At 45.7% G+C, this 72,089-nt stretch overlaps 1 long non-coding RNA gene across 1 annotated transcript; it reads right to left on the bottom strand.

The window, feature by feature from the left end:
• Positions 1–28,158: 28,158 nt before the first annotated feature.
• LOC104680151 lies at positions 28,159–52,149 on the bottom strand. The gene is made up of 3 exons (XR_750410.2): positions 51,976–52,149; positions 43,971–44,077; positions 28,159–30,566 (listed from the first exon to the last, which is right to left on the bottom strand). It is a non-coding gene; the product is annotated as an uncharacterized LOC104680151 (long non-coding RNA).
• Between the last annotated feature and the right edge of the window lie 19,940 nt (positions 52,150–72,089).

The following is a 72,089-nucleotide window of genomic DNA, read 5'->3' as shown; positions in this document are numbered from 1 at the left end:
AGGGAACTTTTGGGGGTAATGGAAGTGTTGCATGTCTTAATTGTGGTCATGGTTATACAGGGGTATAAATTAACCAAACTAATTGAAATGTACAGTTAGAATGGGTATATTTTATAGTTTATAAACTATATATAAACTACATATAAACACCTCAATAAATTTGATATCATAAAAAATCAATGTATATATTCAACATGATAGATTTTTTTCCACCACAAAATTCTACTACTAAATTTGCAGCATGCATTCCCATGATTGGTGCATTAGAACAGAGAAAATGAAGCTATGCAAATAAAGCCACTACAGCCCATAGAATCAGTGTTGTGGTCAATGAGAAGAAGACTTGTCTGGGCTGAAGAGGGGGGAATCTTTGGGAGTTCTTTGGGGGGTCTCTTAGCTGGCACTTCTACTCCAATTAAAAAACCCCATTGAAAGCTGGTCTCTGGCCCACAGCAACTGTAACATAGTAAATCTGTGTTGTTTTTAAGCTGCTAAATTTGGGGATTTATGCTTTAGGGTCCATGGGCTTGAAGTGGAGCTGTGTAAGTAGCTGGGCATGGATGGAAGGTGGGTGGGTGCAAATCCACCTTCGCTGAAGGTGTAGGGTCCTGAGAGATTGAGTGAGGATGGCGCTGACACAACTGACCATGTTCATGTGATTTTGTGGACCAACTGTCCCCACTGCTGAATTTTAGAAATTACTGGGAATCCAGTGAACAGTAACAAAATCGGTTTTGTTTATGTCACAGGATGGATTTGGAGTCATTACCTGAGTATTAAAAGAACACTAACCAGGCACTGTGGTTCATGCCTATAATCCCAGAGGTCAAGTGGGAAGATTGCTTGAGGCCAGGAGTCCTAGACCAGCCTGAGCAACATAGCAAGACCCCCTCTCTACGAAAGATTTTTTAAAAGTTAGTAAGGCATGGTGGTGCAGACTTGTAGTCCTAGCTATGTAGGATGCTGAGGAAGAAGGATTGCTTGAGCCCAGGAGTTCAAAGGTGGAGTGAACTATGATAACACCACTGTACTCCAGCCTTGTCTCACAGAGTGAGACTCCAGCTCTAAAATAAAAATAAAAATGTTTTGGCCAGGTGTGGTGGTTCATGTCTGTAATTCCAGCACTTTGGAAGGCAGGAGAATCACTTGAGGCCAGGAGTTTGAAACCAGCCTGGGCAACATAGTGAGATTTCGTCTCTAAAAAAACAAACAAACGAAAGAAATTGGTTTAAAAAAGAAAACTAATCAATTTTGGCCTCTGTCTTGATGAAGCAAGGTATATGGGTTACAATAAAATTCTGGATTGAGTCACTGAGCATGGTATGGCCCATGGCAGGAAATTCACTAAACCTTAGAGACCTAAGTCATATGCCACCACAGACAAGGTTGTGCTACAGTTACTAGCATTAAGGGGAACCAGGGAGAGATTGTAGTATGGGGTTATGGTGTTAAGAATTATGAAATGACCCCCAGACTATGGCCACAGGGGAGGTCACAGCAGAGAGCTCTGTTGCACTTTCTCTCTCTCCCACCTTTTCTCCCCTTTCTCCTTTCTTCTGGTAAGCAAGATATTGGTTATCTAATCCTGTACACCAAGCTATCCCCAAATTTAGCAGCTTAAAAACAACACAGATTTACTATGTTACAGTTGCTGTGGGCCAGGAATCTGGTCACGGTTTGGTTGAGTCCTCCAACCCAGGGTGTCTTATGCATTGTAATCAAGATGCTGGCTTAGAGTCTGTGGTCTCATCTGATGGCACAGCTGGGGTAGGATCCACCTCCAAGTCACTCAGTGATTTTTGGTAGAATCCCTCCTGGGTTATTGGACTAAGCACCTTAGTTCCTCACTGGCTGTTAGTCAGAGGCTTCTCTTGGTTCATTGCCAGGGAGTCCTCTCCATCAGGGCAAAAAAGCAAGAAAAGTCAGAAAGAGAATGTTAGAGAGAAGTCCCAGCTTTTGCAATCTGATTTTGGAAATGACATCTCATCATGTTTGCTTCATTCTATTTGCTAGAAGCAAGTCCCTTGGTCCACACCCAAGGGTCAAAGATTACCCTTGACATGAATAACATTGCCAAGGACATGAATTACAGGAGGTAGGGTCATTAGGGTGTGAAAGGAAAATAAATCTTGGGGCCCCAAAGTCACAAAGCTAAAGGGAAAAGTCAAGCTGGGATCTGCTTAGGGTAAACCTGCCTCCCATTTTATTCAGTCATCCATCTATCAGTAGATAAATGCATATCTGATTGTCTCCTTTGGAAAGGCTAAGCAGAAACTCAAAAGAATGCAACCATTTGTCTCTTATCTACCCATGACCTGGAAGCCCCTCCCCACTTTGAGTTGTCCCACCTTTGCTTTGAGTTGTCCCGCCATTCTGGACCAAACCAATGTTCATCTAACATATATTGATTGATGTCTCATGTCTCCCTAAAATTTATAAACCCAAACTGTGCTTGGACCACCTTGGACACATGTCATCAGGACCTCCTGAGGCTGTGTCACAGGAGCCTGTTCTTAACTTTGGCTTGACTAAGACCCATCTCAGACATTCAGGGCTCACAAGGGACCATTGCAGAAGGTTGGCTACCACAGGCAACAAACGTTGTATCAGTCCCTACTCTGTGCCAGGCTCTTGCTGAAATACTAATTTAGAGATGAACGAGAGGCAGTTTCTGGCCTCAGAAGTAATCCAATCTAGACGAGAAGCTGATCAAGTGAGCAAGCAATTAAGACACAGGGAGGTAGTGTTGTGAATTAATGTGTGCATCTGAGTAAAGCAGAGCAGACTCTGATTTTGGAGCCAGGTTATTCCCCTTGTTGCTGTGGGGCGTTGGCCAAGTCATCTATTGCTGAAGAAGTCACAGGCACTGCTAACAGTACTGTGGTTTATTGCCTAGATTCAAAATGGAAGGCAGTGCTAAATGTCAGGTAAATGTTAAGGAAAAGGAAGATATAATTTGTATTTCCACCAAAGTTCACAGACCTCCTGAATTCTGTGCATGGACCATGTGCAACAGGTGAAGACCTTGTTTTCAGCACCAACCACAGTAGTAAGAACTGCACCCCACTTACCACCAGACACAGGGGCAGCTTCTCCCACTTGACCACTATTTGGGCTATCCTCAAAGACCTTTACAGAAGAGAGAAGAGCAGGCCAAAGAGTCAGACAGGTGAGGATTGACTCTTGGTCCAACTATTTTGTGATCGTCTGATCTTGTTCAAGTTACTTCACCTCTCTGAGCTTCAATTTCTTCATAGCTGTTAAATACAGTCTATAAACATACAGAGTTATAAGCAATAGAGTGCCATCTGTCAAGTGTCTAGTAGGTAGGAAATGATAGCTATACGTTTTTAAAATTATTACTCATTATCTAAATTCGTGGTGCCCAACTTTCAAGAACCGTATCAACCCATGTTTCCTCTGTGAAAGCATCCCAGAGCATTCCAATTCACATCTCGACTCCCTCCTTTGGAATTTGCCTTTTATAAATCTAGATTGGCACTTGGATGCCAACTCGTGAGTGTAATTATATGTCCCATAGTGTTTGCTGCTTTCTATTTGTTAGAAGCAAGTTCCTAGGTTCACACTCAAGGGACATGAACAAATAGCTGCCCTCATTTTTTGAGAGCTTAAAAATATCCAGGGAAGGTACCAGGTGTTTTACATACCTTAACCAATTTATACAAGCCCTGGTATCTTTCTTTTTATCCTCAGAGTAACCTTTTAAAGCAGGTAACACCAGGCACAGCAGCTCACACCGATAATCACAGCACTTTGGGAGGCTGAGATGGGAGTATCTCTTGAGCTTAGGAGTTCGAGACCAGCTTGGGCATCATGGCAAGACCTCATCTCTACTAAAACTCAACAATAAAAATCAGCTGGGCATGGTGGCATGCAGCTATAGTCCCAGCTACTTGGGAGACTGAGGCCAGAGGATAACTTGAGCCTTGGAGGTTGAGTGATCATGCCACTGCACTCTAGCCTATGTGGCAGAGCGAGACCTTGTCTCAAAAAAAAAAAAAAAAAAAAGCCATGTAGTAATATTATCACATTTTGCAGTTGAGGAAACTGAGGCTCAGATAGATGAAATAAGTTGCCCAAGTTTACAAAGCTAATGGCATGGATGGCAGGAATCTAACACAGGAAAGTCTGACATTAGATTCCCTCAGAACAGGAACCATGACTCATTTCCAATTTTTGTTTTATTGTTGGTTCCCATCAGCATATCGCACAGTTCCTGGTATATAGTGGCCAACCATCCATGCCTGTTTGCTAGGGAACAACTGGAGAGGAAGAATGGAAGCAGTATGGTGTGGTGTAGAAAGTTCTAGGTGAAGAGAGAGCCCTGGTTTTTGTTGCAGCTCTGGGACCACCTGTGAGTTTGTCCTGGGTGTGTTCCTTTGCCCCTTTGGTGAAGGGTCTCTTAGCCTCTCACAATGAGAAGCTAAGTGCCTAGGCCCTGGAGTTAGCACCCTGCATTCTAGTCCCCAGCTTATATACATTGTGTGACTTTGGACAGATCCAAGTTAAACTGCAGTGTCCCAGCATTTACCCATTTACCCAGTAGTGTATTTCTCCCACCTTCCAGGGATGTTGGAAGAGTAAAATGAGAGCAGGCACATCTATGATGTGGCACTCAGGGCCTGGCTGGCAGACAGTAGGTGCACCATAAAGCAAGCTGTTGCTGTGGCTGCTGGAGTGGTTTGTGATGCTTATGATAATTACTGTGATGGTGGGAGTGATGCTCTCCTGACGGTTTGGTAGAGAGCCAGACAGAAGATGTCATGACAGGAGATTAGAGCACTTGGCAAAAAGGAGGGAAGAGGTGAGGCTCTGTACCCCGGCTCCTCTAAGTGTACAACACAGCCCCTGGGGCCCTTCAAACCAATGGGTCACCAGCTCCAGGGCTCAGATTACTTATCCCTAAAACCACAAGAGTAGCCTGGAAAATAAGAGTTTCAGTTAATTAGCTCTTTGTTATGTCTACATTAAATTTGGCAGCCAACTGGATTTTTTTTCATGAATTTGACCATATAATGTAATTTGCGAGGAGGATCTCGAAAGCCTAAGTCACAAGGACAGCAGAATAGAGTTGGAGACAGACTCACCTTGGCATTAGACAAATTTGAGCGTGAGTCCTGCCTCTATGATGTACCTGCTGGGGGAATCGAGGCATACTACTTACCAATATTAAGCCTCAGTTTCCTCACCCAGAAAGCAGGGAACACTGGTTCTCACTTCCCTGGGTTGCAATGAGATTATGCATTCAATCTGGGCATAATAATAAACTTTCAATAAATGGGAGCTATGCATATCGTAGTTAACAACAACAATAAATAGTATAGCTTTGTCTTGGGTATGTACTGCCTATTCTGGAAACAATTAAACAAATTTACCTCTTGGCTTGCCAACAAGCACATAAGCACAGTCCAACAGTAAGAACGGAAGATATTTTCATGACGTAACATATTTTGCTGTAAAAGACATATTTTGGCCCTTCATCTGACCAGCCTTGTTATTAAAATTCTAAGGTTAGTGATGCAAACCACATAATTAATCTCTTCCTATGAAAAGGTTCAAATAATATAATCCGAGCATGAAGATGTTTGAAATGGTATCATTTTATCATCCAAATTAGCTTTGCATGAGTTCCTTGCAGAAATCCAAGGAAAAAAAGCTCCCTTTATTCATGCCAGAGAAACCAGTAAAAAACATTTAAAATGTCTCTGAATGTCGAACAAAGCTCCATTGTGAATGGAAAACAGTATGGGCAATAAATAAACGTTATCCAAATCTCATAAAAACCGTAAAGGTAACTGGCAGAAATACTGAACTGGTCATTCACTCATAAATAAATATATGGCCATCTTAAACATCCTGGCATATCCTGTTTAGTTGATTCATGACCATTCGCTGAAGACAAGGATTCCGCCTTAGAAGATTTAACACCCTGCACTATATGTCATTGTCTTGCTAACAGTTCTGGGGGTGGGATGAGCTCTGGTTAACGGGTCTTGCTGACACCAGTGTTTAGTTAGAGGATTGGCTAACGATGCCCAGAACTGTGTGAAAATGACCTCCCTCTCTGTGTGTTTTGCTCATGCTCCTGAGGAAACCTCATTGCCATAGGGAAGAAAATGCCCAGCAAAGCAATACCTAGAAAGTGCAGAAATCATGATTTGAGGACTAGCCCTCCAAACTTGGATTCCATGGCTAACTGCATCACCACATCCAGATTTTGTTAGCACTCATACAATGAGTTCTTGTAAGCACTTGAAAGCTCAGCGATCTGTCTTGGTTTACCCCTTACTGGATCCCTCTGGCTGCCTGTTCGTTCTCTGGGGTTAGGCCACTCCAGAGGGCAAATGTCTATGGCTTCATAAAGGGTTTTGCGATTACACGGCATCTCTGATCGATTAGTGGTCTCTGCCTGGAGTGCTAAGTGGGAAAGACTTCTGCTGCCTTGTGTGGACTCAGTGGGGAAGAAGGCTGTGACTGATTAATGCTGTCTGCCACAGATATAGGACTGGAGAGTAGTGAGATGCATGCCATGTATTTGTAATCCCTGGCTTCTGGATGATCTGATGATGTGTTTCAAGTATGATGGGAGAGTGTGGTGCGGTCTGCCAACCAGCCTCCAATTTCTTCCTGTTCAGTACTGCAGGGTAGAGATTGACATAGGTGGTTGGGAGACTTGGGGTCATACAGGAGCCCACTTAAGTGTTAGATAGAGGTGCTATTCCCTTTTCTCCTCTAAGGTTCTGTGGAGATTCAGCTACCAGGTCCACTATGGCTATTGCTCTGAAATCTCAAGCTTGTTTTTCTAGCTCGTTTCCCCTGCAAATTTCACATTAATGGCCACTGAGGAGCGGTAAGATGGTGTGATGGTTAATACTGAGTGTCAACTTGATCCGATTGAAAGATGCAAAGTCTTAATCCTGGTTATGTCTGTGAGGGTGTTGCCAAAGGAGATTAACATTTGAGTCAATGGGCTGAGGAAGGCAGACACACCCTTAATCTGGATGGGCACCATCTAATCAGCTGCCAGGGAATATAAAGCAGGCAGAAAAATGTGAAAAGGTTAGACTGGCCTAGCCTCTCAGTCCACATCTTTCTCCGTGCTGGATGCTTCCTGTCCCTGAACATCAGACTCCAAGTTCTTCAGTTTGGGGACTCAGACTGGCTCTCCTTGCTCCTCAGCCTGCAGATGACTATTGTGGACCTTGTGATTATGTGAGTTAACACCTAATAAACCTATATATATATATATATATATATATTTTTTTTTTTTTTTCTCCATTAGTTCTGCCCCTCTAGATAACGCTGACTAATACAGATGGCAAGGTCAATGGCAAGAATTTGGACTTGAATTTAGTGACTATGAAAATTCCAGAAGGTGAGTGAGGGAGAGTTACAATGAAGTCAGGCATTTCACTAATTATTTCATTGACTGACTGATTGAGACAAGGTCTCACTCTGTCACCCAGAGTGCAGTGGTGCCATCACAGCTCACTGCAGCTTCAACCTCTCAACCTTCTGGGCTTAAGCGATTCTCCCACTTCAGCCTCCTGAGTAGCTGGGGACTACAGGTGCATGCCACCATGCCTGGCTAATTTTTGTATTTTTTGTAGAGATGGGGTTTTATCATGTTGGCAAGGCTGGTCTTGAACTCCTGACCTCAAGTGATCTATCCATCTTGGCCACCCAAAGTGCTGGGATTATAAGCATGAGCCACCATGCTCAGCCCTCATTCACCCCTTTTTAAGAACTCTATGAGTTAGATTTTATGCACCTCCATATTCTAGGTATAGAAACAGGAGCTCAGAAAGGTTGACTTACATCCCTAGGTCACACAACTGGTAGCAGGTGCTAACTGTGGGAGTCAAACCTAAGTCTGCCTAGGTTTGTGTGACCTCCAGATCTGGGCTGTCTCCTTTCTCAGTCACCCACCACTACATTAATCTGGTCTTGGGGAATAGCGGCCAAGGACATCCAAGTCCTGAGGCTGAAGAAGTTTGTAATAGATGCTGATTTCTTTGCCTCCCAGTCTGGCCTGGCCCCAGAAACTGGTTTATCCCTCCTCGCTCAAGGCAGATGCATCTTCCCCTTCCTACATTCTCGACAGAGTGATTTCCAGGGAATGGCGCAAAGGCCATGTTACGCAAAAGGTACCATTTTAGAACTCTAATAAATAGCTATTCAATTCAGTCAGCCAAATTAGGGAAGAATCACTCTAAGAATATCTGCTCCCTGCTGAGCTGATTTGAGTGTGACTGACTATCTTGCTTCGTGGAAACCAGGCAGAGTAAAGGGAGAAGTTGCCCAGAAAGTTGAGGATTCTCCTTCTAAAGAGGCCTCAGGGATTAAATTAGTCACTTCTAAGGTCTCCTGTCGGAGGAGTGATAGAATTTCATCGACTTGTCACTGGAGCCAGCAGAACATGATGTGCTAGATATCTTCCCGCTGTTCCCCTGCAGAGAGAAAGAGCGAAGAAAAGATTCAAGCTTTATACCCTTAGGAGACTGGGGAGGGCAGGTGCAGCCCTCTCAGCCACTGTTTCCTTTCTTCTGGGAGTTGTGACAGGCAGCGTAACTATTGTCAGTAAACTCTCCAACAAAGGCACCGCAGGTCCTCGGCTTGCACATATTGGAGAGGGGGAAAGCCACAACGTGTTCCCCGCCCCATATCTTTGTATTCCTTAAGACAGCCTCACTGCTAGAACAAAACAACCCCTCATTTCAGGGGCTTACTGTAATCAGGGCTTATTTCTCACTAAGGTCACAGCCCAGTGCTAGTCAGCCTAATGGGGATGGAAATGGAGATCTACTCCACTCAGCTACTCAGGGACCCAGGCTCCTTTGCGTTAGGGTTCTACTATCTTTTAGGGCCACAGAATCCTTCCCTGGATTGTCTTCCAGATGAGGGAAGAAAAAGTGAAGTGTCACACAGGAGTTTTTCCAGGGACCAGGCCCTGAAGTGGTGTCCATCATTGCTGCCCACATTCCACTGGCCACACCTCAGTCACATGGTCCCATCTAACTGCAGGGGATCCTGGGAAATATGGTCTAGCTGTGTCCCCAGGTGGAAAAAGAGTGAAATTTGGGGAACATATAGCATCTCTCTGTTTCCACCTCTATCTAAAATGGCCAAGTCCCTATGCTGAGAAAACAAACAAGTCAATGACAATAATAGCATCAACAAAAGAGATGGCACCAGCCCAGACATGCATGCTCATCTATTCTTGAATATGGCAATTTTCCAACTCTAGAATCTAGGTCCTTACTTCTTAAAATGAGTACAAAGCTGAAGGATACATAGAACCGCCAGGTGAACATAAGACACCTTGTTGTTGCGTCACTTTTACCTGAAATTTTAAGCAATTTTAAAATATTGAATTTTAGCTTTCTTGAAAGATTTAGGCACATGTGTATCCGATGAACCCAAGGGAAGTCAGGGGATTCCTGAAAGTCCTAGGCTCATTGTCTTACACGTTTATGGCTTCCCTTTTGGACATTTAGGAAAATGTCAAGGAGACTGAAACATTTGACTGAAGTTTTGTCTTTACTATCCTTTCTTCAGTTTTAAGTCACGGGCATTCCAAACTATAAGGGGGAAAGTAAGTTGTGAGTCTATCCAAGACCCAATGATATTAGCAATTAATTTCCAGAGCAATTATGAGTCAGATATTTTGCTAAGGGCTTGTATGTGTTTTGGTTATCTATTGCTAAACAGCAAAATATCCAAAAAGTTAGTGGCTAAAACAACCATTTTATTCTATCTCATGATTTTGTGAGCCAGGAATTCAGGCAGAGCTCAGCAGGATGATGCTTGTGCTCTACAAGGGATCAACCAAAGTTGTTTGGTGGTGTTAAACTGACAGGCTAGTTTGATGGCTTCACGATGGCTCTACTCAAATATCTGGCACTTTGGCACAGAAGACCAGAAGACTGGAGTCAGCTGGATCCCTCTCTCACTTATGTGGCAGCTCACGCTCCAAGAACAAGTGTTCTAAGAGGTCCTAAGAAGGCTAGAATAAAGCTGCAAGGCTTCTATGACCTAGCCTCAGAAGCCCTGACACATTACTTCTGCCACATTCTGTTGGTCAAGTGGATCACTAAAGTCAGCTCAGATTCCAGGGGAGGAGAATTAGACTCACTTTCAATGGGAAAAGTGACAAAGAATTTGCAGGCATCTCATTTAATCTTCACAGCATCTTCATGTGGCAGACATTACTTTTCTGCCCATTTTACAGTCGAATAAACTTTATTTATTTGGTTACTGATTCACAGAACCTTATAATCCACATATTCTTGAGTTAGCACTTTCAAAAGCTTAATCTAAATGACTACTGAATAGAAGAAACCATTTATAAAAACTTTCTTATCCCAATTAGTAACTTAGAACTTAAAACGATGGTACTAATATTCATAATAGCTAACTTTTTGAAAACTTACTGTCTTCCCTTTACCTTCAATTCTCAGAACAATCCTGCATGCTTTTGTGGTAGATTGTATTACTGTCTAAAACACTGGCATCTTCTCTATGTGTGAGAATTATACTTTCCATTCCATGGTTTTAGTCTTGCTGTGTGACAAGTTTTGGGCTATAAAGCTTGGGTAGAGTTGATGTGTGCCATTTCCAAGCAGAAGCTTTAACAGTCGTTGTGTGGTTCTGCCAGGATCTCTTTTTCCCTGCCATGAGATTGACGGTATCCCAAATACAGGCTTCTATATGTCAATCTGCATTATGGGATGAAGATCACATGGAATTGAGCCACACCCAACAGTGGACATGCGTCTCTAATAAGCAATGGACTTCTGTTGTTGCCAGCCATTGAGATTTTAAGGCTGTTTGTTACTGCGGCATAACTTAGTCCAAGCTGACTGGTACTATTAATATTTCCATTATATAGATGGTGTTGAAACAAGCACAGAATAGTTAAATAATTTGTCCACAGTCTAGCACTTAACTCTATACTGTTTGATTCCAGAGCCCTCGATCTTACTTCCAAACTTCTATATAACTGATTAAAATAAAGACTCAGGCAAAAATGGCCACATGCTTGAGTTGTGTATTTAGGCACCTAATGCACAGATTGTCTGATCTTTAGCTCACTGACAACAGCTTGTGTGCCAAAGGCACCCCTGACTTTTGAGACAGGGCTACTGAGATGTCGAAAGGCCTGGGGATGCAGCTTAATGACTTACTTCATCACAAGAGGGGGCAAAACTGTATAAATATGTTTTGAGCATCCTACAGTATTTCATAATATTTATGAGGTTGACATCGCTTGGGATGATTTAGCCTTTCTTGGCCTGACATGTTTCTCTGCTATTTTCTTTCTAAGTAACAAGAAAAGAAGGAGAAAGTGAAATAGAGGCATGGCTGTTCCATGAATTACAAGGTGTCAAAATATTATCTAGGGATTTCTTCTTTCTCACGGTTGTGCAAAGAATTGCATACTTCTTAGCCTCTAGCGTTACTGGACAACAGTGGTATAAAAAGGAGAGGGAATTGTCACAGTGATTAGGATGAGAGGACTGCATCTGGACAAGTGTCACAGTAGTTAAGATGAGGGGACTGCGTCTGGACTTGGAGTACTCTGGCAAGTCACGTAAGTGCCGGATTTTGGAATCCATGCTGTTCTGGGCACTTCCTTGACTTGAAGTATTTCCCTTTGCCTCCTACTGATATGTAGTATGTAATTTAAAATGTGGGCTGCAAGCAACATAAGATTCAACTTAAAGAGGTTTTATGACAAAGAACATCTATTAGCTGGCATAACCAGAATCCTGGAAATAGGGCAGTTCTAGAGCAGGTTAATTTAGCAGCTCAATGACATCATTGAAGACCCAGGTTCTTTCTATCTTTTTGTTCTGTTGTCCTCAGAGCATGGACTTATCTTCTTAGGCTGGTTCCCCTCATGGCCCCAAGATGGCTGCTGTAGTCCCATGTGTGGAAAGCAATATCTGCTTGTGAAAAAGGGAACTTGCTCCTCATATGTTGTCTTAACACCAGTTCCTTGAAATGGAAATTTGTGTGCAGGGAGGTTGTTGGAGAATGTTCTCAGGAACAACAGCTGTTAGGGAGTGAGAGAGGCAAGGTTGGCCAAAAGCAGGAGTTGAGCTATGATGCGGCTGCAACAGAGGCCTCAGCTGAACTCACAGGGCCCTCTGGAGCTGGGATGGAGCTTCAGAGTTTCCAAAACTGTGGCAAGAGGCTGGACCTTTGTACCTCTCCATTGACTAGTCATTGGATGTGTGCTGACGCTGAGTGGGTGGGGTGACCTCGGATAAAGCACTCCTGGAGGGTATAGGAAAGTACCTGTCTTGAAAGAGGATCTGAGTGTTACAGCTAGCATCCATTACTCGTGCCTCTTAGGAGGTCAAGGGTCACAATAAAGGAGCCTCTTTTTAGGTGTTTCCCATATGGCCTCTCATGTCCCCCCTGGCCAGGAGTGCATCTCATATCCATTTCTAAACCACATATTGGCAGAGAAAATGGTGTTATCATAGTTGATTTGCACTGAAAAAGAGTCACTCTCTGTGGATAGCTCAGGCTTCTCCTGAAGAATGCAGCTGCTCTGAAGAAGGCGAGCAAAATCAAGGTATGCTAAGAAAGAAGATCGTGGGTGGGATGGGTATTCAGTGGCAGCAGGATCTGGTCCAAGGAGGGACTGTGTCATCCCGAGTATTTGTCTGATCTATTGATGCTCAACTCAGTGGAGGAAATCCCAGATAAGAAGTGCCTAGAAATGTCTACGTCTTTCAATGCTTATCGGAAGAGCATATAATGAGAAGATAAAGAGTTACCGCCCACAGTAAGCCTCCAGCTATAGTAATAGTGGCAATATGGGAAGAAAGCCTTCTCTCTTTCATATACACTGAATTCAAAATGGTTCTTGTAGAGGTTGGCTGGTGGCCCCACTGTCCTGGCTCCAATGGGGTCCAGATGGCCCTTAAGCATCAGTAAATTCTCTTTGTGTGCAGACATGTTTGGCTCCTTATGTCACCCTACATCTTATCTGAGCTCCTCCTAGCACAGACTTTGAGACAAGGATTCAAATATAAGCAGTGTAGTTGGAGATGGAGATAGGGAAGTGAGGCCATGATCTAGGAAAGGACTGGCTGTAGGGTTGCCAGGTAAAGTTCAGGAAGCCTGTTAAATTAGAAAGTCATACAATGAGTACTTTTTAAATATAAGCATGTCCTATGCAATATTTTTCAGACAAATAAAGAATATTTTTTTTTAGTATGTGTCCCAAATATTGCCTGGAGCATACTTACACTATAAAAACTATCAGTTTTATCTGAAATTCAAAGTTAACTGGGGATCCTGTAATTTTTATTTGTGAAATCTGACGATCCAAGATAATAGCCAATAATGAGTATGTGACTGAGTCAGCTGCTACTGAAGATAACCATAATTTTATCTTACTGTGGCCTCTGGGAACCAGTGTAGAGTACACGCCTAGTTATTGGATCCAGGAGGCAAGGGAGCTGGGATGTTTCACACCTACTCTGCCAATCTTTGGTTGAAAGTTTGGGTGGGGGCAGGGTGCTGATTCTCCAGTGGCCATCTCTCAGCTCTTCTGAATTTCCCTGAGCCCAGACAGGGAATGTCTTCCTTGTGTGACTTCTGAGAAAGCCCTCAAGCAAGGAGACAGAAGTCCTAACAGTTGACAGTCAGCTGATGCCCTCTGAAGTGGTAAGACTCAAGGATATGGGCAAGGTACCTACAGTGCCTTAGGGCCTCAGTTACGGAACAGATGTCCCAGTACTAGAAACTGTTAGAAGCACAGTCGTCAGTGTCAGTAGATCTGGGTTGGAATCTTGATTCTACCATTGAATATGTGAGCTTGGACACATTTCTTAACTTCTTGGCCCCTTTTCCTCATCAGTAAAATGGGTCTAATGATACATACCCCATCAGATTATTGTGAAGATTAAAAGTAAAAAAAGTATAGGCTGGGTGCAGTGGCTCATGTCTGTAATCCTAGCACTTTGGAGGCCGAGGCAGGCGGATCGTTTGAGGTCACGAGTTTGAGACCAACCTGGCCAACATGATAAAACTTCATCTCTACTAATAATACAAAAAATTAGCAGGGCATGGTGGTTCGTGCCTGTAATCTCAGCTACTTGGGAGGCTGAGGCACAAAAATTGCTTGAACCTGGGAGGCAGATGTTGCAGTCAGCCGAGATGGCATCACTGCATTCCAGCCTGGGTGACAGAGTGAAACTGTGTCTCAAAAAAAAAAAAAAAAAAAAAACCAAAAACAAACAAACAAACAAACAACAACAACAAAAACAAAAGGTGATATTAAAATGTACAAGCTTTGAGGTTAGACAGACCTGAACTTGAATCCTAACTCTACCATTTACCAGCTGGTGGCCTTGGACAGGCTACATCACCTCTTGGTCTCAGGTTTTCTTATTTGTAAAAGGCAGATAACATTCACCTTCTAGAACTGTTGTGAGATTGGAAATAAATGAAATATATTAAGTGCTCAGTGCCTGGCACAGTACAGACAATCACATAAATGTATGCTTGTGCTGTTATTCCTTATAGAGGCATGAGGAAGAGATGAACTCATCACTAAGTGGTCCATGCCTAATCTGAGATGCAACTCTGCTCAAGTCTATCCAGATAGTTAATGGATTTCATAGATGGGATGAATTAAGCCTATGGTAGGGCTGGGATTTCTGAGGAGAAGAGATCCAGGTGGTCATTAGGCATTGCCATCCTTCTGGGAATATGTCCCTACCCTCTTGAATTTAGGCACACCCAGATGACTTGCTTTGGCCAGTAAAACGTGAGAGAGGTGGGTGGTACTTCCAGGTGGAAGCTCCAGGAGCAAACGCATGCTTGGTCTGTGCACCACATGTGCCGTGCCTGCTACGTATTTTCCCTCCCTGATGATCAGTGAAGGTTGTGATGGTAGAATCTGGGACCCTGGGTTCCTGACCAGGGCTGGCATGGCACAGGGACCTCAGACAACTCATGATGGACATGCAGTGTGCATGAGAAATAATCCTCACTATTTGGGGGATCATTTGTTTCCACAAATGGACTTTGTCCAGGGGTCAGCAAAGTGATGCTGGCCAAATGATTGGAGCACAGCCATGTGCATTTGTTTACTTACCATGTAGGGCTGCTGTCACACTACAAAGGCATAGTTGAGCAGTTGCAACAGAGATCATCTGGCCCTCAAAGCCTAAAGTACCTACTCTCTGGCCCTCTACACAAAGGTTTACTAACTAGCCTATCCTGATTGACATAGGGGTTATTCATCTTCTGCTCTATCTCAACTTGGGGTTTGTGTGGGGCCTGGGATTCTGCATTTCCAACAAGCTCCCAGGACATGCCAATGCTGCTGGTCCATGGGCCCTTTTCTGAGTAGTGAGGCTCTAGCGCAAGGTTTCTCAGTCTCAGCACTGTTGACATTTTGGGCCAGATAACTCTGTGTTGTGGGGGCTTCCCCGTGCATTGGAGGTTGTTTATAGCAGCATCCCTGCTTTCCACCCACAAGATGCCAAGAGTTCCTCCTAAGATGTGACAACCAAAAGTGTCTCCAGACATTGCCAAGTGTCCCCTGGAGTGCAAGTTCCCATTAGATGGGAACCACTGCTCTAGGGACTCTCCAGTGAGCTCACAATTCTCTGGGGTGTTGACAAGAAACGCTTGGGCCACAGGCTTGGTATATCTCCTGTCTGATTCCAAGAATGATGGAAACAGTGCCAATGATGGAGAACTCCCGAGTCAGGCAGGAAGAGGCAGGGTCAAGGGACGTGCAGAGGATGCCAGGAAGGAAAACAATGAAGTCGTTATATTCTTCTGCTCTGCTTGGAGTAATGTGTACATTTTAAACGTTTCACTGAAAAACTTGGATAAGATAGGCGGATAAATATCACTGCTTAGAACGTTTAGAGTCTGGAAAAACAACTCTAATGTGTAGGCTTCTTCATGGATGGCTAAGAGCCTTCCCAGGTGTGTCTGCCAGCCAGACATTTGCAGTGGGGCAGTCCCAGCCTCTTCTGCCTCACTCTTTCCCATCACGGTGCTACCCCATGGGAAGGGGCAGCTGACTGTTGCCTTCACTCTCACTCTGGAGGAGAGAAAGGGGAACGTTATCACCCTCCACCCTTGCCGTGTTGTCCCAAGGGCATGCTGACTTCCATCTGCTGCATGAACAGACCTCAAACCAGATGAATCAGAGGTGGCGGCTGCCGTGCAGACTGAGGGTGCTTTGAAATCAGGGGAAAAAGAATCGTCAACGTGTCTCAGTTTTCACAATTTGCATCCGACCACAGAAGAAAATCCTCACAGTCTGTGTATATATTTTTTGTAGACCCTTTGACATGTAATACGGTTTATTATTCTATTTATTTTTCTGTCTTGTCTAAAATTATAAGAGCCATATATAATTGTTATTTTGTAATTTAAAACAGTACAGAAGTGGGTACAGTTAAGAGGGAAGCCCCTCTTTCTTCCCTCCAATGCCACATCTCAGAATGAAACACTAAGAATAGGTTGGGTGTGATCCCTCCAGAGATTTCTATATATTTAATACACATGCGTAGTGTTTACATACGAGATCATACTACACATGCGTAAGATGGTTCTGCTTTACTGTTTTCTTTTCATATCAGGGCCAGGCCAAGGGTGCAGAATTTAAGGAGGCACCCACTCTCAGGCTCATGTTAGCCCAGGGACATGGTTTGCACAACCCTGACAGTGAGCACACCCTTAAATTTTGTGTCCCAGGTGTCTTACTCTTAAGGAAGTAATACTTTTCTGTATGTCCTGGTACTCCCTGCATAATATATCTTAGGTATCTATGTCAGTTCAAACAGCCCTACTTCATTTTTTTCATAATACAGTTTAAATTTAAAGGTAACTACTGCCAGGGGTGGTGGCTCATGCCTGTAATCCCAGCACTTTGGGAGGCCAAGACAGGAGGGTCGCTTGAGCCCAGGAGTTTGAGACCAGCCTGGGCAACATGGTGAAACCCCGCTTCTACTAAAAAATAACAAAAAAAATTAGCCAGGCATGGTGGCGGACACCTGTAGCCCCAGCTACTTGGGAGGCTGAGGCAGGACAATGGCGTGAACCTGGGAGGCAGAGCTTGCAGTGAGCGGAGATCGCACCACTGCACTCCAGCCTTTGTGACAGAGCGAAACTCTGTCAAAAAAAAAAAAAATTTAGCTGGGCATTGTGGTGTATGCCTGTGGTCCCAGCTACTTGGGAGGCTGAGGTGGGAGGATTGCTTGAGCCTGGGAGGTTGAGGCTGCCTGAGGCTGCCATAAGCTGTGATCACACCACTGCACTCCAGCCTGGGTGATAGAGCGAGACCCTATCTCAAAAAAGAAAATAATAATAATAATAATAAAACATAAAAATAAAATACAGGGTAACTTTTGCTTTGGTTTCATTTTTGTCTACCCAGTATGATACCAACAAAGTGATTTGGACATAGCTTTTGGAGCTGTTGCGCCTCTGCTACCTTCTGGACTTCTATGCCTGTGTTGCTTGGCTCCATAGCTCCTTCCTTGAGCTGCCCAGGTTAATGGGGTGGAGGGGACAGTGGTAAGAAGCTGAGAGAGACAAAGTAGGCTTGAGTTAGGAAAGGTTCAAGCTACCTGGAAAAAAAGAGGTACACGAGGTGAGAGAAAGGGGCAAGAGCGGGCCTTTAGGAAGAGGCAGAGAAAGGAGATTTTGGGGAGAGTAGCTGCTTCCACGAGTCAGAATTTGAGAAAAGAAATGTGTGAAGAGGAAATGTAGCCTATTTTCCAGGGTGTGATTCAAGTGTTCTTGGAGGAGGAGATTTACATCACTCCTCAAGGTCTTCTGGAGTTAGGTTTATTTAATGGAGTGCATCATGGCCTAGAGCCCAGTCCCAAGGCTAATCGGCCATAATTGGGTTACCTGTGTCTATTTGGTAAAGTTGAAGCGGGATCATAAGAACCTAGGAGGGTTACTCAGTTTTCAATAATCAGCTCTCTTACCAATAGGGAGTTCTTTTTTTTTTTAACTTTTATTTTAGGTTCAGGGGTACATGTGCAGGTTTGTTTTACAGGTAAACTGTGTGTTGTAGAGGTTCTGTGTACAGATTATTTCATCACCCAGGTACTAAGCATAGTACCTGATAGATATTTTTTCTGATCCTCTCCTTCTCCCATCCTCCACCTTCTGATAGGCCCCAGTGTGTGTTATTCCCCCCATGTGTCCATGTGTTCTCATCATTTAGCTCCCACTTATAAGTGAGAACATGTGGTATTTGGTTTTTTGTTCCTCCATTAGTTTACTGAGGATAATGGCTTCCAGCTCCATCCATGTGGCTGCAAAAGACATGATCCTGTTCTTTTTTATAGCTGCATAGTATTCCATGGTGTGCCACATTTTCTTTATCCAGTCTACCAGATCTACACTGATGGGCATTTCGGTTGATTCCATGTCTTTGCTATTGTGCTGCAATGAATATATGTATGCACGTGTCTTTATGGTAAAACTATTTATATTTCTTTAAGAATATACCCAATAATGGGATTGCTGAGTCACATGGTTATTCTGTTTTACTGCTTTCCACAATGTCTGAATTAATTTACATTCCCATCAGCAGTGTATAAGGTTCTCCACAACCTCACCAGCATCTATTATTTTTTGACTTTTTAATAATTACCATTCTGACTGGTGTGAGATGGTATCTCATTGTGGTTTTGATGTGTATTTCTCTAATGATTAGTGATAGTGAACATTTTTCCATATGCTTGTTGGTGGCATGTATGCCCTCTTTTGAAAAGTGTCTGTTCATGTCCTTTGCCCACTTTTTAATTTTTTTTTTTTTGCCTGTGAATTTGTGTGAGTTCCCTACAGATTCTAGATATTAGACATTTGTCAGATGCATAGTTTGCAAATAATATGGGATCCTAGGCCACTTTGAGGAGTTTTGGAAATCTACAAAACTATTCCTCAGAACAACACAGGTGAGCAAATACACATAACATTTTGCCAACAGTTTTTAGGGGTTTTTGAACCCAGAGGCCCAACCTTGGCCCCCTGTGTCAAGGAAGCTGGGGAGGGCTCTGCCTGATGCTGCAGTCCCAGACACCTGCAAATCTACTCATATTGAAAATGTGCCCAATCAGTGAGCACATTACCGTCTCCAAGAGTGCCTTGTGGAGGCAGATATGAACTTGAAAACTGCATATTCTAGAGTCTTGGCCTTTCCTGCTTGACAGCAAGAGGAATATGCAGGAGTTTGGTGGAAGTTTCTGACACAGAAATCTTACAACGGGAGTTTACCTCTGAAATCCCAGTGGAGTCCATTAGTGGAGCGATTTGCAGCTCCTTGCTTTGCTAGGTGTGCCAAGAGCGGTTCTGGTTTTAGAAGGCAGTCATCCAGGACTGGGAAGGGGCAGGCTAGGAGAATCTAAGCCCCACTGAAGGGTCCCAAGCGGAAGATGAAGAATGATGAGGATGTAAATTCTTGGTGTCTGGGAGAAGCCTGAAAGACTGGAGGCCAAGACCAGCTTTGAAAATGTATAACAGGAGACTAAGTGCCATTTTCTCTCATAATCTCAGACTGGCTGACAGTGGCACAGAGCTAGGGAGATTTCTGCACCACCGCTGGGGTAGGGGAGAACAAGGAGGCAGCACACTGTCCTCAGGCCTGACGAGGTTGGCAGAATGGTCCTTGTTACTACTAATCATCATTACTGCCTTTCCACAAGCATCAGTTTAAAAGAACAAAATGAGAGGGCAGAGTCCTGTAGCCTCGGAAGGAGTGTAATTCTCCTTCTCCTTCATCTCTTTCATCTTCCTTCAGCTTTCTTTTCCTTCTCCTTCTTCCTTTCCTTCTCCTTTTATTCTTCTTTCTCTTCCTCCTCACCCTCCTCCTCCCTCATTTTTTTTGTTTTTCTAAAGCTATTCTAACCTCACTAGGGAAAGGAAGGGGACTGTGCTTTCTGAGGCCAAGCAAAAGGAATTGGAAGACAGTCAGGGGTTGTCTTAGTTACAGTTCCCTTAGATGCAGGTTCTGAGGCAATTAGTTTGTTTAGGAGGGGATTCCAGGAAACACTAATAGGAGAAATGTGGAAGCGAATCAGGGAAGGGAAGAAGTCACACTCTTCAGAGTGTGTCACAGAGCAAAGTATCACTGCAGGCAATAGGAGCTTAGTCCCACTGGGGACCTCTGACAGTCAATAGAGACCATGCCTTCTTAGATATTCCTCACAGGGGCTGGGATACTGATTCAACAACTCTAGAGAGCCATTGATTGCCTCCTGGTCTTGAAAGGTGTTAATTCCCTGGTTAATTTCAGCCTGTTGCTTGCTCTGGCAGAGTGAGCTCCAATCCTCAGAGGAAGCCCTCAGGCGAAGAGGCAAGGAGACACAGGTGCTGGCCAACAAAGCTAGGCTGACACATTATTTGATTTCATTCATAGCAAGTTCAGAGAGAAGCAAAACAGATCTATGGTGTTAGAAGTCCAGACAGCAGGTACCTTGTGAGGGGATGATTAGAGGAAGATTTGTAAGATTATGATCTTGTCTAATTTATTGATCTGAGTTTGCACAGATGCGTTCATTTCATACAAAGTCATTGACCTGTACACTTGTAATCTGTGTACTTTTCTACATGTCTTTTCTATTTAAATATATTTACAAAAACACTAAGTCTCATTTCTTGGAATGGGCTTTTTCTAGTAACTTAAAGTGTCTGAAAAGTTCTAGAATCGAATCAAGATGTCACCAAGGGAGACATTACCCAAAGGAAAATGGGAATTCAGCTGAGCAGAGATGAGGGCAGCAACATCAGACATGACAAATGACCTGCCGCTCCAACAGAAACCACTAGAATCAAACACAAAGAAAGGAAATGGATGGGAAGAAGTCAATTTTGAGATTATTTCCCAGCCCCAATAAACTGCGATTTCTTGAAAAACCAGTTGCAAATGTTTGGCAGCAGCTTTGCAAAGAAGGTCCTCTGAGAAAGGATTCCAGATGGATAGGATGTTTCCCCAATACGTCTCTTGTCTTCAGGCTCCAGGGAGACCTGGCAGGGGCCGGCGTTGCAGCCCAACACACATGAGGGACCCATTGGCTTCTTCAAACTTCCCACTAAATGTTGTGATTAACCACGCTGTGGCTCCAATTAGATCAAATAAAAGCAACATGTTAAAAGAATAGCAGCAGGAGGTAATGTGCATATCATTAAAGAACGAGTTACAAATATGAGTCCTTTGGTGAGCCTAATAGAGACATGTCGCATGGAGCTGAGACAAATGCAGAGTCTGCTGGTTTGAGGTTGCACCCTGAGTTTGCCATGGGTTGGGAGCTGGGTAGATATTAGTAAGAATGTTATCAAGGAATAATAGCCATTTTTAGGGCTTCCTATCTGCCAGACACTGTGTGAAGTGCTTTGCATGCAATACTAATGAAGTAAGTTGTACTTATTCCATTTTGTGTTGAAGAAACTGAGGACCTAAGCAGATGGGAGAATTGATAAAGGTTAAACAGTTAACTAGTGGCTGGGTCTGCCTGAATTCAAAGTCCACCTGATTTTAATTTTTTATTGAAATTGAGGTATAACTTACATATAGGAAGATATGGACATCTTAAGTGTAAGGAACTATTGCCTATGTATACACCTGTGCAATCACCACCTAGGTCAAGCTATGGAGCATCCCTGGCATTCCAGAAGGTTCTCTTATGCCCCTTTTCCAGTCACTATCACTCCCAAAGAAAGTGCTGCTCAGAGTAGTTTTGCCTGTCCTTGAACCTCATAGGTGGCAGCCTACCCTGTGTGCTGTTTTGTATCTAGCCTCTTTCACTCAACTTATTTTCGAGATTTACCCATATGTATAGTGCTTGAATTAGTAGCTCATTCATTTTTCATTGCCGAGTAGTATTCCACTTAGAAATATACTGCACTTGATTGATTTGTTCTGCTGATAGTATTCAGGTTGTTTCCAGTTTTCAAGGCCAAGTGCTTTTAACCACACATATTTCACTGTAGATTGATGAAGGCAGCTGGGTTACTTGTTTTTGTTGTTGTTGTTTGTTTGTTTGTTTATTTGAGACAGAGTCTCAGTCTGTCACCCAGGCTGGAGTGCATTGGCATGATCTTGGCTCACTGCAACCTCCGCCTCCTGGGTTCAAGCGATTCTCCTGCCTCAGCCTCCCGAGTAGCTGGCATTACAGGTGCATGCCACCATGCCTGGCTAATTTTTGTATTTTTATTAGAGACAGGGTTTCACCCTGTTGGCCAGGCTAGTCTCGAACTCCTGCCTGCCTCAGTCTCCCAAAGTGCTGGGATTACAGGCGTAAGCCAGCTGGGTTACTTGTAATAGTCGGGCAGGGGAACTTACATGAAAAAAGAAGGAGGTTTCAGAGGTCACAACTATGAACAGTAAAGCTAAGAAAAAATGAAAGCTGAACGGAAACCTCTTGCTCTCAGATTTCTGCATAGCTCCTGCCCTTGTGTCTTTCAGTCCAGTCTTCTTTCAGTCTGGTCTCTGCTCAGATGTCACATTCTGCATACAATGGCACGTCCTAACAGATGAAATGATGGCATAGGCATGCAATCTGCAAAATCCATACCGCAGGATATTCTAGGGGACAAATGACCTGGCCATTTCAACAAAAACCTGCAAGAAACAAAAACAAAGAAAGGAAATGGGTAAGAACCTAAAGACGGAAAGAGATTTGTTTGAACCTGAATTTAAGTAAGGTTCATAGCATGCAAAAATATTTGCGACAATGGGGAGGTGTGAACACTGATGGAACATGATCGTATATTAGGGAGTCCTGGTTATTTTTTAAGTGCGATAATGGCATTGAGGTTATGTTTTGTAAAAGTCTCTGTCTTTTAGAGTTAAAATAAATGACACCTCTCCACCTTCACACTCTAGCTTGCTTACCTTGTGCAGGGGAGGAAAGATTTCTTTCCTCACCCACTGCTAGGTTTATGATTGAGATACCTATAATAAAAGACAGATTGACAAGAGAAAAGCATAGAAATTTATTTAATATAGTTTTATATGACATGGGAGCCTTTAGAAGTGAAAGACTACAAACAACAACAACGGGGAAACCTGTGTATTTTTACGCTAAGTTTGATGAAGAGGTGGACAGTCCTGGAGAAGTGTGATTGGACAAAGCGGGTGTGATCTACTGATAATAACCTGGGGGCCTGTTTGTTCAGATTCTTCGCTGAGTCCCTGCGTCATGGACTCTCCTTTCCTCCGCTTATGAGGTGGGCACAGCCCACATGAGTAGTATTCCACTGTATTCCACATGAGGCTCTTATGACCGACTTCAGCAGAAGGTCAGAGGATTCTATGATATTTGATGGTGTGCTTCAGGAGAGAAGGGTGGGGGTCAGAGAGACCTTCCCGCTTCTGCGGTTTTCTCAGAAGCCAAGATGCTCTAGTTTGGGGTAGCATGTCCTAAATCCTATCACCTGCCTAATGTTACTTACTAGCTCTCATTTCCCTCTCACACTTGCCCTTTTTGCTTTCTTGAGTAGAAGCTTCATAAAGGCAAGACCTTCATCTTATTCACAGCAACTGATTCTATCACCTCATATGGCACCTGACACATAGAAGGTACTCAATAAATATTTGTTGAATGGACGCATGAAGTGTTTGAGAAAGTTCCCCTGCAAGCAAAATGTCAAAGAATTGAAAAACAGAAGGAAACGATGAAGCCTGGGGACATGGTTTCTGAAATCAGTTTTTTTTTTTTTTTACAGTGCAAAGAGCTGGCTGTGAAAGGCAGCTGTGTTAGAACTATTTATGAAACTCTCACTTGTGCCTGATTGGGGGGAGATAAAAATCAACCTCCCCAAAGGCCCCCCAGCTTGAGTTGTGGATGCTGCACTATGGGCTTGTTTATGTTTAGCAGCTGGGGTCCACAGGGAGCCTGTGACAAGGGCCGGGACTGCAGCAGTTGAAGATGTGCCTGTCATTATTTAATTAAATCATCGTGGGCATGTCCCTTAACTTCTCGGAGCCTCAGTTTCATCTATGGTAAAAGAGCTTGATTATTCATCTACTCACAGGGTTTCTGAGAGAAGCAAAGGACAGGCTGGTCCCAAGGAACTGCATTTGATAAGCCCCCTCCTCCCCCAACCCTACCCCTTCCCCAGGTGATTCTCAAACTGGTGTCCCTGGGAGAAACCACACCAATGGAAGTTACTTGAAACACAGGAGAAAAGATTGTAAAGTTGTGTCTAAAAAAACAATTGCTAACAGTCAAACTGCCTTTGAAAATTCTCTGGGAAGGGACCTCCCTAGAGAGGACAGCCATCTCTCCAGGTCAACACAGACAGTGTTTCCTCCAGTGCTGGAACAGACCACCATGCTTTCCCTGGGCCCCAGATGAACGAGGTGATGTGAGGCTCACCCCCCTTATGGGAAGACACTCTCACTGAGCGGGGCTCGGAGAAACTGGGATCCAGTGGTTGGCACAGCCAGGTTCTGAACGTGGACCATCTGGCCCCAGAGGCAAGGACCTACAACCCCTGTGCAGTATGGGTGTCCAAGGGGACCTCCATGGACCGGCTGTGCTTGGGTTAAAGTAGCTTTAGGGCTGTTGGCCTGGACGCGGCGCACAGGCAGAAGTGAAGAGGGGAGGAGGGGAGGAAGGGAGGTGTGCAGTGCAGCGGAGATAACCACAGAAACCACCACAAGGGGAGACGTGGGCCTTCACCCGGCTTCGGTGGTCACTGGTCCCACGGGCGGGACTAGGCAGGTGAGCTGTGATTAAAAATTGGCTCAACCACCGGTCCTTGACCCAAGCTGCTCACAAATCAGAGAGGCTGGCTGCTTTGAGTTTCCTCTGTTTCCTTTCTTTTTCTTCTTGGTTATAGGCACTGCACAGTGTTGGGACAGGCTAGAAGGAGACCCCAGGACAACAAAAAGGCCTGCACGATCCCCAGCCTGACCATCAACGGGGACCTGCCATGGGTCAGAAACGACCTGCCCACACACCTCCGCACATCCTCCGAGGCTGGGGAGGAGGAGGCAGGATTCCTGGCTTCCCTCCAGGCTCTGCAACCACTTCCCCTCCTCCCTCTCTCCTGCTATTAAATTTAGGTCTCTTTCCGGAATGTTCTAAACCTTTTTAAAGGCAGCAACACACTGTTCCTGAGTTGGCTGTTACCTCTGAGAAACCGGGAATGAATTGCCAAGTAATTGCCGATGGCTTTGAGCCTGGACTCTGGGCTCGGGATCCTCCTAGGCCCACCCCTGAGATGAGTCATCGTTCATCAGAAGGACCCCTCCCTCCTAAGACCCCTGAGCTGCTCCAGGCGCCGCTGTAAAAGCTGGCCTTGGCATGGCTCCTGTCTCTCCCCATGCCTGACCGCCCTGCTCCTCACCCTGCGGTCCTCTCCCTGATGGTAGCTCATTCATTCCACCGGTCTCTGTCACAGACCCCAACAGGCTCTGCCTGTGGCCGCTGACCCTCATTCCTGGGCAGGCTGATCCCACCCTAATGGTTTCCAACAACTGCTGGCTTTGCCCGAGGGTCCTCTCTGGCTGCCCCAGCCAGCCCAGCCCCTGGTACAAGCCAGACCAGAAGTTCCAGGGTGTTACCCCTCCAGTCCCCAGCTGCCCTCAGCCATGCCTGGTGGACACACACGCCAGCTCCTGTGCCCCTCCATGGGGATAGCTAAGGTGTGTTCCATTCCCCATACTGCGGAACCCAGTTCCGCACAGACACACCCTGTAGGGCTTTTTCTCCCTTCCTTCTCTCACTTCCCCTCTCTTACTGGGTCACCTAACCACTTGCACTGACATCTGTGCCAGTGGGAACTCAACCTTGAGAACGCCTTTCAGAGGCTTAACACATACTCATGCTGAGCCAGGTAACTAACCGCTTGGGCTGTCTTAGGCAAAAGAGGTGTGACCGCAAACAGACAGATCTGACCCCAGACGTTGCAGAGGTCAGCCTCACAGACACAAGGACTGCTGAAGCACTACTGCCAAATTTGCAATTCGCTTTTAAAAGATTTGAGTTCCTACCATGGGCCAAGCAGTGTGCCAGGCTCTGGTGATATGGGGTTCAGTAAATTAGATGAGAATTTTCTTTACTGAGGTATACATGCTGGTGGAGCTATCCAATGACTAAGAAAAAAAAACGTGAATTGTAAGTGTTATGCAGAGTGTAATGTGTTACTTTAGGTGCTCAGGGAAAGTCATATTTAGGCTGAGCTATGAATTATACAAAGGAGCCAAATGGATACAGGTAAGACAGATGGGCCGGGTGCGGCGGCTCATGCCTGTAATCCCAGCACTTTGGGAGGCTGAGGTGGGTGAATTGCTTTAGCCCAGATGTTAGAGACTAGCCTAGACAACGTGGTGAGATACCATCTCTACAAAAAATGTAAAAATGAGCCATCAATGATGATATGTACCTGTAGTCCCAGACACTCAGGAGGCTGAGGTGGGGGGATCATAAGCCCAGGAGGTTGAGGCTACAGTGAGCCATGATCGCGCCACTGCACTCCAGCCTGGGCAACAGAACAAGATACTGTCTCAAAAACAACAACAACAAAAAGACAGGAGACCACAGATAGAGGGAGCAAAAGCATGAAAATGGGAAGCTTTCTCAGAGTGCTATGAATGGAGTGACTTCCTGGAAGCTGGGCAGTGACTAAGGGCAGTGCCTGGTACAGAGTGTAGGCTCAACCTGGTCTTGGAATTAGGGCAGAATTCTCTGCGGAAGTAAGGAGACATAAATCTGAAGAATCAGAAGGAGTAATTGAGGACTAGGAAGAGAAAGAGACTTCCAGGCAGAGAGAACAGCATATGCAAAGTTCCTGAGGCCAGAGACCACCCAGTACATTTTGACTGGCTAAATAGGAATTAAGGGGTAGAGGGCTCAAGATGAGGCTAGAGGGGTAGTGTGGTTGATAATCTTATTGTTCAGCAAACGTTCACTCTTCTCCCTGCCCATTTAGGGAACAGGATACTTCCCCTGCCCCACTGACTTGAGTCTTGTCCTTGTGACTTGCTTGAGTCAATGGAATATGAGCAACTACAACATAAGCAGAGGCTTGAAGTGTGCAATTCAACGTGGTCTCTGGCATTCCCACTGTTCACCGTGAAAAGAGGATACTCTGGTTAGCAAGTAAAGCAGATTGAGGTCGATCCTCAGCCTGGAGCTAACTGAACTGTACAGTCAGTGGAAAGAATCAATAGTCATTTTAAGCCACCAAATGTTGAGGTGGATTGTTACACAGCATTGTTTTGGTAATAGCTGACTAATACAAGTGGGTAGGGAACCAATCCTGCAGGGAGGCCACTAGGAAGTTATGTACGAAGCTCTTGCTACCTACTCATGTTGGTCAGCTGGGTTGGGAGGTTACTTCTATGCAGTTGTCCTACAAAGATGATGTAATGCAGGTAAATGAATGATTTATGGGAAGCTGAAAAGTTGCCTTTTGGGCAAGATCAAGGAGCCAGGCTGCTGAGAATAAGCCTTCATATGACACAAATCTTAAGTTTGGCTCTCCTCATCTGTCCCAGGTGAAAGGACCGTCTGTGTGTATGATCTAGGATGTTTAGTGTGAAGTCGGGTCATGCTGTCATTTCCAAGGTGAACTCCTTGTGGGCAAAGATTTAACCGTGGACAGAAGTACAGGTAAACATGCTGACAGAAATGAAGAGAAGATGAGTCAAAATGGAGGCATACAAACTCAGGGAATAAAATGTTATACCTTTCAAAGTGACAGTGGAAGGCTGACCACCATTTCCGCTCCTCCCAAAGGGGCTGCTGTCTCTTGAAATGCAAACTCCCAGCAGTATTCGTGGTGCTGGAATGGGAGCATCTGTTCTCCAAGGAAATTACAGGACAGAGCAGGAATCTTCAGTGTGGGGAGGAGACAGGGGAAAAGAGGTGGGGTAGCTCAGACATGATCAGATGGGTCACTGTCTGGGACAAGCCATTTACAAAAGCCACATGAACAAAGTCAACCTTGATCTGGGTTGGCAGCTGGGTGGTGGTGGGGGAAAGAGCGCTATGTACTCAAAAGCCAGGGCTCCTATGGGACATTTCAGGAAAAGTTCCAGCCTTCCTTTGTCAGCTCTTGGAGTAACTAGATTTCCTTCCTCGTCTTAGAAAAATGCTTCTAGAGTAAATTGATAGCAACTGAAACAGTAGAAGCATCCAGTTTTTGTTAAAATCCTGCTTTCATTACAGCTGCAAGGGATGGATCTAGAACTGATTTATGGAGCTTAGGGATTCTGTGAAGTCATACTTGGCCTTCACAGCAGGAGGGAGAGAAAGACAGAGAGAGGGGGAAGCAGTCAGAGGATGTAACCTCTCTACTCGCTTGGGATGAAAAAACTCCTTCTCTCTCCAACATACACAGGCACAGACATCCTCCCAGGGGAGGTATTGTGGCCTGACTCTCACTTTGGGAAGATTCTTCTCCTGCTGCCTTTTAGGACCAGAGCATGCTTTATCTCCAAAGGCTGGGCCCCTGTTTTATGCCTCCAGGGCAATCCTCTTGGACTCACCTTGTTAACCTGAGTATCACACCATTCTCTGTCTTGATGGTAGAACTAGAGAGTCCTGAGGCACAGATGCTCAATTGCTCAGGTAAATCAAATGGTCTCACATACTCAGCTTGGCAGAGGCTCAGAGCATGAACCAATTACTCCTCCCTTTATTCATGCAACATGTATTTATCCATTATCTACTATGTGTCACTCACTGGAGCTACAGAGGTGAAGGCACAGTCTGACCAGTGAGAACAATGCTTCTCAACACTTTTGATGCCAGAGCACATAGTGAAAAGGCTCATTTTATAGGACATAACTCTGAGATGCATGGTAGCATTTCAGAGTTTCTGTCTCTTTTCTCTACTTTACCTTCTTCTATTACCCTTCGTTTGTATGGACCACATCCCCAAAGGAGGGGGTGGGGGCTATGAATATGCTAAAATACATACGGGTGGTGAACATGTTAATGTTGAAAAATTCAAAATAATCGGAATGACCATCTTAACAGAAGCAGATCCTGAGACAAAGATTCAAGTGCAGTTGTTATTGTGTTGGGGGGTGTAGACAGCCCCAGGAGGGAAAGGAAACATGATATGGAGAAGGACAGGCAGCCAATCAAGGCAGGTTATTAAGCCAAGTACTGCTGTGGGCAACTGGAGCTTGCAGCCATGGAGAAAGCTCTGGGATACTGTGTACAGCACACACCTGAGTTGTCCCACCCAATGGGCAAGGGAGCTGTGGTATTTACACACCAATTCCCTCTTAGTCATTGGTCAAGAGCTATTCCTGGCAGCTGTTAATTCTATGGCAGTTTTTCCTGCTGAAGTGATAGGCAGCATGGCATTCTGCAGATCTGAAATGCAGAGCTGGCAGTGGAGTTTGGCTGGAACACACAGAAATGTTAGAGATATGGGCAGGGCATGGACAGATCCTGCTAGATGCATCAATGGGGGGTTAGTAAAATATTTGATAACACATCCTTCAAGCCCAGGACAATGTGGAACTATATTCATTGACATAGAAGTGCTCAACTACACATTATTGAGTGAATGAAAGCAGCATACAGAATATCCAGTAGAGTTAGACCATTGGATTGCTTATTTTTCTCTGTGTGTAAATGTGTCCCACACACTGGAAGGCAAGGCCAGGACCAGGGTGAACCAAGCAAGGCTGTTGCTTTGGGGTAAAGTCTAAGGAACTGTCAAAAAGCTCAGTAATCAAGATAAATATTTCAATGCAACATTTAAAAAATATCAACATTAATACAAAAATTCCATGATGAACAAGGTCAGGAGCTGACCTCATATTTGCACAACTCAGCCTCATTCACTTCATCCTAATCCCGGCCCTGTTGTATTCTGTCTCCCTAAAATTTTGACCATTTGAGGCAGAGAAAGAGAGAGAGGAGTTGGAGAGAAAGTCTGATTTCTTTCCTCTTCCGGCCCGCCAACCTCTTGCTAGTGCCTCCCTTGGTCAATTCCAACCACAGCTAACATTAGAGCCTTAAAATATCCACCTACAAAGGACGGCGTCCCCTCTCCTCCTTCTCCCCATTCTGTCTCCTCTCTCAGCCTCTACCCCCGGCACAGAGCAGAGCAGCTAAAGGGCAAGGACTGGCATGGTTCCCTCAGGAACCTGTAATAATTTGCAGGCAAAAATAATCGGTTCCCGAGCAGGCCAACAAAAGCCCTAACAACTGAGACGTTGTCTTCCAGGTGCAGGTCAGCAGTGGCCAGTTAACTGCACATGTTAGTTCATAGCCCTCTGGGGTGACAACCTTGGGTCAGGCTGACCCGGCCAGAGAACACAGAGTCAAACGCCAAGTAATCAAAGCCAGTTTGTTGAAACCAAGCCATCTTGACTCCCGTCTCCCAGACAATCAGGCCACAGCCAAGAGTTTCCTACCTCTGCCTCCTCTGGGAGTCTGCGTTCTGTGGGCTTGTGCAGCCGTCCCCTTCCCAAGTTGGCTGATTCTCAATTAATCAGGGATTGGGACCCAGTTTATGCTTCCTCCTTCTAGTAGCTTCCACTTGCCTCCCTCTGGTAGCTCTTACACCTGTGGAAAGATGGAGAAAAGTAAGTTCTGTCTGGTTTTTGCAGGGCAGCAATCAGAGAGACCAAAGTAGCTTGGTTAGAAGCAGCAGAAAATGAAAGGCCTGGCCTCCAAAGATTCCATTGACTCTAAGCAGCATTTTTTTTTTTTTTTGAGATGTTGGCTCACATCAGTGTGAACAAAATCATGTTTCTGTCTCGACTGAGTCATTTGGCTGAAGCATTAATTTCACAGCCAGCATTCACACTGACACACACGACCTTTAGTTTTCTTCCATGAAGAATTAACACACAATGACTTGTTTTCAGGTCCCAGGCCACTGGCAACAGTGGCTTTTGTCTTGTTTGTCACAGTGGCTTTCATTCCCTTCCACCTGATGTGCCTGTGATGAACACATGAGGCTGCTGCAGAGGCAGAAAGGTCGAGAAAGGAGGGGGAATTTTGCAGTATTCCACAATGAGCATCAGCACCTTGTTAAAAACAGAACCAATCAGAGAAATGCATCATTCCCTGGATCTGGTAGTCCAGTGGGGTAGAGGAAGAGGGAGGCTTTGATCTATACATCTTCATCACACTTTGGGCCTGGCACACTGGTGACCATGGGATTCCTGTCTGCACCACCTACCTGTCTGGACATCTTTGGACAAATGACTTAATCTCTCTGAGACTCAGTTTCTTCAACCACAAAATGAAACATAGTAGGACCTGCCACATAGCATTGTTGTGGCGACTAAATAAGATCGTGCCCTTGGTCACACTATCTGACAAAAAGTAAGAGCCTCATAAATGCTGTCTTTTATTATTATTCATGGAAAAGGCCAGTCCAGAAACTTCGTTTTAAATGTCTGCTCCATTTTCTCCAGGGTTTCTTCAGCAAACCCATAATTCTGGGTATTGGCAAAACACTTTCAATAAATGTTTATAAGGTTGACATATGCATAGCATGTCAAAACCCAAGAAGGATGAAAGGCCAGCTGAAGAAGAACAATCCTTCATCTGAAATTCCAGCCCACACCTGTAATCCCAGCACTTTGAGAGGCCGAGGCAGGCGGATCACTTGAGGTCAGGAGTTTGAGACCAGCCTAGCCAACATGGTGAAAACCTGTCTCTACTAAAAATACAAAAATTAGCTGGGCATGGTGATGCACGCCTGTAGTCCCAGCTACTCAGGATGCTGAGGCACGAGAATAGCTTGAACCCGGGAGGTGGAGGTTGCAGTGAGCCGGAAGATCATGCCACTGCACTCCAGCCTGGACAACAGAGTGAGATTCTGTCTCAAAAAGAAAAAATAAATAAATAAAGAAATCCCAGCCCGGTTTGTCATTCTTAGCTTGGCTCATTCTTCTTTCTCTGCACTGACCCTGACCCACCCCCTTTATGACCTTTCCACAGAGGAAAGCCCAGAGTAGGTGTTGAATAATTGGCATCTATTGTCTTTGGATGCAGACTCTGAAACCAAGCTGTGAGGGCCTGTACTTTATTTGGGAAGTGAACTAGGAGGTACTAGTAGGGGAGTGGGGAGGTGAGGAAGGGAAAGGAAGGCAGTCCATCAGGGTATGTCATAAGCAGGTCACTCCTGTGGACAACTGGACTCATCCCACTACTAGTTACCTCTGGAGAAGTTGTAGAGCACACCCCTGAGTTGTCTCACCCAAGTTGTGAGGAAGCTGGGGATTTAGCCACCAACTCCGATCAATCATGGGCTGCCAGCTACTCCTAGGGGCATGTATCCTGTGCAGAGTTGACGGTGGCCAGAGTGGAAGGCAGCAGTGGCAGAAGGGAAGCCAGCAGGTGTGAGCTGGTCCCCCGGAGACATGGGCAGGACACTGGAGGCTTTGGCTACACCGTCCTCAGGTTGCTCAAGTTTAGCTAATCAATTGCATTTGACTCAGGAAATGTATTGCTTCGTTGGTGCCAAGTCTGATGGGATTGTGTCACTGTAGTGCCCCAGGACCGTGGGTCTTGGTCTCAGAGGCAATGTGATTTCCAGCCATCTGGGCACAGCTCCTGCTAACAAATCTGCCTCCAGTGGATTGTCTTTTCTAGAAGGCAGCCACAGAGACAGAGTTCCAGTGCTCATTCTTTCTTCGAGAGATCTGTAGAATGAGCTAACATCTGGTGCCTTGGGTTTCTACGTGATAAGCATTCAGCTGAGACCAGCAATTCATCCTCTTAAGAGGTCACCAGACCACAGCTTTTGGTCAAGGTGACCTGACAGGGCTGCACTGACAACTAAAGAATAAAGCAGTGAGGTGAAGTCTGCTGACCTGGGGGCACCATGACAGTAGTCTCCAAGACCATATTCCAGGCCTTTCTATGTGTCTCTTGGTTCTAAATCAATAGCCAGCATTCATGGAGCTGCTTCTACACATGAGGCATTAAGACCATATGTATTATGTCAAGAGATGAATGGTGTTAGCCCTGCGTTATAGATGAAGAAAATATAGGCACAGAGAAATCAAGTATCTTGCCAAAGTCAGAGAATCAATAAATGACAATACAGTTGAACCCAGGTCTCTCTGGCTACAGAACCCACAGTTTTAGCCAATATGCTATATTTTATTTATTGTACAGGTTTTCCTTGTTAACCCTGAAGGGTTATGTCCAGTAGTGTGGAGTAAACTGGTCTCCCTGAAGGTAGAGGAGAGGATGGGAATAGCTGTGATTTGGAGCATCTGCCAATTTCTGTAGTATAAATACTCCTACCATGGCCAATTTCAAGCTCCTTAGCATTTAACAAGTGGCTTACAAAATTTCAGAATGTGGAACAATTGGCTCCCACAAGCCAGAAGGAACCAGCTCCAGCCTTCCACTGGTGATACCACCCTCCCAGAGGTCTTCATTATCAAGGTTTCTAGAGAATATTGTTGAAACAGTTTCTTTCTTAGTCATTCCACTCCTTAAATCTTGCCCGAGAGCTCTAGGATTATAAATGAGATCTTGGTATCATTCATTCAACAAACATGAAGTGTCCATAAGGCATGAGGGGTGATGCCTCGCAGGGAGACACAGTTCTAAACTGTCTTAGGTCTAGTTTTCCAGGAGCAGACTCAGAGGCAAAGATACGTGTGCTGCATGAGGAACTGCTGCAGGAAAAAACACAGGGTGGTGAGGAAGTCAGATGGGAAGGGGAAGGGAGCAAGCAGGGGTATGGTGGCAAGCCAAGTCCCATGAAGCAGCAGTCCCCAACCTTTTTGGCACCAAGGACCAGTTTCATGGAAGGCAATTTTTCCATGGACCAGGAGGGTGGGGGGTGGTTTTGGGACAACTCAAGCACATTACATTTATTGTGCACTTTATTTCTATTATTATTATTATGTTGTAATATATAAAGAAATAATTATACAACTCACCATAATGTAGAATCAGTGGGAGCCCTGAGCTTGTTTTCTTGCAATTAGACAGTCCCATCTTGGGGTGATGAGAGACAGTGACAGATCATCAGGCATTAGATTGTCATAAGGAGTGGGCAACCTAGATTACTTGCATGTGCAGTTCACAACAGGGTTTGTGCTCCTATGAGGATCTAATGCTGCTGCTGATCTGACAGGAGGTGGAGCTCAGGTGGTAATGCAAGCTATGGGAGTGGCTGTAAATACAGGTAAAAATTAACTCTCTCACCTGCCTCACCTCCTGCTGTGCAGCCTGGTTCCTAACAAGCCATGGACAGGTACTGGTCCATGGCCCGGGGGCTGGAAACCCCTGCTGTGAAGGGTACTTTAGATTCAATCCTGCAGGGGAGCTTTGGAAAGAGTGGGGTGCATCTGGGGTGTCCTGATGAGGGGTGATATGATGAAGTACTTCTATTTGCCATTCTCATCACCTGTCATTGGTTAAGGGCTGTCCCCAGAGGGGCACACATTTTCAGGTACTGCCAGCACTTGACTGGTGCAGCAAGGCTCCAGTTGTCTGATGGCAGCCCCTAATGAAGAAGCTCAAGGATAGACTGGTAGGAAACAGAGTCCCTCAGGAGCTGGCGTAAACAGAAACAGTGAAGGGGTTAGGTGCAGAGCTCTGAGAGTGTCTACTTCACAGTCATTCACTCGACCAGCATTTAGAAGAGCTACAGTGTACTGAGCACTGTCCTAGGTTCACAGGACCCAAGGATGAATGCAAACAGCCAGGTTCCCTGTTCTCAAGGAGCAACTAGACCCTGACGTGATCTAGTCAGAGAGCAGGAGTCTGAGCAATCCAGATGACAAACAGATCATTACCAATTGGGATACATGGCTACAGGAAAACTATGGGGTCATGAAAGAGTAGATAAGAAGACAGAAGGTGGATTGAGGTGGGTTAGAGAAGGCACTCCTCACAGTTTGGCAGGGAAAACCTAGGTATTCACCGAGGATCTCAAAAGAGTGTGCAGGTGAACAGCTAGTCTTCTCTGGTCTTTAAGTTTTTTGGGGGGTACTAGAAGACCTGTGCAAAAACACAACAGGTACACCAAGACCACAGATTACTTATGGTGAGAAAGATTCATGGTTACATAAATCACCTACCCAAATTTATGTTGTAATTTTTTCCTAAGCAAAGCCCTATATACCACTCTAGTCCTTAAAACCTACTCAAGGTATGTTTATTCACAGAGATATTGGGACTTCCATACTTTTGGTTACTATGAAACCTGCAGGCTCTAGAGTCAGAGTGCCTGAGTTCAAAACTGGCTGATCACCTAAGTAGCTGTGTATCTTTGGACAAGCAGTTTAACCTCTCTATGCCTCAGTTTCTTCATCTGCAGATAGCGGTAAATGTACCTACCTCACACAGGTTCTTTTGTAAACAGTAAATGGAAATGAGTTGATGCTTGCAAACTCCTTAGCACAATCTCTGGACATAGTCTAAGTACTAAAAAGGGAGCATTATTTACATTATTAGATATAATATTTGAACATATATCCTTGATATGGTGTTAAGTGAAAAAGTGAGATTTTCGAAGAAATAGTTTGAATGGATGTTCTCAAACTTTGGCCTCAGAACCCTACACCTTTAAAATTACAGGAGCCCAAAGAATGTTTTTAAAAATATGTATTTAAAATATTTATTAATTCATTAGAATAACAATAATAAACCCCTTATGTGTTAACATGTATATCACATTTTTATGAAAAATAACTATTTTCTTAAAAATTAGTAAAATAAAGTTGTATTGTTTTTACATTTTTGTCAGTCTAATCTTTTCTTTTCTTTTCTTTTCTTTTCTTTTCTTTTCCTTTTTCTTCTTTTTGAGACAAGGTCTTGCTCTGTGACCCAGGCTGGAGTACAGTGGCACAATCACAGCTTACTGCAGCCTCGATCTCCTGGGCTCAAGCGACCATCCTCCTGCCTCAGCCTCCCAAATATTTGAGACTACAGGTGCACACCACACTATTTTTTTTTTTTTTTTTTTTTTTTTTTTTTTTTTTTTTAGCAGAGACAAGGACTCACTATGTTGCCCAGGCTGTTCTTGAACTCCTGGGCTCAAGTAATCCTCCCACCTCAGCCTCCCAAGGTGGTGTTGGGATTACAGGCTTGAGCCACCGTGCCTGGCCTCAATTTCTGTCTTAATTGAAGACAGCCAGATTCCCATATATGTTCTTCATTCAATCTATTGTGATGCATTGTTTTGGTTGAAGGATATTTTAAAATCCAGCTTCATACAGTTGGAAACAAAAGGACAATTTTAATACCCTCTTCAGAAAACTGTGGCTATTCTTTTTTGATACTACAGCAAAACTCAACAAATGGTAGTTTTGTAATGGTTAGGTGCAACCTGAAATCTGAAACCCTATCAGTGAGCTTTTATATTTTATCATATTAAAATCAATCTATGTTGTGTTTTAAATGGACCTTTTACCCATGTGTGATTCTATAACATTATATCAACTATTTGGAAAATATTGGTTCACAGAGTTCTGCAGATCTACCAAATGTTGACACATTTTGTTATATAATATCAAAAGGTCACAGGTGTTAATATCCACACTGATCTTATCAGAAGAGTCTTCAAACCTGGGGAAGCCCTCAAGCACATAGTGGAGGATGTAAGTTTTCCAGAAATTCTATTTTTTGATGGCAAGCTAAAATGTTTTCATTGGCAGCAATGAGAAGGCGTGAGATTACTACCTAGCCTTAGTCTCACATAAACTGAAAGCTTCCCTCCCTGATTTCCCTCTTCTTCAGTCTTTGCCATGCACCAGAGGTCCTGTCTTTCAGCAACGCTCTTTGCAAGTGAGGTAATATTGTATTAGCTTTTGTGTGTCACTGATTTTTTTTTCTTTTACCTTTTTCTATATAGTCTGGATAAGCCTATTGTTTCTTCATCTAACCCCGCTAGCTTCAAATTACTTTCTCCTCCTTCCTGTGAAATGGTGGGTTGGTTCCCATGAGCAGTCAAAGACAAGACAGGGAACAGTATGAGGTTACCTACTGAATAGTTCTTGAATCAGTCACCTTCCCCCACTTCTAGCCACCACGACTTAGCCAGAACCTACCATTTTCTTTGGCTGGGATTTTGACAACAGGCTCGTAACAGGTCTGCAGGCCTCGAGTGTGGAGGCCTCGCCTAGTCCGTTCCCCTCTGACCAGCCAGAGAGCAAATCTGCAACAGCCTTGTCCCTGATACCTACTGCAACCTGGAAGAAAAGCACAAAGGAGGGTGCAAGGCCCATCTCCAGCCCCACACATGTGGACCCCACAGAACGCAAGTTCAAGAGCTGCCAACCCCTCCCGTACACACACAGTTGCCTCTCAGATTGGCCTGCTGGACAAAGGCTGTAGCGGCCTCCCTGGAGAAGGAAGAGGGACAATAGAAATAGGTGTGCACAGACCCCAAAGGTAGGTTCAGGGTGTTTGCAGCAGGAGTTCCAGGTATGTAAAGCACGATGCATAAAGAAGTGGGTGTAGGTTCCAGGTGGCATATCCTTTGGGATCACCGATTCCTCAACCAGGTTGTCAGGGAGGCAGTGGGGTCCAGGGCAGAGTCTTATAAATCACACCCTAAGCAAGAACCTCAGGTGCCCATGTCTAAAGGTGTAACGGTGTACAAATCTAATCTATACAACCCTGCATCAAGCCCCTGAATGACTCCCCATCACCCCATCACCCACAGGATCAAGTGCCCATGCCTTGGTCTACCAGGCGTCTCCCCGGCTGGCTCCTGCCTACCTGTCTTTCTTGCCCTTGACAGTGTCTGGCTCTGGTCCATAGGTGCCCCATGCTCTCTCACTGCAGGGACTTTACAGCATGTGACCTCCTCTGGGCCTTGCCCTGGATGACATCTCATCTTTGCTGTGCTCTGCTCAGGGATCATTCTTCCCTGGCACCCCAGTCCCCCAGCTCTAGCCTAAAGTCTGGGTTGGCTTCTAGTCTTCGGCCTTCACAGCTTTCATATCCTCTCTGTCCTCCACCAACCACAAAGTATGACAGCTATCACTAGGCAGTGCTCACTACTTACAGCTAAGGGTACTGAATGCTTCCAGTAACTCTATGACATGTATGCTGTGTTTATGCCTATTTTACAGGTGAGGGAACTGAGATGAAGCATGGTAACTAATTTGGCCACAGGGCCAGCTAATAAGAGAGTCAGGCTCTGAGTTTAGACACCAAGCTTTTAACCACTGTGCCAGTGATTTTCGGTCCTTAAACTTTTGAGTACAGCAGAATCACTGGTGTGCACACGATTGATGTGCAGCAGAGGGGAGGGAGTAAGTTTATTAAAGTGCAGACTCCTGGGTCCCACCAATCCAGAGATTCTGATTCAATAGGTCAAAGGTGGGGCCCAGAAATCTGCATTTTCATAAGCTCCCCAGAGGATTCAGATGCAGGCATTAGGGGGAACCACACTTTGAGAATCACACGCTTTCCTGCCTAACCGCAAGTCCTAAACTGCAACCCGTAAAATATAATTAGGCCTTCTGGGCTCAGCAGGGCCCCTGAGAAGGAGGAAGAAGACACTGTGTGCATCTAGCAAGTTCTCCATGCCACCCGTGGTGGTGGTTGGAGTGGGGAAGGCCTTTCCCTGGGGGGAAGATACACACCCTGGTTGCATCATATAGACACAACACCAGAGCCATAATCTGGGGTGTCCGGAAGCCAGCGCACCCTTCACATTTCTGTGACAGTGTTCAGTTCTGGCTTGGCCATAACTGCTTGGAACGTGGTCTGTCTGCCCCACCCCTGGCTGCTGCTAGTTAACTGGAAGCTGTGGCCAGAGGGAGTATGGGCTGAGAACATAATTAGGGAGCCCGTTCCCAGCCGACCAACAGGAGGACTTTTGCACCTTGTCCATCTCTTCCCTGAGACTTGTCAAGACACTCAGTGGTTGGTCAGCAGCCCTGACTTGGGCACCGTAAAGCAGGAAGGATGAGGGGCAGCAAAGAGGACTGTGTGGTGACCTCATTGGGCGGTCTCCTTCAAGCCTTTCCAGCTCTGCCAGCAAGAACATTGTGACAAGTCCTCTCCTTGGAAGGAAGAAAGAGATGTGTCCCCAACTCAGGGACACCTGGGGTGATCTGAGACCCTGGGCCTTTCTTTCACCCCATTGTTTCCTCTGCCATAATTTTCAATTTTCCCCTGCCTTTCTTTCTTTTCTTTTTCTTTTTTTTTTTTTTTTTTTTTGAGATGGAGTCTCGCTCTGTCGCCCAGGCTGGAGTGCAGTAGTGTGATCTTGGCTCACTGCAACCTCTGCCTCCCGGGTTCAAACTGTTCTCCTGAGTCAGTCTCCCCACTAGCTGGGATTACAGGCATGCACCACCACACTCAGCTAATTTTTGTATTTTTAGTAGAGACAGGGTTTCACCATGCTGGCCAGGCTGGTCTCGAACCTCCTGTGATCCTGACCTCAAGTGATCTGCCCATCTCACCTCCCAAAGTGCTGGGATTACAGGTATGAGCCACCGTGCCTGGCCTCCCCTGGATTTCTATTCCTTTCTCACTCATCTTCTTCCTTCTGTCTCAGCCCACTTTACCTTCTGAGAGAGATTATTCCCAGAGTCCCCAGTGAGTCATCTGTAGCCAGGTTGTGACCTCCTGACCAAGCAGGGCTGTCCGGAGCCATGAGGCCCGGAATTAGCCGACCTCTGTTGCTTGATCTCCGCAAAGCGGAGACAAGAGGGCACATTCCCGGGTTCTTTATTTACAAACCCTTCCCGCGCACGCCCAAAGCTTTTCCCGCGCACGCCTAAGTTTCTCCCGCGCGAGCCTAAGTTTCTCCCGCGCGTGCCAAAACTGTTCCCGCGCGCGCCAACCTTTCCCGCGCGCGCCAACCTTTCCCGCGCGCGCAAACATTTTCCCGCCCAGGAAGATATGCAGCCCAGGGCGCAGGCGCGATCCCGCGCCCGGGAAAAGTACAAACCCACGGCGCATGCGCGATTGTAATTTGAGAAGACCCGGCCCCCGTCACCGCCCTGGCCCAACCTCTTCCCCTGCCAGCCTATATAAGGCATGACCCTACACTCAATAAACGAGACTTGATCAGGCTATTTGTCTTGTCTCCATTTCTCGTGTTTTCTTGTCTCCTCCATTCCCACTCCCCCTTCCAGGGTCTGTTCGACTGTCCTGCAGGTCGGGACATAGGGCCAATGGGATTTCCCTCCCAGTGACCTGGCCTTAGGGCTCAGACTTACGAATCAAGTCACTTCATGGACTAAACCTTTAAGGTGCATAGACTTGGGCTGGAGCTGCCCGTGCTGGGGTGGCTGGGGTGGCCGTGCTGGGCAGGCATTCAGGGGTCACATGTTGTGGTGTGCAAACAGAAAGAGCTCGGGGCTGGTCTACATCTAAAAGCAGGCAAATGAAGCAGAGAAAGAGAAAAGTGCTCCCTAAGAACCCAAAGAGAGAGGAGGAAATGCCCATTTGCTTCCTTCCAGCTTTCCAATTCCCAGTACCAGTCTGTTGTGAAGAATTTCTAGTCTTAAGTGAGAGGATACCCAGATGAATTCTTGTCCTTGTGACCCACAAGATAACCTCACTCCTCAGGACTGCTTTCCCTGTGTTTAAGTTAGCTCAAGTGAGTTCGTTTTGGTCAAGCAAATCATCCCTGATGAAGACAGCCCTGCCAGAAGAGGTGAGTCCTGGGCTGACACACCCGGTGAGTTACAAACACTGGCTGAGTTTGGGGCTGTGCCAGGCATAGGATTTGATGAACAACGAAAGAGATGCTGTCGGCCAGGCGCGGTGGCTCACGCCTGTAATCCCAGCACTGTGGGAGGCCGAGACGGGCGGATCACAAGGTCAGGAGATCGAGACCATCCTGGCTAACACGGTGAAACCCCGTCTCTACTAAAAATGCAAAAAATTAGCCGGGCGTGGCGGCGAGCGCTTGTAGTCCCAGCTGCTTGGGAGGCTGAGGCAGGAGAATGGCGGGAACCCGGGAGGCGGAGCTTGCAGTGAGCCGGGATCGCGCCACTGCACTCCAGCCTGGGCCACAGAGCGAGACTCCGTCTCAAAAAAAAAAAAAAGAAAGAAAGAGATGCTGTCCCCGCTCTCTGGGAACAGTGAGGGTGGGAGGAGTCAGAGGTGCAGAGAAGCAGGATGGGGCTTCATCCTCAGGGAATGGCAGTGATAGAAGTTCGAGCAACGATCGCTCCTATTATGTATGTTAAGCAGAAGGGCTGGGGGCAAGGTCAGAATGCCAGGATTCAAACTGGAGATCTGCCAGGGGCTAACTATGTGGCCCTGCGCACGTTTCTTAAACTCTAGAGATTTCGATTTTCTCAACTGTGACATAGAGATGGTGACCCGCAGAGTGCACTTATACTTAGAACAATGCCTCGCACTTAGGAAGTACTCGGTGTTTGTCAACTATTATTTTTTTCTCTGGGCGTTGGGGAGGGTGCTGGGTAGAGCCAAGCATCTTGAATTGTAGTAGCAGGGCCATATCACTGAATATTTTATAGATCCAGCAAAGGAGTTTTGATTTTATCCAGAAAAACTATGGGAAACCAGAAGAATTGTAAGCCAGCAAGGGGCCCGGTTAGATGAATGCTGGGGTTTTCAACCAGCCTCCAATCTGAAGACACTGCTAGTTGTTACATCCTGGCCAGGGGCCAGGGAGGTTCAACTGGCCTCTGGTGGGTAGAGGTCAGCATTGCCACTAGCCATCTTACAGGGGGTAGGACAGTCTTGTAAAACAAAGAATTATTTGGCCCAAAATGTCAATAGTGCCAAGGTGGAGAAAGCCTGGATTAATGTATTATAAAGAAGAGAAATTCTCAAAGAACTTAACACAGAGCTACCATTCAACCCAGCAGTCCCATTACTGGGTATATATCTAAAAGAAATTGTTCTACCAAAAAGATACATGCACTCGAATGTTCATTGCAGCACTATTCACAATAGCAAAGACATGGAATCAACCTAAATGCCCATCAATGGTGAACTGGATAAAGACAATGTGGTACGTATACATTGTGGAATACTACACAGCCATAAAAATCAACAAAATTATGTCCTTTGGAGCAACGTGGATGCAGCTGGAGGCCATTATCCTAAGCAAATTAATGCAGGAACAGAAAGCCAAATACCGCATGTTCTCACTTATAAGTGGAAGCTAAACATTGGGCAGTCATGGACATAAAGATGGCAGCAATAGACACTGCAGAGTACTAGAGCAGGGAGGGAGGAGGACAAGGTTCGAAAAACTAACTGTGGGTGCTGTGCTCAGTATGGAGGTGATAGGATTAATTGTACCCCAAACCTCAGCATCATGCAGTTTACCCAGGTAACAAAACTGTACATCTACCCCCTCCATCTAAAGTTGAAATTATTTAAAAAAAAAAAAAAAAAAAAAAAAAAGAGAGAGAGAGAGAGAGAGAAGAGAAATTAATTAGAAATGAAACTTTCCCACCCCAGGGGCTCAGTTTCCCATCTATCAAAAGACACACATAGGAGGATGTAGAAGGCTGAGTGCTATGTGGCTTCCATGCCTGACCTTCCATGATACGCTTATTCTCCTGTTGCAATGGGCCCACTGTCCTGGACCCTTCTGACACCAGCTATGTGGTCCTGACCCTGGGCTCCCTGAGCCTCTCATTACAGATAATCCTGACGGGGCCAGAGAGTATATGAAGAAGACAGGGCTCAGGATCTAGTCCAACTGTGGGATTAGATTCTGGCACCACCCCTTGCCAGTTATGGGACCCAGAACAATTTTCTTTGCCTCTCTGTGCGTCAGTTTCTCCATCTATAGAGTAGGACTGATAACACCTCCCCAGAAGCACAGGTTCGAGGGTTTGCAAAGCTCTCATTCCAGCCCCTGGTTCATCACAGATGTTCCATCAACATCAGCTCCAACAATGTGAGATTGCTAAACACCAGGGGAAGGCATGAGAAATGCAGCCAAGTCGATGTCCATTATACACGGAGAAGTCATTGCAGACAGGCTCTCTCCAGAAGCCTGTGACAACCACCATCAGTCAGAAGGAGCTCAGGGAATGTGTGCTCCTTTGAATTTGCTTGAACTAATCAGGGAAGGAGAGCAGGAAAAACAAAAGGAACCTTCAGAGTAAGGCAGGACTTGCAAAATCAGTGCCACGAGGTCCAGGGAGGCAGCAGACTGCAGGGTTAGTTATGAAATTTAATTAGTAATTACTTGAGTGAATAGCACCAGAGACATGGAGACCAGAAGTGCTTCCCTCAGAGGGGCAGGATGGCAGACCTGAGAGGCTGGGTGCTATTTCAAATTCCAGCTTGGCCACCCACCAGCTGTGCAAATTTAGGAAAAGTGCTTTGCCTTTCTGTACCTCAGTTTCTCTATCCATAGAAATAGAGATATGCAGATAAAAATCATACCTACCTCAAAGGGTTGCTTGAAAAGTCAATATCTACTATATATATAGGCACAAACATCAGTGTCCGACACAGGGTCAGCACTAGGTATGTCATTGCGGCTGGCTTCTGTTTCCATCTTGTGATAACAGCACACAATCTGAATTAGCCTCAGTGTCAAGCAGTGTGTGGTCTGCAGACCAGTGCCATCAGCATCACTTGGGAGCTTGTTAGAAATGCAAATATGCAGGCTTCACCTCAGACCTACCCAATCAGAAACTCTGCATTAATTGGCTAGGTAACCTGTTAGAAAAATTAACCTCTCTAAGCTGTGGATTTCTTATCTGTAAAATGGAGATTTCTAATATCAGCCACCTCCTCTTCTGCACTCGGGGCTCTAGGATGGCTCCGGCCTTTTGTCAGTTGCTGGGCTCTTTTCTGCCCCAGGGCCTTTGCATTTACCGTTCCATCTGCCTGGAATGCCCTTGGCTCTCCCCATGGCTGAGGTGCTATCTTTTAGGCTTCAGTTTAAGTAGCACCTTCTCAGAGAGGCCTTCTTCACCAACCCTGCCCCATCTCCCGTGAATCCTTGTCACTACACTCACTTATTTCCTTCAGGTACTAATGACAATCTACAACTCACTTATTTTTTAGTCTACTTACTTGATTCTTGTCTCTCTTCAACTCGTGTCATATAAACTCCAAGAGGGCAGGAACTGGGTCTCTCTGTGCATAATGCCTGGCACAGCGTGTGTGTTCCATAAACAAGTCTAGAAGGAATGGAAAAGCCTATCATAGAAGAACAGAGAGTGCTCATCACAGCACCAGGCGCAGGGTGAAGTCCCCATAAGAACAACAGGACTGTACAGTTATTATCATAAAATAGGCCACCATGTAGCCCTGGGCTTCACAAACAGCTACACGGAGCAGCACAGAGGCTAGCGGTGGCCTTTCTGTCCCTGGCACCTGTGCTTAGTCTGCACTGTGTGACCCTTGCACCCAATCATATAACAGGGCTGCTCTGAAGAAGCTGCCTCATTAAAATATGGAAATAGTTGTCACGTTGCTATCACCCAGCCCAAGCCATCAAGTGCTCCAAATTGGTTTTTGCCATTTCATACGGCACAACATACATTTGTTAACTTTTCAAACAGTAAACACCACCTGCAAAGTGCCTTTAATATTTAATGTAACTATAAATTGTTTTGAAAATAAATCCAGCCATGTGGAAAAGCAGCAGAAGGAATGGGAAGTGAATCCAGGAACCTGCTCTGCATGGGGGCAGAGCGGGCTGCGGGGCTGAGCCTCCAATTACTGGTCAGGCACTTGGATGCCCCACTTCAGTGCTTTATGGGGCCGATGGGTAATGACTGCTTCCCCTCGATGCTCTGAGGATTCTGACCTCATGACAGTGCTTATTTGGTTCTCCAGAGGACGTAGGGTAAAGCTACAGAGGGGGTGCGGGGGTGCACCTCCACCAAAACCATCTTGGTGGGGAGCGCTGGTTAATGCCAACATTACCCATGGCCTTGGTGGGGAAAAGCATGTCAGCCATGAGCTCTTCTGGCCAAACCAACTGGTAACACTGCTCAGTGTCATGGGATGTGTGCTTGGGGCTAGTGACTGGTCTGTGACAAATTAATTTGTCACTGCTCATCACATGCTGTATTTGCTCCTTTCTGTCTCTCTCTCCATCTCATTTCATGCACTATATAGAACTTCAGAAAAGTACCTGTTTCTGTCTTACTTCCCTCATAGGTCAAATTGGGATGCTAATGATACCTACCTCATTGCATTACTGTAGGTTTAAACAGGTGACTGCCTGTAAAGCGGTTAGGACAATGCTCAGCATATGGGGCCATTTTTAAATGTGTGCTGAGCTGTCACCACTGCTGCTTCTGCCGCTGTGAACAGACACGATGCCACCTGCTCCCTGTGGCCCTCTTCATTCCCACTGCGGCTGTACTGGCCTCCTCTTCATGCCTGGTGTCCTCCATGCTCCCTCTTGCCACCAAGCCTTTGCACGAGCTGTGTCCTCTGCCTGGAGCACTTTTCCTTTCTTTTTCTGCCCGGTTACTCTCTTAGCTATTGGCTCAATCAGCTATTAGGTTGGTGTAAAAGTAATTGTGGTTTTTGCCTTTGAAGGTGTGAGCAAAACCACAATAACTTTTGCACCAACCTACTGAAATGTTGAACTTCAGGGGAAAAGCCAAGCTCTCTCCTCCTGGCATGTCAATCACTGACTAAATCTCTGGAGCTGGAATGGTGGCATTCTCTGATTAGCCCACACTAGTCATCTGCCCACATGTGGCCGGGGCCAGAGGACCAGGATCAGCAGTCCCATCAAAAGCCACATGCCATGCAGAGAGGGGCTGATAGAAGAGAGTTGCTCTTCTTGGCAGACACAACCATCATTGTCCATTACAATGAGATGTGTGTCCTGGCAGTCACCATGGAAACCGGGTGAGGACCAACTGCTGTCAATCGGTGAGCAGTTAGGCAGCTATTACTTTGATCCATGCTAGAAGAGTGAAGCCTGATGATTTGCAAGACATTTGGAAGATACAACCGAGAGAGAGAGAAAGAAGATAATTCTGAGGCTTTTAACTTGATACCCAGAAGAGTGAATGACACCACTGGTGTCTTATTATTGGCCTCATATGATGCAACTAAAAAACCTGGGTGATTATGGAGGGATCTGACATAAAGGTATCTAGCTCAGACTGGGAGACAATTTTGGGGGTGAAAAGGGAACCTAAAGTCTCTCAGTTCATACCCTTTAAGTAGACACATACATATAACGCTGGCACTTATTCAACTAATTAGTAAAGGGGTGCTAATGCCATGCTAGCGATTGGCTAGCCCTTCTGGCCAAATTCAAAGCTAATGTATATTATGTCCCCGGGCTCTCTTGATTCTTCTGGACTTGGCAAGGGCTCTGCTGTGGGTCCATCTTAGTGTCTGTCCCCTTGATTCCTGACTCTCCCAGGGATCATGTTCCCCTGTGTGAGAAGGCTGGCTCCCTTGTGGAGTAACTTCTGAATAGCCACGGAGTTATCTGAATGGCATGAGAACCCAGATGGACCCATGTACAGAGAGATGCTCTGTGCTCTGCCTCTCCCTATGCTATCAGGCATCTCCAAATAGCATGCCCCAAAGACTTCTCAGTTTTCCTTCCCAAACATGACCTTCTCATTTCAGTAAATGACACCATCATTCACCAAGATCCTCAAGCCAAAAGCCTAAAATTTGAATTCCATCATTCCCTTTCCCCCACACCCAGACTACCAATATATCTGGTTGGCCCAGGTTCTCCCCAACCAATATATATCCCCATCAACTGTGTTCCCTTCTAGTCCAGAGGCTGGCAAATGTTTCTCATAAAGGGCCAGATACTACAACGCACTATCCACATGGCAGCTAGAGTGATCTTTAAAAAGTAAGCAGCAGTTGTCTCTCTCTGGCTTGAATTTGCCCAGTAGCTCCCCATTGCCCTTAAATGAAAATTCAGTCTTTCCATACTGTCTCCACCCCTCCATGACCCAGTCCCTGCCTCCTCTCTGACCCCACGTTCTGCCCACTCTTTGTCCACACTGCTCCACACCCCCTAGTTTCCCTTCTACTCCCCAAACACTCCAACTTCTTTCCCTTCACTCTTCCCTGGGAACATTCTTCCCCCCACCTCCCCCACCAGTTCTCTCCACATCTGGGTTCTTTTTCATCAATTAACTCTTGCTGACTGGGCACAGTGGCTCACGCCTGTAATCCCAGCACTTTGGGAGGCTTGGGGGGGGTAGATCACGTGAGGCCAGGAGTTCAAGACCAGCCTGGCTTGAACCCCGTCGCTACTAAAAATACAAAAATTAGCTGGGTGTAGTGGCATGCACCTGTAATCCCAGCTACTCAAGAGGCTGAGGCAGGAGAATCACTTGAACCCAAAAGGCAGAGGTCGCAGTGAGCTGAGACTGCCACTGCACTCCAGCCTGGGCAACAGAGCAGACTCTGTCTCCAAAACAAACAAAACAACAACAACAAAAAAACCTCTTGCTTCCCTGAAGAGAACAGTCTGACTCTTATCTAATGTGGCCCCATCTTTTCCCCATTGTCCCATCTGAAATTATCTTATTTGTTCAACTGCTTGTTGTTCATCCTTCTGGAACATGAGCTCTGTGAGAGCAGGGACTTCATCTGTCCTCACAGCACGCACATCAGCATGCTTTAAATCCTCAAATAGTTGCTCACTGAACAAATACAGGTTCCTGGTCTATATTTCTGGGCAATGCCAGATGTCTGTGCACCTCAGATTTCTCCAGCTTTCCCAAGCCCTTCCTATGCTGGCCTAGAAGAGGGCTGCCAAAGAGTTCGTTCCCTGCGTATGACAAAGTCTGAAAAAACACGCTGCTTGTCTGAGTCATTGTGCTTGTCCAGGGACCTCTGTGCAAACTGATTTGTAATTGCAAGGCCCAGTCAATAGAAGGGCAGCTCTTCCAACAGCTGGACTCTACACGGGAGCCTCTTTAACAACAGATGTGATGTGGTGGAGAGGCAGTGGGGTGGCCGGGTCCCACGGAAGCTCCCAAGCAGAAACCCTGCCGTCTGTTCCTGGTACTCCCTGACATGTGGTAGAGCTTACCAGAGCTTAATTTCCTTGTTTCCAAAGTGCCCTCTCCTAGGCGCCCTCATAGCTCTCATTTGCTCACTCTCATCTCCCAAACCCCTGCACCCCATCTCCCTTTTTCATCAAGGCATTGAGACCAGAGACTGCTGGTTGCCACCTCAATGCTTTTTGTCCCTTCTTCCTTGGTCATAGAAGCCTGATTTTTTTTAAGATGGTGATGAACCCAGCAAGGAGACAACATTCACCCACCCCTTTTTCAGGTAGGGGTGGCCAGGTGATGATGTCTGGCTAATGACGTATAAACAGAAGTGCTGTTGGAACTTCTGGGAAGAATGATGAAAGGAAGATGACTTCAGCCACTAAGACTTCAGCCACTATCTTAGTCTGCTGGGGCTGCCATAAAAGAATGCCACACACTGGGAAGCTTACACAATAGAAATTTAGTTTCTCACAGTTCTGGAGGCTGGAAGTGCAAGATCAGGGTACCAGCATGGTCAGGTTCTGGTGAGGGCTTGCTTCTTGCTTCCTGGTTTGCTTTTCTCCATGTGTTCACATAGGGGAAGAGGACAGAGAGAGGGAGAAAGTAGGGGCATGGAGAGAGGCAGGAGAGGGAGAGGGAGAGAGGGAGAAAGGGAGAGAGAAAGAGAGAGGAGGAGAAAGACCCTTTTCCTCTTCTTCTGAAGCCACCAATCCTATCAGATTAGGATCCCACCATTATGACCTCATTTAACCTTAATTACCTCTTAAAATCCCTATCTCTGATATAGTCTCGTTGGGGGTTAGATCTTCAATATATGAATTTAGTGGGGACACAGTTCAGGTCATCACAGCCAGGCATTACATCATTTAGTTCTTCCCTTCCTTCTGCCTTCCTCCCACCTGGAATCCGATGTGATGGCTGGAGCTTCAGCAGCTATACTGGACAATGTGGCAACCTTGAGAATGAATGCCAGGTGCTGAGGCTGGAAGTGCAGAAAGATGGAAAGAACCTGGGTTGACTTTGTGGCACCATTATATTATCATGGAATTGTTAGGAGTTGCTTTATGTCAGAGCTCTGGTTCTCAGTCACCCTGTATATTGGAATAACCTGGGATCTTTGAAAAATGCTCATGCCTGGATGTCACTCCCAGAGATCCAGATATAATTGATCTTTTGGGGCACAGCCTTGGCATCATGATTTCTTTTAAATTTCTCCTGGTGATTCTAACGTGTTAAGCTTGAGAACACTGCTAAAGAAAAAATCCCGGTGTAAGGGAATTGATTGTGTTTTAAACAATGGTATTTTAGTTTTGTTATGCAGACTAACTCAACTTCAATGAGAAATCTAATTCTAGAAGATGAATCACTTCCATCTTCTAAGATTTTTCAGAACAAGCACCGCCCAAAGCTATCAGGAGACCTGGTCGCATCCTACCACATTCAAGAGTAGATATGGGTAGATATCAATTCAAGCTGAATGGTGACAGATCTGTGCAGTATTAAGTATAATTTTTTGTCCTTTCACTCACATGAATAAAACAGTGTGTGTAACTTAAAATAAACTTTAGGATTAAAATAAGCACTCAAATTCAAAATAGTCAGATGTGGTACTTCTGTCAACAAACATCTTTTCCGCAAGTGAAATCCATTGGTAAGGATCATTAGAGGCCAATGAACTCTTCTTTCCTGTGATCCAAATGTCCCTCCTTGTCCCCAGCCCAAGTGGGAAGAGCTCAAGGGGAGGAGCTCGGCCAGCTGGTGAGAGAGTTGGCTTAAAATAAACAGGTACCAGGGTTCAACTCTCAGCTTCACCACTTACAGCTGAGTGCTCTTGGGTAAGTCATTTAACCCCTCTGTGCTTCAGCTGCTTCCTGTGCAAAATGCAGTTCATGATTTTGTCCAGGACTCGGGACTGTGGCAAGGACTAAAAAGCAATGTCCAAAAAAACACTTAGCATTGTGCCTGGCCCATAGTAACTGCTCAGTAAATGTCAGCCATCATTCTTAGGCTATGGCCAGCCACTCTTCCCGAATGATGTGTCCTTCCCCTTCATTTCTGGAAAACAGTGCCAAAACAGGGCTGCTTTTATGAATAGGGTACTAAATGAGCAAACACATGTCTGGAAATAAAGGTAATTCATCCCTGGGGAGATAGCATCTCCCAGGTTCAGGGGTTAATGGGCTGGAGGATTCATAACAAATGGTGCCCGAGACAAATTGGCTGATGGAACTGAGCAGCTATTGTTTCTCAGACAGCTCTTCAGCTGTGGCCCATTTATTAGCATGGCTGCCGGAGAAACAAATTAAAAGGCAAGCCCCTCAAAGATAACAGAAATTGAGTGCGAGGGGCAAAACGCCCTGAAAGTTTGAGCCGGCGACAGAGAGGCCATGCTTCTTCATCTGCTGCCAACCTCCAAACACTGAACTCTGGAGGAGGCTGGACCGGAGCCAGCCTCTGACGGCGTGTGCTCTCTTCGGTAAATATGGGAACTGCCAAAGCCAAGCCCGTGGAAAAGCACTTACAGATTAGAAGCAAACACATGGCAAGCAGGACCCTCTGCAATCGTAAAATGCATCGTGGAGGAAGAGGAAAGGAAACAAACCATTCTCTTTGGGACTGTCCATCTGGAAGCGTGGAGCCAGGAGCATTATTACAAATAAATGTATCCAGCCCAGCAATGTCTGGGAGTCACTGGATGTTTTCATCCTCCCGGAACCTTTGGAAGAGCTCTGTCCACAAATACAGACTTCTGAAGCTGCAACAGAACCCTGGTGCTGGGACACCAGTTCTGCCCTTCACCTCCTGTGAATTGGTTTAGCCCATTTTCTAGGGAAGGCTGGGGAGTGGTGAGGGCTTAATACTCCAGAAGCTTTGTGAGTGGGGGTGTGAGCCTGGAAGGGAAGACTGGAGGCCTCGCAGGCTGTGGGATTCGTGGCCAGATGGAGCACTGGCTTCTGTGCCCAAATGGCTTCTACTAGACTTTTCTAGGTGTGACCCTGGAACCATTTTTATCCTGGGGTGCTGACTAATAGATTCCTGGGTCCTACTTCAGACCTCCAGGATCAGCCTCTCTACAGGGAAGTGCAGGGTTCTTACATTTAATATCGCTTCTTAGGCGACTCCTATGCACGCTAAAGGAGTGCTTCTCAAGCTAGAGCATGCGTGCGCCAGCATAACCCTGACAGTTTACTAAATACAGATTGCTGGACCCCACACTGACAACCACCCCTGATTCAATAGGTCCAAGGTGGCACCCGAAGATTTGCATTTCTAACAAGTTTCCCTAATGCTGGTGCTGCTGGTCCAGGGACCACACTTTGAGTAGCACTGCAAGTCTGCAAACCCACTGAACTACAGGGTTTGCTCTCAGGCTGAGTGAAGTTCCATTTGTCAACAAACATATACACAGCCCCAGTTGGATGCAAGAGCCCTCTATTCCTGGGCATCATGGTGTCTGGGAGCTAAACCTTCACTCCTACGCCCCCAAAGGAACCTGAAGATGTTTGAGTTAATAATGACTCCAGGACGAGTTTGTGCTAGGACTTTCCTTGTGAAAGAGAAGGGCCTAAATAGTGGTTCTCAACTTTGAGTGAGATTTTAAAAACACTCCAGTGCTGGGGAAAAATGTGGGACCTGGGCATCATCCAGATTTTTAAAGTTGCTCTGGAGGAGTCCAACGTGCAGCCAGGCTAGAAAACGTAGCACAAACGTTGTTAACTCTGACTACCATCAGTAGCACCCAGGGAGTGGCTAGAAAGCATTACATTGGGCCCCACTCCTCCCTTGCGATTCTGACTTGCACGATTCAGGGTGGAGCTTGGGCGCTGGCATTAAAACAAAAGCTCTCCAAATGTTTCACAGTGCACCATAGCGGCAGGGATCCAGACCTGCCAGCCTAGTGGAAAGGGACTCAGGAGCAGTAAATCCTGGGAAGGCTTAAGGGGTGGGATGAGACCAGAGACTGGGGCTGATTCATTTGGATCACCACAGTAAATGACAATGGTAAAGCAAGTCACAGTTGTGTAAAGCAGTTTTATGAAGTGCAATCAGAAGAGATTTCTTGTTCTTACCCCATAAACAACTGTACACTCAAACTCTCTTCCTTGCTGGCCTGAGCAGGAATTTTTTGGAGGGGAAGGGAGGCTAAAAGCTTCCTCTGCCGACTTTAGACGTGCCTCCTCTGGGGTGCACAGAGCAAGGGGTGCCCCTGCCAGCCATGAAGCCCTATGCAACTGGGTTTCTACAGATCTGCAGGGGCCTAGGAGGAAGGTTTGCTAGAATTACTGCCCCATGTGACTTTCTTTTAAAAATTAACTTGCAGATACCTGGGTGCTATATCACCTTTCTCAGCCTGGAAGTTGGACCCTGGAGCCTGCATTTTGAACAGATATTCTGGGCAATTGCAATGTGCATTATAAGTAGGGAACCATTTACATGAAGGCTCTACCTACCTGAGCAAAGGTGGAAGTTGGGAGAGATAGGGCCAGAGAACAGAGTGGATAGTTCTTTGCCATCTTTGGTTTCCCCGAGGTCTCTGCTGGGCAAAGAGTCTCTCAGAAAAACACTTCCTTAAAGATAAGAGCCTGACTATTTACCAAAATTTACATATAGGTCCAATAAATGGAACTGACTTTACCCATGCAGGGCTGGGTGTCAGACTCAGCTGTCTCTGTCATGATGCACTTTTAAGGCTTTTCTAGCTTTTTGAGTTAGATTACTGGCCAAGAAATGAATTTCTCCTATCTCCAGAGAACTCTAAATCTCCTCACTAGAGAATTAGACTGTCTGTCCCATTTCCAACAATGACACATGTTGAATGGCCCAGCTTTGGCCAATGGTCCTGGCCTGCCATGTCTTCTCACAACAAATGTTTCCTTGCAGTTTGCTCACCCTGGGGTCAGTAAGAATTTCAAATTGGGACAGAAAGAGAGAGAACTGTTTTAAGTGGGCTGACCTTGGCCTTCACAAATTACCTCTGAAGTTCCAGGATTTGTGAATGACCCAGAGGTCCATGATCCACAGTCATGCACCATTTGAATGAAGCATGAATTTGGATGGTGTGCATCTGGAACCATGGAGGGGAACTGGGTCTCACGGCTGGGGAACACCAGCACCTTAGCTTTGTGGAACTTACGACATGGTGGAAGTTCTGTTTCTTGGCAAAAAATGGTCATGTGGTTGAAGAGAAAGTTTCAGAGAATATAGAAATAACCTTCAACTTGTGGTAGGAGAATGGCACCGGGTGCTCATGGAGCTTTACAAGACACATGAAGTGGGAGGAAACCAGGAATCTGTGTCAGCATTTTCAGTGCTCCCAATCCAGGATCCCTGGAGGTTTCAGAATCAGTCCTCCCAAATATTTATGGAAAGAATAACAAATGCTTGCATTTATTGAGTGATAATTACATGCCAGGCAAGGTGCCAAGAGCTTAGTCCACATCATCTCCTGTGACCCTCACAACAACACTCCAAGCGCGTACTTTTACGATCACCATTTTCTAGAGAAGGAAACTGAGCACAGAGCGGTTGTCCAGTTTCAACAAGAACCCACAGCCAGACAGTGGCAGAGCTACGATTCGAATTGACAAACACTCTCTCCTCGCCCAAACTTTAGTTCAGCTCCTCTGAGCCGACTGTTCGACTAGGCCTCAAATATGGCCCCGGTCCTGCCCAGCAAAAATCATGCCAAGCCAGTTTAGCAAAAATATCTTCACCTTTCATCTCTGATCACCCTTGAAATCTGATCAATTTCCTCATCTCCCACCCTTAATGTATAAGTCCTTGACCTGCTTTTAGCAAGAATCCTGTTCAGTCAGTTTAGCAAGAATTCCCCAACCCTGGGTGTCTCCTCTTCACAATTTTTCATCCACTGACTCTCCTTACTCTGCTCACTGACTATAATCCCCCACCTGTCCTTTCTGTATTCAGAGTTGATCCCCATTTCCCTCCCCTATTGCAGTATCCCCTACTGTGATAGTCTTAAATAAACCCTTCCTTACCTTTTAAATAAGTCTCAGAATCATTCTTTCATGAACAGAACATAGGCAGTTGGACTCTGGTACCTGCATTCTTAATCCACACAGTATCCTGCCAGACCAGTGCTGTCCAATACAACTATAATGGAAGCCACATGTGTAATTTTAAATTATCTAATAGCCACATTAAAAAGGGAGAGAGAAACAGGTGAAATTTTTTTACAGTTTTTACCTAGTATATTTGAAATGCCATTTCAACATGTCATTGATTGCACAAAATTATTAACAAATATTTTACATTCTTTTTCCTTACTAAATATTTGAAATCTGGAGTGTATTTTACACTTTAAGTACATCTTAATTCAGATGAGCCACCAGTGGTAAATGGCTGCAGTAATGGGCAGCATGGGGCTGGGTTATCCCCTGGCGGGCAGGATACTTGATGTAGTTTGGATGTGTGTCCCTGACCAAATCCCATGTTGAAATGTAATCCCCAGTGTTGGAGGTGGGGCCTGCTGGGAAGTGATTAAATCATGGGGGCAGATTTCTTATGAGTGGTTTAGAACCATCCCTTAGGTACTGTCCTCGCGATCATGAGTTCTCACGAGATCTGGTCATTTAAAAGTGTGTGGCACGTCCCCACTCCCTTTCTCTTGCTTCTGCTCTGGCCATGTGACATGCCTGCTCCCCCTTTGCCTTCTGGCCACAATTGTAAGTTTCCTGTGGCTTTCCCAGAAACCAAGCAGGTGCCAGCATCATGTTTCCTGCACAGCCTGCAGAACCGTGAGCCACTTAAACCTCTTTTTTTCATGAATTGCCCTGTCTCAGGCATTTCTTTATAGCAATGCAAGAAGGGACTAATACAATGCTTGAGTTGGAAAATTTTTTCATGGGAGTGCCTAGGGTAGAGGAAGCACAAGAGAAAGGAGGAGAGGAGAATGAAGAGACAAGGAAACTGTCTGGGACACCTGGGTGCATGGCTGCCTGTGCGGCTGGAATGGAGAGACCATTTCAGGAGCAGGGTGTGGGGTGATTAGATCTGAGCAGAGGCTCTGAGGACATCTGTGCGGGTGGAATCCAGGAGACTATATGTGAGAATTACACTGAATAAAGATAGGGCTTTGGGCCTCCAGTTGTGAAGTGTGCCTGGGATGGAGGTGAAAAGCAACTTAGAGTGGATGGAGAGAAGAGTCGGGTAATAAGCAACCCCAGAAGAACTGGCTCGAAGTCTGGGCCAGGCAATGTGCTGTCTGATTGGGAAGAGCAGGCAGGTGATGAAAGAGGACAGTGTCTCTCCAGCTATCGTGTGCACAGATATCACCTGGGGATCTTGTTCAAATGCAGGTTCTGATGCAGTTGATTTGGGATGAGGCCTAAGATTCTACATTTCTAAAACACTTACAGGTCTGATGAGGCTGCTGGTACATGAACCTTCATGCTCTGAGTAGCAAGGACTAGGACACAGATTCATGCTTTGAATGGTTAAATGGCATGGAAAGGGAAGAAGTAGAAACTTAACTAAGCTCTGGAGAGCCTTCAGCTTGTACTCTTTCCAAGCTGTGGCAATAATAACTGTGACTTGCTTCCACTGACAACCTACTATGTGCCAGGTACTGCGTGTTGGGCTTTATACCAGAGATTAGCAAACTAGGGCTCATGGGCCAAATCTGGCTGCTTCCTGTTTTCGTGAGTAAAGTTTTATTAGAACTCAGCTACACCCATTCACTTATTTACATATAGTCATGGCTGCCTTCATGGTACAGTGGCAGAGTTGAGTAGTTGCAACAGAGATCATTCACAAAGCTTAAAATAGTTATCATCTGGCCCTTTATGAAAATACTCTGCTGATCCCATATTTGCACATTATCTTATTTAATTCTCATCACAGCCCTGTGAGGTAAGTATTGTTATTGTTCCCTGTTACAGACAAACAAACAGAAATGTAGAGGCATCAAGGCACTTGCCCAGGGGCTCAAGCTAATACAAAAGGCAGACAAGTTCCTCATAATCAAGGCTGATGGAGGCCAATGCCCATATTTGGTTTTGTGCTCCTGCATTAATTCACTTAGGATAATGGCCTCCAGCTGCATCCACCTTGCTGCAAAAGACATGATTTCCTTCTTTTTTTACGGCCGTGCAGTATTCCATGGTGTCTATAGACCACATTTTCTTTATCCAGTCTACTTTTGATGAGCATTCAGGTTGATTCCATGTCTTTGCTATTGTAAATCATGCTACGATGAGCATATGTGTACATGTGTCTTTGTGTTAGAATGATTTATATTCCCTTGGGTATATACCCAATCATAGGATTTCTGGGTCAAATGATAATCGACCATTCAATTACCTGTTTCCCGTTTTAAGTTCTTTGAGAAATTGCCAAACTGCCTTCTACAGAGGCTGAATTAATTTACTTATCTCATGTTCTCGCTTAGGAGTGGGAGCTAAATGCTGAATACACATGGACACAAAGAAGGGAACAGCAGATGCCAGGGCCTACTTGAGGGTGGAGAGTGGGAGGAGGGTGAGGATAGAAAATCCCTATTGAGTACCAGGCACATTACCTGGGTGATGAAATAATCTGTACTCCAAACCCCTGTGACACGCAATTTACCTGTACAACAAACCTGCACATGTACCTTGAACCTAAAGTTTAAAAAGATAAATAAGTTAAATTAATGCACTAGTCTCATGGAAACAGGAATGGCCTCTAGAAAGCAAGCGTGTATGTGTGTAAGCAGCAGGAGGCCGAGGGAGACCAAGATGCTGTTTTATGGAAAGGACCCAGTGTTTCCTTTTGTAGTGGCTTCTCTCACACACCACACCATCTTCCCTTGCCTACCTCTGAACTTACCTGCGACAGTGTCTTACTTAACCCAAGCACTGGCCTCTCTTCCTATTGTGGGATGGCAGTTGTTAAATCCCCCAATGTCCCCACCCCTCGTGGGACAATCCAGAGGCACGTTCTACACAATTCCCCCGGGGTCTGCAGTGAGCATGCGCCCCAGGTACCCACAGTGGTCACCTGCTCATTACTGGCTTCTCCTATCCATGGCCCCCACATCACTCTCCCATTCTCCCACTTGTGGGAATCACCTCCCAAATAAACTACCTGCACCCAAACCCCATTTCCAGTTCTGTTTTCACGGAAACACAAACCAAGACACATCCTCAGCTGTGCAGGTACCATGACGGTCATGTAAAATGCCTGTGGGGTTCACCTTTTACAGATAAAGAACTGGGACCCAGAGAGGAAAGCTGCTTGTCTTAGTTACAGAGGTTCCTACACAGGTCCATCTGACTCATTCATTGATGAGTCCTACAGCTCATTCTTTGAATAATAACAATCATGGCATCATCATCATCATCACATGCTTACTGTGAACAAATGAGGAGTCCATGGCTCAGAGGAGTTAAGAACTTCGCCAAGTTTTGCCCACATGTTAGAATGGGGATTTGCACCCCCAGAAGCCTGGAGTAAGAGGTGAAAACCCCCACAAGCAAGGCTGCAGTGGGCACGGAGCTGTCTCCTTGGGGCTGGGTGCCCTGGTGTGGCCTGGCCATCCCTCAGCCCTACCCACTGGGTGGGATAAACATCTTCCTCAACGACTGCTCCCATGGCCGGTTGCCATGGTTACCTCTGGGTACCATCTGAATATTGAAGGACAGTGACGGTAACCGCAGCCACTGTCACCGCCTCTGTTTGACATTCTTACCCCCCCACCCCAATTCCTAGTACAACTGGGGCTGGAGAGTGGGAAGGGGGTAGGCCTGGTTGTCGTGAGAACAAAAGAGCAGTTCCCCATGACCTCATCTCTAGAAATCCTGGAAGCTTGGCGGCTGCGGCTGGGAGCTATCACTGCTCTGCTGTCTTCCCTCCCCTTCCAAGTTTCCCCAGCCTCAGCGTAAGCAGGAGCCTGCCTGCCAGTTCGCATGTGCTGTTCACGCCTGCGCCTCTCGTGTACAATGATTATTCTAGACCCACGTCTTGCCTATCTCTCTCCCTTCCTCTGTCTCTTCCTTCCGCCCCCACAGAAATTCACTGTCTTATAAAGGATCCAGCCCTTTGCTGGTGTGTTATGCTTCGGAGAGAGGCCCATAGAGTTCTGACTGGCCCCTCCTGGGGCTCTGAGAGTTTCAGTGATGATCCCCATCTTCTCATCTGTAAAATGGGGACAAGGGCTGTTGGAAAGATTAAGTAAGGGCAATAGTAAGAGCATTAAGAGCTTGATCCTTGAATTGGACAGACTTCTATTTAAATCCTGATGTCTCACTGCACCACCTGAGGCAAGTTAATTTTCCGAGCCTCCGTTTCTTCTTCAATGAGGATAATAGGTGTAGCCACCTTTCAGGGATTTAATTTGCTAAGGATTAAAGCATGGAGCCTTTCTTTGTCCCAGTGCCCTTGCCTGCTTCATGACCCTCTAAGCCTTTGAGTCTGTAAAGGGCAATGACCTTTGTTCTCCCTTGTTCCCAACCAAGGGCAGTGACACGAGACTCTGCCCTTCACTGAGAAAGAACAGCTCGCCTTCCAGCCGGATACAAGCAAGGCAGATAAGATACCTCCGTTTCCTCTCTTGAATCCTGTGGCTGTCACCAGCCTCTGATAAGATAGCACCAGCTGGGTGGCCCCACAGCTCCAGTGGGAGATTAAGAGCTTGGGCTTGACAGGGATGGGGTGCTTTCTAAGCTTGTAGTAGTGGCACCCTTGATCAGTTTGTGGTGGAGCTTCAGGAGGAGGAAAAGGGAAGGATCTGCAAAATTCCTTTTCCCCCAAAATATTGATCCTTCCATCATCCTTCCCACCAGCCCTCAAGACACTCTCACAGTGCAGGAGGGAATCAGGGAAACAGGGGGTCCTCCAAATCCATCTTGAGCTTTGGGCTATTTTTAAAGTCTCCAAGAATTTGAGTAAAAATGTGCAAGTATGTGCATTTCACTAGGGTGAGAGAGAACAGAGTGTTCATTCAATTCTCATGGGCAGGGTTCTTCAAGCAGCAGCCCTGTCATGGTGTGTTGGCACCTGCCTATACCAACTTTCAAGAGCCAATTGTTAAGTATTTGGGAATTTTGTGAGCCAGTTGTGAAACACAACATTAAATACTAAATTACAGAAAATTACAATTAAATAAATTATACTAAAAATACTTATTTCCTAATTATTCTATTTCTCATTCCTTTCACCTATGCTTTTGTATCTGTAATACAACATAATGGTATGTTACAGAACATCTCTTCCCAGCTCGACACTCAGTGACATCGCATGGATAGCTTGAAATTGAAGTGGGAGTATTTACACCCCTGGAAACTGGCAAATGCTACAAACAAGCCAGCCCACTCCCAGGCCCCAAGTCCTTGTTAAACATGTACCAGCACATGCCAGTCCCTGTACCACCCACAACAGAGGTATCTAGGTGGTCTATTAAAAATATAGACCCAGAGCTGCTCTCTAGACACACTGAATCAAAATGTCTGGGTTTGGGGCCCAAGAATCTACATTTAGAGAGCCCCCCCTGAGATTCATAAGCACACTGAGAACCCTAGGAGATTGGAAGGGAATAAAGGAGGGAAGAAGGTGGAAGGGAGTGAGAGAGGGAAGGAGGAATGTGGAAGAAAACAAGAGGCAGAAGAAAGGGTTTACAAAGTAACTTTTTCCAGGACTAGCCGTAGGACAATTTTGAAGTGGGTGAAGGCTGAACTGCACTATCTACTCTTTATTAGTATTGTATTGTATTGTATTGTATTGTATTGTATTGTATTGTATTGTATTGTATTGTGTTGCATTGTATTGTATTGTATTGTATTGTGTTGTTGTGTTGAGAGAGACATCTATTAAGCACTTACTATGGTTCAGGCACAATGCTAAGTGCCTTAGGTGTATGTTTCATTCATATATCACCTTGATGTAAAAGTCATTTATTGTTCCCATTTTACAGGTGAAGAAACTGAAGTTCAGGCTAAAAGTGCATTGACCAAGGTCCACACTCAGCAAGAGTTAGAGGCAAAAAGTGACTGGACTCCAGAAGTGGCGATCTGAGTCAGCTCTAGTGACTGGCACGTGGAAGGGCCTTGGTAAACATTGGTGGGTGGACTTATCCCAAGGGTGCCACCCTGTCAGAGCCGTGTTTTCTCTGGAATGAGTTTTAAACTCAGGATGATTTCTTGAGTGCCATTAACTGCCTCACATAAGCAAGGAGAAATGCAGCTCATCTCAAGATGTGTACAATTCAGACAGAACATGCAGGGGCTAGGCATCTGAGAGATGGCCCACGCTGTGGTTCACAGAGCAAAGGGCTCTTCTCACATGGCTTTTCACTGGCTCATCCCTCAGTTCCTTGGCTGGGCCAAATGCCTGCACTCAACCCATGTTGGTCAGAAAGAAAATGTAGATGGCAGTGATCAGGAGCTCCCAACCTGGTTTGGCAGGTTAAGACAAAAATCAACCTGAAAAATTAGAAACACTACAGGAGTCAACCAGGAAAACCAAGCCACCATCTCTTATAAGAAATTTAGCTCACAAACATGTTTAGTTAGTTCAAGTTGAATGATGAAGAATCATTAAAAAAAAAAAAAAAGAAAAAGAAAAATATATTTAAAAACACATTTAGTTTGGGAGAGAGCAGGCAACGCTGGTGGGGGTGCAGGAGGCTCAGAATGGAGTTGTGAGAGAATAAGTTCAAAAGGGCCATGCTTGGGAAGCTCTTGGGGGGCCCTGGAAGAGTCCAACTCTGTTGGTGTGAGACTGTGTGTCAGTTCCGTTGGCAGCTTATACTGAGCACCCGGAGGCAGGGGTCAAGAGGTGGCGGTGAGCTGGGAATGCCCCTGTAAGGTCTGGAGCCCAGTCTGGCTGGGTTCCTCTTGGCTTCCAAAAGACCCCAGGGCAGTGTTTAGCTGAGGCCACGAGAAAGCCTTTTCTGCTCTCAATTCTCCATCGTATAGGACCCTAAGAGTAGGGGTTCCCCAAACTGAGATCTGTAGGCTTTCTGGAGAAAAGACAGCCTCATACTCAGTTGAGTTGGGGAGTTGCTACATGTGCTGTCCTTTCCATAGAGATTGCAATGATCACATTAAAAGTTCTGAAAAGTTCTGCAGACAAAAACAAAACACTTTCAAATCTGTAATCCATTTAGAATTGCTGGAGGTAGCAGACAATGGCAGGGCTCCACTCAGATAGACACAGATCTCTAGTTTCTGTTTCTGCCCCAACCCTGTTTTCTGCGTGCATAAAAGTGCTCTAAAATTTACATCCCCTAGGGACAACCTCCACTAGTGACCAATATGTCGTCCTGGGTGGGGCAGCTCTGAGACATCATTCACAGTTGATAGTTCCCCTGTGGGACCAGCCTAAAGCCATCCTCTATGGGACATTGCCCAGGATCAGTTCTTTGCACACGAGTCCTCAGCTCAGGGTCAGCCACTGGGGAACCAGACCTAAAATGCCTGCTTTCTCCAACATTCAGGCTGTTTGTGCCTGCAACATCTTTCAGTATCATTTAGATCTAGTATTCTTTGGCACATACTTTGAAAAACTCCTCCTTGGAGAAAAATTCATCCCCTGAAATGATTTTCTGGAGAAGAAGAGCCTGAGGGGAAAAAAACAAAACAAAAGCCTCCTTTGGAGTCTATCGCTAGCTCAGCCCTCTTTCTCTGGAGTCTTTCTGTGCTGTCCTTAAACACTGTCAGGGTTTCTGCAAGAGGCCTGCTATGGCCTGAGTATGACTTGTCCCCAACAAAACTGACACTGAGGCTTGGTCCCAAACGTGACGGTGTTGAGAGGTGGTGGGACCTTTAAGAGGTGTTGGGTCATGAGAAGTACATTCACATGAAGGGATTAATGCAGTCTGTCTCTGGAGGGACTGAATTAGTTACTGCCAGAGTGGATTTTTATAAAGCAAGGCTGACTCTTGTATTTGCTCTCTTTTGCACACCATTTCTCCTTCAGCTTCCCTGCTGTGTTACAACATAGCACAAGGCCCTCACCAAAAGCCAACCAGATGCTGGCACCATGCTTCTTGGACTTCCCAGCCTCCAGAACCGTGAGCTAAATAAAACTCTTTTCTTTATAAATCATCCAGTCTCAGGTGTTCTGTTACAGCAACACAAAACAGACTATGACAGGGCTGAAAAGAGATGTCCTTTGTCAGTGTCCAGCTTGCATTGGGATTTCAGGAGCATGCCTTGGGGAATTCAATCGATTTGGTGACTGGATTTTTCAGGAAAGCATAATTCATCTTTACCACAGTGCACATTTGTTTTTGGAGAATGTGGTCACATCCCCCTTTCCTACTGTCTTGAATGCATTTCTGTGCATTATGAGATTTGCCTGGATCAGAAAGTCACAAATTCAAATGTCTGCATTGGCCAGAGAAGTAATGCAAATGAGTGCATCAGACCTGATATAAAACAATTGGGAGTGATGGGGCTTGGGACAAAAGATGTCCCATCTAAGGGGGCAGCTGCCAGCAGCCCCAAGCCAATTGTCACTGGGCAGGGATTGGACCCAGGTGCTAGGATTTTTTTTTTTTAATAAGAGGAGCCAGAGATACAGATTTTATTTGAGATATCTTGACTTTCTAATATTGGCAAATAGTTCAAAAGTTTTTAAACTATGCAACCAAGCAGTACAGATTTACCAGCTTGATGAAAGATTCCAGGTTATGATCTTGATCTTGGCAATCTACAAAAGATCAAAAGTAGAGTGAGGAGAGACTTAGCCATGGAGTACGAGGTCGCAAGCTCACCCTCCCTCACAGTACTGTGCTCTCCCTTTGCACATGCTCTCCCCTCTGCCTGCAACACACGTTCCTCCACTGTTTGCCTGGCTACCTCCTTTTCATCCTTTAGACTGGGGTCCACAAACTCTGACCTGTTAGGTCTGTGATCTGTTAGGAACTGGGCTGCACAGCAGGAGATGAACTGAGCAAATGAGTGAAGCTTCATCTGTATTTACAACCACTCCCCATCACTCCCATTACCACCTGAGCTCTGCCTCCTGTCAGATCAGTGGCGGCATTAGATTCTCATAGGAGTGTGAATCCTATGGTGAACCATGCTTATAAGGGATCTAGGTTGCACATTCCTTATAAGAATCTAATGCCTGATGATCTATCACTGTCTCCCATCACCCTATCACCCCCAGATGGGACCATCTAGTTGCAGGAAAACAAACTCCAGGCTCCCACTGATTCTACATCATGGTGAACTATATAATTATTTCATTATATATTGCAGTGTAATAATAATATAAATAAAGTACACAATAAATGCGATCTGCTTTAATCATCCCAAAACCATCCCTCCCACCTTGGTCTGTGGAAAAATTGTCTTAAACAAACTGGTCCCTGGTGCCAAAAGTGTTGGGAACTACACTTTAGACCACAGCTATTTCCTGACTCCTCAGATGGGCTTAGCTTCCCCACAAGAGCTCCCATAGCCCCTGAGCCTCCCCTTTTGTAATTACTCATTCAAAGTCTCTCTTCTCCACAATTCTGCAGGTTCCATAAAGACCAGAATTGTGTCTGTCTTGTTCTCCGTTATATTCCCAGCTCTGAGCCCAATGCTTGACACAGAGCACCTGCTCAAAATGACTCTTTTCATGAATGAAAGAGTAGAATGCCCAAAAGGTTCCCCTAAGGTGAAAGGAAGATTCTAGACTCATCCCAGAGGATTCTACTGCCTCCTTGAAAACACTCCTCCAGGATGGTGTAAGGCACTCATCTGGATTGTTCCTGTTTTCCCAGAATTGAGGCCCAAAGAGCACACAGTGCTAAGCAGAGCCACAGCTTAAGACTGTGTGCATTGTGCTTTGTGAATGGAATCCCCTAGAATGAAGGATGGCACACTATAATCCTGGGGCCAAATCTCCTCACTGTCTGTTTTAGTGAATACAGTTTTATTGAAACACAATTATACTCATCCATTTATATATTGTGTATAGCTGCTTTCTTGCTAAAACAATACAGTTGTATAATTGAGGCCGATCTTACGTGGTCTGAAAAGTCCAAAATATATTTATTTATTTATTTATTTATTTGAGACAGAGTCTCGCTTGTCGCCCAGGCTGGAGTACAGTGGCGCGATCTCGGCTCACTGCAAGCTCTGCCTCCAGGGTTAAGTCCAAAATATTTACTCTCTGACCCAGTATGGTAAAAAGTTGCAGACTCCTACCCTGGGAGTTGGGCAGTGCCCAAACTGCACAAGACATGTTGCAGCCATAGTGTTAAGTGTTCCTCAATCCAGATTCTGAGAACCGCCAACTGCCTGGACCAGCCACTTCACTGCAGGGTTTGTGGGTGGTGACATTTTGGCTGAATCTCCAATACCATCAGCCCCCTCTATTCCCACCCATGGATGGAAGAAAAGCTGGGTAGAGACAGAAGGGCAGTAACCTTGTGGGCCGATTGCAGCGTGTGGGGCAGCAACCTCCTTTCCCCTTTGCATATCCCACCTCTTAAAAGATGGTGCACGTGGAGCATGTCAGGGAATGGTGATAGTCTCTTTGGCCCAAAATTGTCAAACTCTAGTCCAGGAACTCCTGGGAATGGAGAAAGGGGCAGGAAGGAGATGGAGGAAATGAGACAGTGTCTCTAGGAGGGGTGGGGTTGCCTGCGGGCCCACCTAGGGGCCTAGCAAGGGTATGTCAGTCTTCCGTGGGTCAGCGGATACCAGTGAAGGTAACTGGGCTGTTCTCACCAGAAGCGCCACTCTCTGGGCACAGGGACCTTGCTACTAAAGTCTGTCATGAAGCTGATCGCCCAGAGCAGAACCCAGGGGTGGGGGAAGAGTTACTTGAGCCTGGACCAGATCACCTGTGTCTAAGTTCTATGCAGCAGGGAGATCCCCAGTGGGTTTTCCAAAGAACCGACCATTTTTGTTGTGGTTATTTAATGCTGGGTACCAAACCATCCCAATACTTGGTAGCTTAACAAAACAACTCATCATTCTGCTTATGAGTATGCAGATTGGGCAGTTCTCAGCAAGACAGCTCCTCCCTGATCACTTATAAACAGCTTGAGTGGCTCCAAGGCCGAGAGCTGGGGCCTCTCACTCCCACGTCTGGTGGTGAATGCTGGCCCTTGGGGGAACTTGCTGGAGCTGTTGCCTGAAATACCTACGCATGGCCTTTCCATGCTTGGCTTCTGCACAGCATGGTGGCTGATCCCAAAGGCAAATACTCCAGGAGACACAGCCAGGTGGAATTTGGATCACATTTTCTAACCTAAGTCAGAAGCCACACTGCATAACTTCTGCCACATTCTGTTTGTTAGAAATGAATCACTAAGCCTGGCTTATGTTCAAGGAGAGGGAAACTAAAGAGTCTATGGGCCTATTTTAAAAGTTCCACAAATATGCTTCACCAAGAATGAGCCTTTGGGAATTGCCCTACAGAGAGCTTGGAAATGATGATAAAGAAAAAGGAGACATCCACGCCAGCTCTGGGCTGCAGAAGAGAAGAGGAAGTCAGTTTTCCGTCTCTCTCCCCATCACCCGAGGGCTGGGCCTTTGTGGGGAGAACCACCTCTCGGGCCACCTCCCTGGCACAAAGTAGACAAGCTTTCAATCAAATATGAGATTGGAGCTTTAAAATGAATAGAGCTGAGCCTTAAGATCCAAAGTAAGACCATGTTAATGATCAGCAGAGGTGGAAAGTTACGGAATAGGATTAAGGAATCAGTGAAGGAATCCTTTACCACTTGGAGATGGAGGGACGGGATGAGGGTGGATGTCCATGCTGCACTGTTCATAGTAGCAATTGCAAAGGTAGAAATGGCTCAGATTTTTATATCCCAATATGGATAGGTTGAGACACCTGTCCAGATGGCTTCGTTTGGAAGGCCTTCATCGGTAGTCTGATCCTTTTGCAGTTTGCTTTTCAAGCCCTAAATTTGGGGGAAATTGGAAGAATTGGATAAATGATCTCTAGGGGGCCCCTCCAGGACCCACAGTCCCTGATTATCTTGCTAACAAGGACTGGGTGCTGACAGCTTACAAAGGAAATGGTCTTTAAGAATATGTTTATTTAATTAAAGAATCTTTCAGTACAGAAATCATAGTAGTATCTGGAGAAATTAGCTCTGTTCTCTGATTTCACTGAAGTACAAGTAGTCACATATGGTCTTTCCCAGCCTCTCTTCTTTCCCTCTCCCTCCCCCTCTCTTCCTTCTTCCCTCATCTCCTCTCTCAGCCTTTCTCAATCTCTGTCCCACACATACCCAGAGTGGTGATTTGAGGAGAGACTTTAGCAAGCTTCCAGCGGGGTACCAAACTTCTGCTCTGATGTCTTCGCTATTCAAGTCTGTTTTACAGTCCCCGCCTTTAAAGCTTTGCTACTCAAAGTGTAGTCTGTGAACCACCAACATCACCTGGGAACTTATGGAAAATGCTGAATCTCAGGCCCAATCCTGGGCCCACTGAATCAGAATCAACATCTTAACAAGAGCCCCAGGGGATTCAAGTCGACAGGAAAGTTTGAGAAGGGCCGTTTAAGGATCCCAGTTCCTCACCTCTGTCATTCTTCCTTGCCTTTTTCAAGATATCTTGAAGTAGATGATCCCCTGTGTAACTCCCCTGTGTTTCAGACCCCTCTGGGTCCTTGGCAACCCCTTTAGAGCTGACTTTTGATTTTTGACTCTTAGTGATTCCAGAGCCTTAGAGAACCTAGACATAGCTCACCTTCAACCAATACCTAACAGGAGTCAAGCCACACTTCCAGCCCTTGGATCTCAAACACTCTTGATCTGTATCTGGAGAAATGTTGGGCAGAAATCCTTATGGGAAATGGCTTATATTCAGATGGCATGTTGTGGAACACCATTGTCATTTCTTTTGAATCCAGACCCTGCAGTCACTTTCATCTCCCTGTGTACTTCAGGCTTTAGTTAATGTCAAGAGACTTGTCTCCTTGCAAATCTCAGAAACATTTCTGTGACAAGGTCGCTTGCCTAAAGCTATTTGTTTACAAACTAAGTGAGCATTGGGAAGGTACCCTAACCACCCTTTCATGCCTTGGAAAAATCACACCATTGTGTTTGGCTATTGTACAGACGTTTTTTGTTCCTTTATCTCTTTGCTTTGAGGACATAAAAACCAGTGGGGGGAAAACGGTTATTATTTTAGGCACCCACAATTTTATACAGTTGGGAGGAGGATGAAACACTTTCATCCAACTTGAAGAAATACTCCAAACCCTTCCAGGCATTTTCCATTTTGAACAAATTTCAGCTTAGCCAAGTGACATCCATCTACAGGTGGACTCGATCCACTTTCTTAGGGCCGTTACTAAAGTGTATTGACACCCCTTGGGTCCCTGAGATGGCCCACCTTAAAAACAGGATTTCCCAGCACCCGTGTGAACTCTCAATCCTAGACAAATAACCACAATGGACATTTCTGAAATGCCTGCTTGACATTTGCTAAACCTGGTTGTGACTTTTAATTATCCTAAGTTTGGGTTCCCCTGAAGCCTGAGCCTGCAACAAGGGCTTGGATACAGGGGATTTACTTGAGGGGTGATTCTAGGAAGCCGGAGTATGAGGTGGGTGACCGTCAGGCTCATATAAGGGGGCTTCTCAAAATTGCTGCTCCAGACCCCAAAGCCAGCTGCAGTGGGGCCTTGGAGAAGCATGGAGAATGCCTCCAAGAAATGTTCCCGAACCTCACAGAGGTCTGAGCACTGATTCACTGCGTCTAAGCCTAATTGGTAGAAGGTTACTCTTGGGGGCATTAACTCTTCTGCTGTCCTGGCCTCTGCTTTCTGCATTGGCCAAGCAAGCTGCTTCAGCACAGAAAGCCCTAAAGCAAAATGCAGAAAGATGCTTGCAGGCAAAGCACGTGAGTCTGAGTTCAGCCAGAACTGCTCACCTCAGGAACATCCAGGGGCTACTGCCATGCCTCTCAACACCTTTACAGGGTATTATTCTTATTATCCCCATCTTCAACCTAAGGAAACTGAGCCTCAGACAGGTGAATAGTCTGACCAGCCAGGAGGCAGGGGCTGGGGTCCTAGCACAGGCTGTCCGCTCCACAGCCTCTCCTTGGAGACTGCCACACTGTGGGGCAAAGGACCGGAGGGAGACCAGCCATCTGGTGTGCCCAGGACTATCCAAGTTTTAGCACTGAAAGTTCCAGATCCCAGGAATCCCTTAATCTCAGGCAGAACGAGATGGTTGGCAACCCTCATGGGTCTCTCTGCCTCTTCAGCTCTTGGCTCTCCCAATGGGCTCCCTTGTGAGCAGCAGCAGACATGTGGCTTCAAGACTGTCTTTCTTCTCTTCTCTTGCTCCACTTCTGCATTCTGGTAAGGCTGTTTCTAAGTAAGACCCAGATAAAACTGGCTTTCAAATGGTGATTTCCCCTGAGTAAACCTTTTATGTAGAAGGTGAGAGACAAGAAAGTTTTTCTTTCTTACTTCCTTTAATGAAGCCCTTTTATTCTAGTGGTGGAGAGCAGGGGTGGGTGGTGATGACTATAAAGGAAATTTGGTTGATTTATTTGCTAAGCATTCATGATCATTTTATATTTTAGGGGCTTTTTTAAAAAAATGAAATAATATGTGTGTGTGTGCATGTGCACGTGTGTATGTGTGTATGTGCACATGCAATGCACATAGGCAAGTACATGGTAAATCTATGTATATTAGTTTGCTAGGGTTTCCCTAACAAAGTACCACAAACTAGGTGGCTTAAACAACTGAAAGTTCTTCTCTCACAGTTTTGGAGGTCGGGAGTCTAAGATCAAAGCGTCCACAAGGTTGGTTCCTTCTGAGGACTGTGAGGGAAGGATCTACTCTAGGCCTCTCTCCTTGGCTTGTAGATGGACGTCTTCACCTTGTCTTCCTTTATGCATGTCTCTGTGTCCAAATTTCCCCTTTTTATAGGAACACCAGTCATACTGGATTAGGGCGCACCTTAAAGACCTCATGTTGACTTGATTACCTCTGTAAAGATTTTATTTTCTTTTTTTGTTTGTTTGTTTTTTTGTTGTTTTTTTTTTGACGGAGTCTTGCTCGGTCACCCAGGCTGGAGTGCAGTGGCGCGATCTCAGCTCACTGCAAGCTCCGCCTCCCGGGTTCATGCCATTCTCCTGCCTCAGTCTCCCCAGTAGCTGGGACTACAGGCTCCCGCTACCACGCCCGGCTAATTTTTTTTGTATTTTTAGTAGAGACGGGGCTTCACCATGTTAGCCAGGATGGTCTTGATCTCCTGACCTCGTGATCCGCCCGTCTCGGTCTCCCAAAGCGCTGGGATTACAGGCGTGAACCACTGCACCCGGCCCAAGATTTTATTTTCAAATACAGTCACATTCTGAGACACTAAAGGCTAGGATTTTGACATATGAATTTGGGGGTACACCATTCAGCCCATAACACTATGTCGTCCCTGTGTGGGGGTAATGAAAATGCCCAGCCCACAGTGTTGCCATGAGGAGTAAGACACAGCCTAATTTCGTGCCCCTCAGTATAGTCTAGCACACAGTAGGCATTTGGTCAATATTTGTCGAATGAATGAAATGTATGAATTCAAGTTACCGAACTGAAGTGATGATAACTAGTAGCTAATGGTTTAAACAGATAAAGGAAAATACAAAATGGTAAGTGCCACCCCAGCTGTGGAAGACAGACACTGTGATTTTGGTCTGTTTAGCATGGCTCTTTGGGGATCCCCGCTCCAACACCATATGTTCCACTGGAGCTGACCCAAAGTGACCTGTCTTCTCCATGCAAGGTTGGATCTATGACCCAGAGTGGCCAATGACAGAGAATGTTATCCTCTCTGGCCAAAGTGATGTGGTTAGTGATGGGCAGGGGAACAACAAGGCAAATTATTCCTCCTTAGGACTGGCATTTGTGTGAGGGAGAGAGGGCCTTGTTTTCCACTGGGTTTGTAAAACTGGAATTAGGTGCAGATGGCAGTCACTGTCTCAAGTTGCATAGGTGGGCATATGGAAAAGGATAGAGCTAAGATGGAAAAGGTGGGCATATGGAAAAGGACAAAGCTAGGGAGATGTAAAGAGAAGGAGAGAGGAAACTCAGGAAGCTGACAAAATTGGCTGAGACCCTGGATCCAGCTATACCTGAAGCAAGATCCACTCCTGAACGTCAGCTACATAAGTCAGTAAGTTCCTGTTGGGCTTAGGCACTTGCAGCTGCAGCATTTCTGTCTAAAAATGGGTATGAGCAAAGTGACTGGGAGCCCAGAGGGCAGTCCCATTAACTCTGACCAGGGGAATCAGCTTAGGTTTTCTGAAGGACGTGATATGTGGGCCATCTTCAAAGATAAGTCAATTCTCACCCAGCAAACGAGTCCAGGGCACTAGCGGGAGGTGAATATGCATATGCAGTGATAAGTGAAAGGGCAAGGTCTGTTCAGGGCTGGTGAGGAGCTGGCTGTGGTTGGAGCTGGGCCATGTTATTGGGAATGGGGGCTGTGGCTGGAAAAGTCAGAGACCACAAAGGGCTGAATGCCATCACTGAAAGCTGCCGTTCACCCATCAGACTCCTCTCAGCTTTCTTCTCCCACTCAGGGCTTATGACCTTGGGAAAAAGGCATGGGGATGGGAGGAGCTGTTTGAAAATAGAAGCAACCCAGTCTCCAGCCTGTAGAATGGGGGGTACCCATTTCCCCCACATTCCTCGTGCCCAACCTAAAGAAGATAAATGAATGGCAGTGACCAGTTCACTGGGAGGCAAGGGACCCCATGCTGCCTAGGCCCATGTTTCCCAGGCCAGAACACTGTCTGACAGATACAGGTGGGAAAAGACCCCAAAAGGAGACTCACCACTGCGTGGAGACCCCAAATGCTCTATCACAATTTCCTTATTAAAGGGAAAGATGGGAACATGGAAGAGAAGTCAGGTAAGTGTGGTAGATAGAATGACATTCCTCCAAAGATTTTCACATCCTATCCCGGGGACTTGTGAATATATTTCCTTCCATGGCAAAAGGGACTTTGCAGATATGACTAAGTTAAGAATGTTGAGATGGGGAGAGGAGCCTGGATCATCCCAGCGGACTCAATGCAGTCACAGTTATCCTTATCCAATAGAGGGAGTAGGGCCGGAGTCAGAGAGGGAGATGTGATGAGGCCAGAGTGACATAATTGTTGGAAGGTATGTGGGCACGCCCTCAAAGCTGAAAAAGACAAGGAATGGATTCTCTCCCAGAGCCTCCAGAAGGGATGCAGCCTGGCTGATACCTTAATTTTAGCCCATAACAACCATGTTTTGACTTCTGAACTACGGCACTGTAAGATAACAAATTGGTATTAAGTCACTAAGTTTGCGATAATGTGTTACAGCAGAAAAAGGAAACTGATGTGACAGAGTAGCAATGGAGATCATAACTATGAGACAGTAGAATGAAAGCTCAATGCATGCATTTCAGGGCCAACTTAACTTGGATTTATAAACCGGCTTTGATACTTTATAGCTTGAAAAGTTACTCAAGATCTCTGGGGCTCAGTTTCTCCCACTGTAACCTGCGTATAGTAATACCCTCCTCTTACCATAGCTGGAAAAAAATCAAAAAAGATGATGTACATAATAATAATTACAGTGTTGGCCGGGCGCGGTGGCTCAAGCCTGTAATCCCAGCACTTTGGGAGGCCGAGACGGGCGAATTACGAGGTCAGGAGTTCGAGACCATCCTGGCTAACACGGTGAAACCCCGTCTCTACTAAAAAATACAAAAAGCTAGCCGGGCGAGGTGGCTGGCGCCTGTAGTCCCAGCTACTTGGGAGGCTGAGGCAGGAGAATGGCGTAAACCCGGGAGGCGGAGCTTGCAGTGAGCTGAGATCCAGCCACTGCACTCCAGGCCGGGCGACAGAGCGAGACTCCGTCTCAAAAAAAAAAAAATAATAATAATAATTACAGTGTCCCATATATGGTAGGTGTTTAAGAAATGTTAGCCATTTTCCTTTTTATTATCTTTATCATGATATACATGAACAAATTTAATATGGTGGCTAGCGCTCAATGTAAAAAAAAAAAAAAAAAAGGCAACTTTTTTCTACTTTTAGATGTTTATCTTCCAAATCCTTTTCCCAAGGGTGTTTTGGGATGTTATTTGTTACATAAAACAAGAGAACTATGAAGGAGGTTTTATGTACACTTTTAATAACAAATTTTACATTTATATGGTGTTTCATGGGCTATGCCTAAACACATAAACTGATACTGGAAAGCAAAGCAAAGACAAGCAGAGTTATGTTAA

This window comes from Rhinopithecus roxellana, chromosome 1 (assembly GCF_007565055.1).
Source record: "Rhinopithecus roxellana isolate Shanxi Qingling chromosome 1, ASM756505v1, whole genome shotgun sequence".
Taxonomy (NCBI): domain Eukaryota; kingdom Metazoa; phylum Chordata; class Mammalia; order Primates; family Cercopithecidae; genus Rhinopithecus; species Rhinopithecus roxellana.
This window is presented reverse-complemented; position numbering and strand designations above follow the sequence as displayed.